This window comes from Cebus imitator, unplaced genomic scaffold (assembly GCF_001604975.1).
Source record: "Cebus imitator isolate Cc_AM_T3 unplaced genomic scaffold, Cebus_imitator-1.0 Scaffold199, whole genome shotgun sequence".
Lineage (NCBI taxonomy): Eukaryota > Metazoa > Chordata > Mammalia > Primates > Cebidae > Cebus > Cebus imitator.
Window position 1 is genome coordinate 4,062,527 of NW_016107514.1, and position 72,089 is coordinate 4,134,615.

Sequence of the window (72,089 nt, forward strand, 5' to 3'; positions counted from 1 at the left end):
TGTGGCCTCTGAGTTCAGACCTTCTGAAGGTGAGAAAAAACCCTGGGGGCCTTTCCTTTTGCGGAACACCAGCAATTTTTTAGGCTGTTTCTACAGACTCTTCCATAGTCACCATTCCTGATGGATCTCTCCACCTGAATTTTCCCTCTTCCTATATGTTCTAAGAGAATTGGCAGTTTTATTCCCCTAAAATATGACTCTGATCTTATTTCTTCCACTTTCCCTGAGCATCACGTTCTATGTATAAATGTATATCACTATCAATCTCTCTAATTTCTCCTCTGCTCCAGACAGGACAATCTCCCTTATGGACCTCTAACACATTACGTTTCTCTCCCTTTCATGCTTCTAAAGTCTACTTTCTCCCTGCAGTAGCTTTCCTCCAATTCACATTAATCTTGATTTTCAACTCAGGTTGCACTCACTGCTAATCCCACACACTACTATCATTCACTATGCTATACTACCCTGGGCTCAAACTGTGCAACAGTTAGCACTTTATTTCATCAAAATACAATAACTGCAGGTTTACTATTCTTTCGTCTTCTCATTGTTTTGAGCATGGGTCTTATCTCTCCAACCCAGACAGTAAATTCATTATAAGAAGGAGCACTGTCTCATAATCTCTTATATCCCTTACTTCCTAATATAATGTCAAGTAATTGACTGTAACTTTTAACTCTTGCCATCCTCATTTATACTGGTCGAAAAACAACAAAAATATTTAGTAAAAGTAGTTTAATAAGATAATTGACAGCAGATAGCACTCTTATGTATCTATTTTACAAAGGCTGAATTTGGTAATGAATCAATAGTTAATATTTAATGGAAGCTAGTTCACTAACATATGCTGCTTTTTGAACTATAATTCTGAATGTTTTGTGATCCTTTCATAGTTACAATAAATTTTAGAAATTCACCTGAGACTTCTTTCCTGAACTCCAAATTTATATATCCAATTGTCTACTCAACATCTCCATGTGGAGAACCAACTGACTTTTCCAAAACTTAGTATCTATCCTCTTCCTCCTTCAAAAAAAAAAAAAAAAAACTAGTTCATCAACTTCCACTGTCTCAACTGACCGCAACTTCTATTCTCTCAGGCAAGGAGTGACCATGAATCCTCTCTCTCTTAAAGCCCCATGTCTAATCCACCAACAGAATCAAAAGATATCCATGGTACAACCAATTCCCATCACACTCATTGTTACCACCCTGATATCAGCCACCATCGTCTCTCATTTGTATTGCTGCAATAACATCCTACGTGGTCTTCCTGCTTTCACCCTTGCAAAACACTTCTGCTCAAAATATCTCAATGCCTTCTCATCCCACACAGAGTAAAAGCTAAAGTTCTTACAATGGCCTACTAGACCCTCATGAATTGGGACGCATTACATTTCCAACCAAATTTCCTGTTAACCCTCTCTAAGTCCCAGCTTTCTAACCACACTAGCCTTGTTCCTAAAGCATGGCAGGTACGGCCCACCACGGGGCATTTGCACAGGCCTTTCCTGATATGCTCTTCCCATAAGTATCCTCACCACTAACTCCTACCACTTCAAGGCCTTGCTCAAATGTTGCCTTCCCACTGAGGCTACATTAATGACCCAATTCTAAATTGCAACATCCCCTGCCTTATCAATCTTTATTCTCTTCCCTGCTCTATTTTCTTTCCATAACATTTATCACTGTGGCTAATGAGAAAGTGCCTCTCAGACATTGAACTAGAGGAGCATAATTGACCCAAGAATCCCAGCTGTTTCACTCTCAAATCCATTCCTATGTTTGCTTCAAGGCTATGCTTCCCAGGGGCAACTCCCAGCCAATGATTGAGCATGGCAAGAATGCTAACATTACTGAGACACACTGGACCACTCTGGTTGCTGACAACTGATTGGTCTCATCATGTGTTTATTCATTCGTTTAGTTGACAATCCTCATAATTGCTAATATTTTTTAAGCATTTGTTATTCATTCTGCACATATTTATTGAGAACCTCTGATGTGTCAGGCACTGTGTTAGTGTTTGGGATACACGGGTAAACAAAATTTCTCCTCTCCTGGAACTTACATTCTGGTAGACAATAAAAGATTAAGTAAACAAAATACAGTAAATGCGGAAGTGATTATGTTATTCTGGATCCTATGAGAAACAAATGCCAAGATGAGTTAAATGTACAGAATTTTACCAGGAGAAATGACTGCAAGAGAGAACATGGGAGGATAGGCAGAAAGGTTGGGGCTGGGCATGTCTAGGAGGCCAGGTGGAAGAGAGAGGGAGGGAAAGTGGAGTGGAAACTGCCTAACCTGTAGTGCAGTCCAAGGGAGATTGTCAAGGCCACCAGAGCTCTGGCTCCAGGATTCCACCCAGGTCCCCCAGATCTTCCCAGCTCCTGCCTTTTCTGCCTACTACCCACATGATGATACCAATCAGTTGTTGCAACTCTGCTCCCTCCTAAATTCCCTGATCCTCTTTTTTTCTCGTCTTCCCCTCCAATAGCAAACTCTTAGGTTTTCCTCTAGCAGAAATGAGATTTGAGGGTAAATTGTTTTTAGGAAAAGATCCAGATTAATAATTGGATGACTGCCCACTTGTTCTGGGCAGCAAATATGCAATTCCAACTGAGATATTTATCACTACAGCTCTCTTGTCTTTAATTTCAGCCAGGATGTACAAATAAACAAAATCGCAAGTTTTGAAGGTTTGATTTTTCTTTTAAGGTTAAATATCCATCCAATAGTAATCAAACTTGGCCCACATCCAAACAATCCTCCTATTCTCTGGTCTCCCAAAATATCCCTTCTGATGATGTATGAGCAAGGACAAACTATTCTCAACTATAATTTCAGACTCTTAAAACATGGGTATCACCTTATAGTGACTGGCTTGGGATGAGGGCTCTGTAGTTGGGGAACTTGTGGGGAAACCTCAGTAGGGCCAGTAAGTTTCTTCAGAAGACATTCCGTTCTGCCTGAGGCTCTTACACCCAGCTGTAGTGTTCCAGGAGCTAGATTGAGGAGGAGGCTGGGGGCCCAAACCCTTCTCATAAAGACCTACTTAACCTTCAGCCTGTGCCTCACCTTGCCCTGTGTCCTTGGGCAGTCCTGGATGAATGACAGTTACACAGTCAGGCAGCTGGAGTTCCAATCCTGGCTTTGCTACTTACTAGCTAGATGGCAAATTACCTCTCTGAGCCTGTTTACTCATTTTTTAAGTAGGGATTATAGGACTTATCTCTCGGCACTTTGCAAGTATGCTTTTGCCTATAGACAGAATCCAACAAATATTAGCTATTATCATTACTAATATCAAAACGGCAAAGGAAATTAAACCATATGTTCAATGTTTGGGTTGTCCTTTTAACCTCTTCGCTGAATGTTGATATGAAAGTGCTTAATGGCATTCAAACACACAATAATAAGGTAGTTGGTAATTAGGATTTACTTCAGCAAAATTTAATTAAAGAACCGGCAGGGGAAAGAAAACAGACAGAGCCAATTGTACAGCTTCCCAGCCTCTGCTTTGACCTAAGAGTCTTACTGGGCTTGCCTGCCTTTTTCTAAAGGGCGGGGGAATATCCACACAGTGCCGGGCTGCAGGCAGTTACAGAATGTCTCATCACATTTTCAAAGGCTCACTCCTTTCTCTTGCGTAACTGCTAAGGTCAAAATGGGCACCTTCCTGAAAGCCGAGAGTGTCATTTCTGAACATCGTCCAAGAAAGAACTGCATTCCATAGAAATCCAAGTCAAGCAATAACAAAAGGTAGCACTTGTGTTTAAGCCACCCTAAACACCTTGGTGGGCCAACTTCTTAATATAGTCACATTAACACCTTCAATTTCTCCATGACCTCAAGATGCCAAAGTTGGCAACAAATTGCTGAGCAGAGTTGGGGGTGGGGGTGGAAGGGGGAGAACAAACCAATGTAAATTTACCACTACACGAAGTTTAAAGTAACTATAGATTGTTCTCTTATTATCTAAAGCCAATCAGTGGAAGAAAGGCAAACAAGTGACTTGGCACTTCTTCCTCAATCAAGGTAAGGCTCTCTCCCTAGAGCTAGAGAGCAAGTTAACGAGCTTTGTACAAATACACACAGACCCACACATCCGGGGATGGCTGTGTGTTGCTAGAGCAGAGACTGATTAAACACTCAGTGTGTTGGCTGTCTGTGCCACTCCTGGAAAATAATGAATTGGGTAAGGAACAGTTAATAAGAAAATGTGCCTTGCTAACTGTGCACATTACAACAAAGAGCTGGCAGCTCCTGAAGGAAAAGGGCTTGTGCCGCTGCCGTTCAAACTTGTCAGTCAACTCATGCCAGCAGCCTCAGCGTCTGCCTCCCCAGCACACCCTCATTACATGTGTCTGTCTGGCCTGATCTGTGCATCTGCTCGGAGACGCTCCTGACAAGTCGGGAATTTCTCCATTTCTCTACTGGCACAAAGAGCGGATTTCTCCCTGCTTCTCTTCTCTCACCCCCGCTCCTCTCCCCCAGGAGGCTCCTTGATTTATGGTCGCTTTGGACTTTCTTCCCCGTCTGCCTGTCCTTGACTTCTAGGATGGAAGAAGCTGAGCTGGTGAAGGGAAGACTCCAGGCCATCACAGTAAGTCTGCATACAGCTACAACTCATTAAGGTGGTTGCTTAGAGGAAGGCAGACGGTGGCCGGCTGCCCCGTCGCTGAGCCCTCGTAAGTGGAAATACAGAACTGTCAGCCTTCATGGACATGTCTCTGTTTCTCTCTTAACCCTTATGACCCTCTGTAATTCTTGGGCTTCAGAACCTGAGGGCAGGGCAAATGTTCTTGATTTTCAAAAAGGCTGTGCCTGCATTTTAAACAACAATCAAAAGCTGTTAAGGCAGTGTGATTAACTATCTTTCACACTCTGTATGCCTTAGAAATGCAGTTTTTCCCTACATGTCCATTTGACAGGCATTAGATCAAAAAACAGATCTCCAACTTGGAAACTTTTTAAAGACATGAATGCATCAAAAAGTTAGAATTTCTTTTAAAGATAGAGAGAAAAAGAAATTTTAAAAACAACCTGAAACTATTTATTTGTAGTGTAGTAGTATGTTCCAGAAAACCTAAGATAATTAAAATGAATGTTAGTATACGTAATTTAAGCGTTAAACAAGAGAAAAGTAGGTAAAAGCACGTATCAGATTAATTCTAAGATATCAGTTTCCAGCAGAGTCACAAACTGAATAAGATCCTGATAAAGGAATGCAGTGCATGCAGTGGATTTGGAAAATATTTTGTTAATACCGAGAAGAAAATTCGTGCATTTTTTATGTTTGTTCTGGAAAAAGTCAAAGCAAGATATAAATAACTTTTCTTAAATAATCCAGCTTTAATTTTATAAAACCCTGTATTTGGCAGTAACTTGGAAATCTGTGTCACAATCATTTATCCTTAGCTACAACTTTTGATATAATTGTTTTAAGGAAATAAAAAAGATCTTTGGAAAGCAATTCCCAATTTCTCAGCATTTTCTGCCACTGACATTAGGTGTAGGAAAAAAATTAGTACTTTTTAAAAACTGATGCTAGATCAGGGATTTTTTGTTGTTGCTCTTCAAATTCTCATTGCACAACTAATTATGCTAATCCTAATTTAGATTTTTTTACTCAATGGATACAATGTCTTAGTTTCACCCAGAAAACATTCAGTAAATTGAAATGTCTTCGTAGCCAATGGTAAGACACCAGAAGTCTATTGATAAGGTTGGCACTTTTCCATAAAACAATGCTTTGTTAAATGTCTAGCTTCTAATGATTATATCTTCCGCTGTTCAGAAGACCTTGGTCGGGACTGTTTGTTTTGTTCTTTTTTTATTGTTAAACTCAGCCACCATCTCAGCTGTCCTGCTTTAAGGAACAGGAACTCTGCTCTGCTCTGTTGTTTTTGGCATGGGCCTTTTGCATTACAGCTGTTGTCTAAAGGTTACTTTATTAGACTGCGTGAGTTGTGTGATCACAAGCTCCACTATTTCTAATGCTTATATCTCCTGATTAACGAACTGAAATACACAAGTAGACCCTTGATCTGGATGTTCCTCTTTCCCTTGGGGGACACCCTTGCTCAAGCCCTTTTTCCCTCCCGTGCACCTTATAACTCTTACCAAAGTCGCACATGTTCCAAAGATATGGCTGCATATAGCTATTTCTAACGCTAGGAATCTTAGTCACTGAAGGTTCCAAGTGCAAAGAGAGATGGAAAATCATCATAATGTGTTAAAAGCCATTAAGAGAATAAGTAGGTTCCTGAATATACAGATGTATGCTTTTTTGATGATTAAAAAAATTTGGATTATTCCATCAGCCTAAATATATCCCATTAGAAAGGACTAAACAAATCTCCAAAGTAAGATCACAAGTAATTCTAGCTTGGAAGTAATATACTTCTATAAAGGTTGTAGGGAAAAATTGGAAAAAGTTTATGGGAACAAATTTCTCATAAACCAGCCTACACCTCACCAAGCTAAATCCAGTCACATTTGTCACCACCTAGAGGAAAAGTGGAGCAGTGGTGTGTCCATGGAAACAACACATCAACTCTCCTCCCTCTTGGACGCCCTGGGACATGCCAGCTTTCCCTGCCTTCGCCCTTGCTTTGCCCAGGAAGCCACCTCAGCTACTCTCTGTCTCCTTAGGAAAATAAAACTGCAGAGTATGCAGAGAGTTTGCAAGAACTATTTCATTTTTGGAAGTACTTAAGCCTCAGAATCTCCAACCTAGACTAAAACTCAGAGAATATCTTCTCATTTCAGCTTCTTCCTCCTATTTGCCCACACAGAAATTTTTTTTATATACTTCAAGAACGAAATCAGAGGGTAATTGCCCAATGCACCCAGACATAGCAACACATAGACCTCACTCTGGAAGCAAAAAAAAAAAAAAAAAAAAATTTACACTCTAGGATTCATTTGATTTTTATATTAAAATTTGTTTGTCTAATTCCTGGCGATGAAATGAAATAATCTTCACAGTTGTATTTATTCCACCTGGCTTCAAGTGCCTAAAAAGTTATTGTTTTCACTGCAAAGAATTGAAAAATTAAATGTATATGCCTAGAATTTGACAGAACCAAGATCCAAGTGCCAGTCTTTTTCTTTTCCGCTTAAAAAAGAAAAAAAAAAAGATTAAACATATTAAGTAGTTGAAATGTGGCGCTTAGGCTCTCAAATTGAAAACTAAATTACTATAGTGATGCCATTCATTTCTCATATCAGATCAGCAAATTGAATTTTAGATTAGTCAGATGTCTTCTCAAAGATTTAAAGAGAATAAGGGCAAAATTATGAAAGTACACGGAAACAGTTGTTCAAGGGTAGGTGCTTCAGTTTAGGTGTACCAAATGTAGATTCTATTTTACACAATTACTTTCATGTTCTTCCATGCACCAACTCTTCCCTTACTAAATTAATGGTCAAAGTAACCCTTTGCCTAAAAGTTCAGTCTTCAACTATAACTTAAAAACAGGGCTGCTTAAGATTAATTAAATATTATATTTGATCTTTAAAATGTCTCTTGAGGCCCTTTCCAAGTCAGTACACACTTTAACAGATAGCTGATTTTTATACAAAAAGAGAGCTAATTGGAACTCAATCGTATTTTGAAATAGACGAATAACTTGAAATTCACCTTTAACAATACTGGAACTGAGGATACCAATGGCTCCAGCATTCTTGAGAAGCATGAGATGAAGGACTGAAGGCATCACTAACAGAGTTATCCCTGCAGAGTTCCTCTCTGAAAGTGAACGTGGCCCACACTGAAGAACAATGAAAAGGCCCAGGGGTCTCTCCTCAGAAACACAAAGATCCCCTTAGGATGAGTAACATTCCATATATTCTTGACATCTCCTCCACAGCTAATATATTTTCTTACCTTGTTGCCCACAGCAACATTGGAAAATATCATTACAAATACGGATATGCTCAACCTGGAAAGCTAGATCTTAAACTGTCTTGTGATCATAGACTCAGTTCTATTTGAAGGATGAACTCAGAGGAATTTTAAGAACTAGAATCCAGTTTCAGAGAACAGAGTCCACTGAGCAAAAGAGAGTAAGAAGAAAGCTGACATGTTTATTCTCATCCAGACTTACCTTTAACTGTAAGGAATGTGTGTTACCAACACAGTCTCTCATGCCTTTATTCAATTAATGGTTATTAGGCACCTACTGTGCACCAAGCCTTGTGCATTTAAATGAAAAGAAGTGAAAATAAGGGGAATCTGAAGTGTGAGGAGTGGGGATGAGAGTGCTTTTGTGAGTTTAAGTAGAGTGGTCAGGGTGGGCTTCACAAAGAGTGTGATGTTTGAGCCTAGACGTGAAGGAGGTGAGTTCTGTCAAAAGTTAAACAATAAAAATAATCACAAGTACAAGCACGTGCCTAGGACTGCCTCCATTTGGAAAGGAGCCATGTAAAGTCCTGACACTGGAATTTGAGCAACAGAGCCAGATTTTGCTGGCCAAAGCTGCTCATGAGCAAAAAATAAAAATAAAAAATAAGGAGCTCTCACATTTCCCCGGATCCACTCCCTACTGCTTTCCACTCCCAAATACCCAAATAAATTTTTCTTGACTTGTAAATATAGGAATTTAAGAGGCATGGAGTTCTTTATGTAAAACAGAAATCTCCAAAGTACAAAGATCAATATTAAAACAATAACATGAACACAGATGGGTTCTAGTTATTTCTTTAGAACATAGTCCCTGTTACAGGTGTCACTGGGCACTCTACCTCATCTTGTTCCCTTTTTTGTCAATATCGGGGACCTTCTAGCAATCAGTAAGACAGTTAATGACCCAAAAGCGAGACCTGCTGTGTGATTTGTGGGGACCAAAACACAATGGAATGTGGTGGCCCTTGTTCAAAAGGTATTCAAAATTTCAAGGTGGCGACAAAAGAGCTTTCTAAGTGCTAGACCCTTCTGAGCATGATGCCCTGGGTGACTTCGCAGGTCACAAACCCAAGAAGTCAGCCCTGCATCTGTATTCCAGACTGGCCATATGTATTTTTCCTTATTCACTCAATCTGAACAAATTAGAGAGTAAAAACAAGTGCAAACGAGCCTGGGTCTTTAACAAAGGTATACCTTAACATGTGTTTTGATCATTGTGTTATTTAGAGTTCTAAGGACTTCTTAAAGTACTAGTGGCCAAAGAATGCATAATGCCCCATTATTAACCAACATACCTCATGATTAAGACATAGTTACAAGAACAACTTTTAATTTGTCATGAGCTTCCAAAGACATTCACATGAAGATGGTACAGGAAGATGTAGCAATCTTCTAAATAAAGAAGTCCCATGCCAGAATATTCAACAATGAAACCTCTGCACAATTTTCCACAGTGCTGTACCAAGATTACATGTTTCTTCCAGAGGGAAAGATTTCTTCAAACAAATGTATGCCAAGCTTTTTTGCCAAACATAATAGCCCACCCATAAAGGAGACCATGTGATGAGGTATAATAATTTTGATAGCTCATTAAGGAAACTGCTTTTGATAACTGGGGAAGGTTTTTCCGCTGTGCAATAGAATGATAATGCTACTTTCCCAAATCCTCTACTGACAAAGATCCCGTGAACTTTCTGAACATTACTGGATGGTTGAAAGGAAGAGCTGCTTCTTAGAAAACTGTCATTAAAACAAATTAGAGAATAAGTATCTAAGACTAACCAGAGTATAAACAAATGCAGCACAGTTCAGTGCTAAAACTGCAACAGGACTTCTACTTTTCAATCTGCAGTCTCAAACTCCCTATCATCTCTTAAAATGAAATAAGAATATTTTACTTCATTTAAATGATAGTAATGTCATTTTGGGAAGAGACTCCATGAAAATTTACTGCCTTAAGAAGTTCCCTCACCCAGAACCCTGTGGCATCCATACTTTCCTAAAACGTCATCAAAGCAGTTTGAGTGAGATCTATACTTATAGTTTTTACATTAAATCCTAGGGACTGAGAAGATTCAGTCAAGCCACTCAAGACATAGAGCTAGGTTATCCTCAGAAGTTCTGAATGAAAATCAAAACTAGCTTCTGTCCTAAGCGTCAAGTTTTCAATGTATTAAATGCATCAGTGATTGGTACAGAATGATGTAACATAGCAAAATGGGCTACAACAGCTATTCCTAATCAAATATGCTAACAACTCTGGAATAAAAAGGACATCTCCTAAGAAAAAGAATTCTGACATTTCTAACAATAACAACAGTGCCTATTCTTACATAGCATTTAGGCCTTAGAAAAATAAAACTGTCGCATCCATTTTATCTCATTCATCCAAGTAGTCTTATGAGTATTTTCAAAATCATATGTTATCATCCCCATTTTGTAGTGAAAAACCTAGGCCAAGAAAAGTTAAGGAATTAGTCAAATGTTGGAACTTGAATCCATTCTTCTGCTCATCAAATTCTCTGACCATAGCCCATCATGATAAATGTTCATGAACATCGAAATCATACCCCTCACCCCTGTTCAGGAATTCCTCAGATTTCTGGCCAGGCATGGTAATGCATTCCTATAATCCCAGCACTTTGGGAGGCTGAGGCGGGCAGATCACTTGAGGCCAGGAGTTCAAAATCAGCCTGGCCAACATGGTGAAACCCAGTCTCTACTAAAAATAGAAAAATTAGCTGGGCATGGTGGTCCACAACTGTAATCTCAGCTACCTAGGAGTCTGAGGCACAAGAATCTCTTGAACCTGGGAGGCAGAGGTTGCAGTGAGCCGTGATAGCATCGCTGCACTCCAGCCTGGGCAACAGAGCCAGACTCCATCTCAAAAAAAAAACAGAACAGAACAGAACGGGACTTCCTCAGATTTTTGTTTTTCACTCTTATTAGTACAGTTTGAAGTGGAGTCAAGAGAAGAAACTACAGAGGTTCTGCTTTGCTTAGCCACATGTTCTAACCCAAAACAGTTCTCTACCTCTGCAGTCCCCTCCCACCTTCCCCATTCTGAAGGAATAGAAGTGGGCAAGAAGAGACTGTGGTGTCATTTCAGAAGTATTTGTTTTAAGAGGGTTGGAACAGAATCAAAATCATTTTTCAGAGCACCTAATAGTTCAGGCCACTTTTACCTCTGCCCTCCTCCCCATCCACTTTCTTTACATAGTCTCTTCCCTCCAGCCAGGAATTCTCAAGGCAAAGACATCCTTGCATCCTTCACAGTTGCCTCAACAACAAGCTCAACACTAGCTGGAGCACCGAAAAAAAAACAAAACAAAAAAACCGTCCTGAGTGAGTGAATGAATGAATGAACAAATACAATCAGGCTGAGAAGGGGTGAAAGCTAATGATTGTCTGGCCTGCTGACAGATTTTTTTTCACTGAAGACCTGGCCAAGTTTACCATCACCCCTTGATTTATTCAGGGGTTTGTTTTGAGTTTGTTGTTTATCCTGGTTTGGTTTGGTTTTGTCACTATTTGTTAGAACAAACAAGAAAGGGTAGACAAAGGAATAAAAGAGTAAAACACAAACTGGATTCTGTTTAGAGATCTGTTAGAATGTGTGATAAGGTTGAGAAAGATAACTACAATTATTTGATAAAATGAGGTTTAGAAAATTTGTGCTTTTTAGTTCTCCCCATAAATAGTAGTGATAACCATGCCCAATTCCCATGGCTAATTTAGGAATTAGGATATTTCAAAGCTAGATGCAGATGTAATTGCAGGAACACAAGAAAATGTAGAAACTTCTTTATCCACGTCCTCACTCTCTTTCCACCATGCTCAAGAGCTGCTCACCCAGCCTTTCCTTGAGTACTTTAATATCAGGTTGATCAACACCCCTAAAGACACCCTATTCCATTGGAGAACAGCTCTCTTAAGAGTTCTGACATAATGTACCAGAATCTGGTTGCCTTTAACTTCCACCCAATCCTCATGACTCCTGCCACCGAAGCTATACAGCTTTGTTTTCTGCATTTCAATCATTCTTCATATCACAGACTCTTTGTAGGCGCTCTCCAAAATGTCAGTGTAACTGTTATAAGTTGGTGCTAAGAGATGATCAGAACTCTGATAAGTATAGAGCCCCTTGGTGCTATAATGTCCCTTATTTGGGAAATTATATTTCTACTGACATCTTTGGAAACCAATAAGAAAGAAAGAAAATAATAAAAACAAAAGATAAAAAAGCATCACCCCTGGAATTGTAGAAAATCAGGTTTAACACAAGTTCCACCTCTCAATCAATCACGACTTGAGAAAGTTAATGAACTCTAATTCTCATCTTCAGTGTCTCTAAAGTTTAGAGTAAGAATTGACTTCAAAGCTCAGTTAGGAAGCCAGATACACAATGAATATATAAAAAGCAGTAGCTTTCTGAAAAACAAAAATCAGTCAGAAAATATAATGTGGAAATTTCCCATCCTTAATAGCTACAACATTTCAAAATGTTAAAATTTAAAAATAATACTAGTAAGGAAGTATGTCATATTTATATGAAGAAATATTTATATTTTATATGTACCAAGGAAATGTGCAATATTTATATAACAAAACTTTACTAAGTAACATACTATACGTGACCAGAGATACACACATTTCCTGAAAGTGCAGTTTTAAAACAGAAAAATTATCATATACTTCCAAATTTATTTTAATACAATTTCAATCAATATCTCTAAGGAAGTATTCTCATCATTGTTGATGTGGTCAATTTATATTAATAAACATGTAAAAATAGTACCAGTTTTGTTATTGCATTTTAGGTTTTGGGGTACATGTGAAGAACATGCAAGATTGTTGCATAGGTACACACATGGCAGCGTGATTTGCTGCCTTCCTCTCCTTCACCTATATCTGGCATTTCTCCCCATGCTATCTCTCCCCAACTCCCCACCCACTGCTGTCCCTCCCCTATTTCCCCCAATAGACTCCAGTGTGTGATGCTCCCCTCCCTGTGTCCATGTGTTCTCATTGTCCAACACCCACCTATGAGTGAGAACATGTGGTGTTTGATTTTCTATTCTAGTTTTATATGAACTCTGGCAAATTATGCAGATATAAATCTAATATAACATGACCAAATCTCTGATTATCTCTGGATAGTGGTCACTAAGAGTAACTTTTTAAATTTCATCAGGGTGTGTAGTTCTTTTGTTTGCTTGGTGGGTTGCTTGGTTGGTTGATTTCTCTGATTTGGGGGATAAATAAGGAATTAGTTGGGTTTTCAGTTTTGTTTCTATTGGAATTTAACAGAACAATTCCAAAGTCCAACTAGAAAAATAAACTATGGTTATTAATCAAGACATTTTTGATAAGAGCAATAAAGGAAAACTTGAATGTATCTAATTGTTAAATGATCTAAACTACGCAGTATTGGTACCAGAATCAATAAAGAAACTATATAGATAACCTGGAACCAGACCCTAATATACATTTTTAAAAATTAGTAAGTAATAAAAATTTTATTCTAAGTAAATAGGAAATAATTATTTGATAAAACTTTGGATACACAGTTAAAAATTTAGAAAAACAACTAGATCCTCAGCATCTATAATGAATCAAAATAAATTCAGCTAAATTATAGTTATTTATTAAAAGAAAATACGGATGAATAATTACTGAGCCTTAGAGGATAAACAATGTTAGAAACATCAAACCAATAGAAAAAAAAAAATTCAGTGCTTCTAAAGACAGCGTAGAACTTAAAAGCAAATAAGAGGCTGTGAACAGTGGCTCACACCTGTAATCCTAGTACTTTGGGAGGCCAAGGCAGGAGGATCACTTGAGGTCAGGAATTTTAGACTAGCCTGGCCAACATGGTGAAACCCCATCTCTACTAAAAGTACAAAACTTAGTTGTGTGTGGTGGTGGGTGCCTGTAATCCCAGCTACTCAGGAGGCTGAGGCATGAGAATCACTTGAACCTGAGAGGTGGAGGTTGCAGTGAGCCAAGAGCACACCACTGAACTCCAGCCTAGGTAATAGAGCAAGACTCAGTCTCAAAAAAATAAATAAATAAAAATTTAAAAAATTTTAAATATTAAAACTAAAAATAAGAAAAGTATTTACATCTAATATGGCAAACAAAGTTATAATCCTTCGTTTAAATAGCTTTTACAAATTGATAAATTAATATTGGGCTTCACAGAAAAATGGTTTGACATCACAAACAGGCATTTTTTAAAAAAAAGATAAATACAAATAACCAAGAAAATCATTAATAATATTTGACCACATTAATCTCCTACATCTCATGAAAACACCACCAAAATACTATTTAGTACTATTCAAATTGCAAAAGTATTTTTAGTTATAAAATTTATAATTAGTAAGAGTGAGATAATAGACACTTTTGTGAAAATATAAGTTGAAACTTTTTATTAAATCATTTTAGCAATCTGCATCAATAATTTTGAAAACATTCATATCCTTTGGCTCAGTAACTAACTTCTAGGAACTTAAACTCAGGAAATAATCAGAGGAAAGTGGCCTAAAATTTACATATAAGAAACTTCATCACAAAATTACTAATGATAGTAAAAGATTCAAAACAACCTAAAAGGCAGAAAAAGGAGGAAGGATTAAGCAAATTATATTTTGAATAAAATTTAATTTTTTGAATTTTTAATTGAAATTTAAAATTAATTTTTAATTACATGGGAAATGCTCATGACATAATATTAAGCACAAAAAGTCAAAAACAAAACTATGTGTATGGGCCTCTTTGTTTGGTTTTTACATGTGTGTTTGTGTAGGCATGTATATTCGTGGTTTGGGTATGTTGAAAAAGTTTGAAATAAAGTACACCAAATCATTGACAGTAGTTATTTCTAAAGTAGTAGAAGTCTGAGTTATTTTTATGTATTTTTAAATTTCTAAATTTACCAAATATTCTACAATTAACATATCCTAGGAAGTTTTGTTTATTCCACTTAATAATAAAAATTAATCATTCATTTGGGCCCATAATCCCTATCACCCAAGATGCTTCAAATTCTTGATTTGATCAACTTTTATTGCATTCATTTCCAAATCCAGCTGACTATGAAAGTCACTAGAAGTGTTTCTTTAACATAAAACTTCTAGCCTATCCCCACTGCATCCTAGAAATTCTGATTCACAAAGTTACTACAATATATTTATGTATATTGCTTGTTGGGTTTTCTTTTAGTTTTCTATAATATTTCTCTTCTTACAAAGCATTGGTTGAAAAAATTTTAAGACAGCCACCTTCAAATAAATATTCCTTTCTGTTCATGTTTCCACAAATTTCAAAAAGAATAAAGTAAGAATCAGTCAAAAGCCATGCTGAAACCAAGATATACTGCATTCTCATGATATAGATATCTTCATTTATTGTTTTTTCACCAACATAATGAGTATAAACATGATCCCTACCCTGTTAACATTTGAAGAAGATTAAATAAGTTTATACATTTATGTGTTTTAAGTAGCTCTCAACCCATAAAAAGCCCTTAATAAATGTTAGCTATTATTAAAACCATCTTAATCTTCATTATCTGCAGCTCTTGAAATAATCAAGCATAAAAATAGTGTGAGTTTTAAATGCTTTGTTTTTAGTAAGGAACTGCTACCACCTAGCTCTATTCCTTGTCTAAATACCACATTCCTAGTCTAGATGCAATTCACTCACTTTGCTAGGGATTAATCAGTAATTGCACCAGTCTTTTAAATATTCATCATTCACCTCTTTGTCTCTTCAAAAAATTGGGTCATTTGCCACTTTCAGTCTTCTGGTATCTTCACTTCATCCAAGATTCCAAGGAGGTTACTTAACAATACTTTTCTGTCATGTCTGTAAATTTTTCTATCCCCTGAAATGAAACATATCAGAGACTGAAGACTAAAGCAGCTCTGCCTTCGATGTTGTATTTCCTCTTCGGCTTTAATTTCCCTTTAGGAATTTTTGTTCTACCCTTTCGAGGATCAAGATTATTCTCCTTAATCAAAAATATGAAAGTACTGTAAAGTAGAAAAGGAATAGTATTTTATCTCTGTCATTTTAATATTACACTACATATCTCGGCAGTCATCTTGTTGCCTTTATCTTTTTGTTCTCAGCATAACACACACACACACACACACACACACACACACACTTTTTGTACTCTCAGTATTTTCATGTTTCGCATCTTCACATCACCCTGAATTTTTACCTTATTTACTATTACAAATAGGTTCCACCGTCTTATCTTTATTCTTGGTTGTGTGAGCTTATTGGGAAACACTCAGTGATATTAAATGATTTGGTTTCATTTTTTTTTAAGTAGTTCTCTTTTCTTCTTACCTGACATCATTTTTAATTGTGAGTCCATGTTTCCATTCATAAATTGCTCATGCCTTATAATCTATCTTCCCTCTGGAAATTTTTGCTCCATTTTCAAGAATTTTTTTAAGAATATTTTTCAAGAATTGTTGAAATCTACTTTTACTGAAATCTGGTAAACTTCTAATTATGCCTTAGGTTCTTTTCTAAGAATATTGTTAGCACATCTGTTTTTTTCAAAGCTACCATTATTTGCACACCACCAGCTCTGCACTGTTGGTAAAACTTACATTCAAATAAGCAGCTTCCACTAGCATTCTTTTCAGACCTTAAGCAATGAAAATATCAGCAAAGCTAACCATGAAGTTATAAGATTATCGGCTTCTAGCAAAATGAATCTGAAAACATTCAACTATTTTAATTCTTTCATTATTGCTCTAACTTGCCTCTTCCAATTGTTTCACTTGGTTTAGAAAAACTACCTATACCCTCTTTCTGGTCAGGTGGTATGATAGCTTCTATTTTTCTTTATTTTCTTTTACTTCTGTTTTCTTTACTTTACTTTTATCCTTGCCTAAATGCCCACAACCATGCTTTTCTTTTGTAGAGGTAGTGAGAAGTACAAAGAACCCAGGACTGAAAATTAAGATCTTCTTACTGGTCTTGGCCCTGCTACTAAATACCTTTCTAAAGCAGGTCACTTAACCTCTTCAGGTTTCGAACTCTTACATGTAAAATGAAGTATTTGTATCACAGGCTCACTAAATCTCTCACAGCTTGCAATATCATGACTCAGTGGTTGTCCTTTGTGCTCCCCACAATCTGTTTATTTGAAATAACACGTGTTTGCTTATTGCTCCTTTCAGTCATGCGGCCAAATTCACCAAGTCCTATTACAAATATATCAAAATGACCCAAAATAAACTTCCACGTGGGTTCCCCTTCTCCTGTACCCAATGTAGGTGCTTCAGAGAGGCTCTGTCCTTAGCCTCCTTTTCTTTTCATAAAAAATGTCTCCCATCATGCTCTTATCTATCCCTTCCAAAACTCCCACATCTTTATCTTTAGCTCTGATACTTCATCTCTCTCCCCCCAACATTCCAACTGCCTAGCAGATTATTCTAACTATTTGGCCCAAGGACACCTCCAACTTGGTGAATCCATCATCTTTTTTCCCAAAATCTTCCTTCTCCTGATACTCCTATTTCTATGCATCATTCTGCTCTCATCAGTTACCTAAGCATAAGAGCCTTGCATTCCATTTGACACTTTCCTTTTCCTCAACTCTATGTCATCAGTTGCCAAGTCCTGGCAGTTCTAACTCCTTGCTAACTGACATCCAAGCCCTCTGCTACTTCTCATTCAAGCTCTCATGGCCATATGCATGAGTTGTACGGTGGCCTAACTGATTATCCTCTTCATTTTCTCTCCCTTCCATAGCTACTATACAATGAGGCTACATTCAACTTCTTAAAACGTGTTTTAACCCTATCATTCTTCTTCCCCTGAAAACTTTTTATTGCTCCTTATAAATAAATTCAGAACTCTTTTTCATGCCATTCAGTATTCACTACTGAGAATCTATCCTCATCTGGTTTTTCTTAATTTCCTGCTACTCCATATATGGTAAGTTAGATTCCAGACTTGCTGTTCTAAATAATTTCCCAGTGTTCTGGTTCCAGGCCTTTGCTCACATCAAGCCCTTGACTTGAATGCTGTTTCCCCCTACTCTCCAGCCCCACTGTAACTACCCAAAATATTCCACTCAGATGTTACGTCAAAACTTCTCTTTATGACATCAGCTAGGAACAACCTCCCCCTTTCTCCCCTCAACCTGCATCGTACCTTACTAGTGCCTTAGTGATAACATGTATTACTACTAAAGTTACTACATTTTGGCCAGTGCGGTGGCTCATGTTTATAATCCAACACTTTAGAGTGGATCACCTGAGGCCAGGATTTCAAAACCAGCCTGGCCAACATGGCAAAACTCCATCTCTAATAAAAATACAAAAATTACCCATGCATGGTGGGGCATGCCTGTCATCTTACCTGCTCAGGAGGCTTAGGCACAAGAATCACTTGAGACCAGGAGGCAGAGGTTGCAGTGAGTCAAGATTGTGCCAGTGCACTCCAGCCTAGATGATGGAGCAAGACTCTGTCTCAAAAAAATTTTAAAAAAAGCTATTACATGTCATAACTTTATTTTCTAGACTACAGTTACTTGCACAAATGATTTTCTCTAGCCAAGGTGGGAGGATTGCTTCAGCTCAGGAGTTTGAGACCAGCCTGGGCAACACAGAAAGGTCTTGTCTCTCTTAAAAATAAAATAAAATAAAACATAGCCAGGTGTGGTGATATACACCTGTAGTCCTAGCTACTTAGAAGGCTGAGGCAGGAGGATGACTTGAGCCTAGGAAACTGAAGCTTCAGTGAGCTATGATTATGCTACTGCACTCCAGCCTTGGTGACAGAGCGAGATGCTGTCTCAAAAAATAAGAATGTAAACGCACATCTACCAAATAATTTTAAAACCCTGCAAAACTCCTAATGTCATCTTGAATATAGCATTTGTACATAAGTAGCTAAGTATTGAATAAATCAATAATCAAACAACTCAGGATCAATTCTGCCTTCTTGACAGGATTAGGCAAATTAGAATTTAGCTCATTGTTAATGATATATCTAAAATATTTACACTCTTAATCATTGTGCTTACTTTTATCAAATATGTGATTATGGTAATATCATTGGATCATATTAATAGTCACAATAACTTTATAGTTGTACAAGGTGAATAAATTAATTTTCAAAATAATTCAGAGATAACCTTTTACAGACTGAAATTTGTGGGTGTCAGTTGCTAAAATAGGCTTTCACAGCTAAAAATCTAGGCAAAATCTATTGAACAAAAAGTCAAGGTAGTTGAACATTGAGAAATAAGCAACAATATGTTATTCATAACGCTTACATTAATAACCAGTGACGTCTGATGTGCCAGGTTGCAACAGCTATCTATAGAAGTGCTCCAGGTTCTGGGGAAATTTGGGGAAGCAGATGGCATTTCACATTTATTTACTCCATGAAAATTTGGGAAGAAATTAGCTGACTCTGATAATTTCTGGTACACTAGCAATTGAGCTAGATAAACAACCTAAGGTTGACGTGTAGTTTATTCTGCTGTACTGAAACTAAGTTATTGTCATATTGTTTTTCATTAACGCTAACAGAGTCCAGTGAAATTTGACGAAGGAACAATAACTCTCTGCTGATGAATATCTTATGAGGATAAAATACACCTATCTTAAAAAAGGATCATGCCTATAACATTATGAAATTTCCTTCTTTCCTACATAGACCGATATAAGAGAGGCGTCATATTACCTCGGAGTAACAAAACATTAGTATTCCTTAGCAACCCTTGTATAAGCCTGTTGTTGCCAAAACACATCGGATGCCATGCCTCTACCCACAGCTTCAATTACCTGATTACTAACCCCAGGATGAAACTAGCCCAAATAACAAACCAGCCCAAACTGGTGATCAGCAGGGGTGGGGAGGCATTGCTGGGTTCAGCAATCCCTGTCCACTACACATAACATGCTCTTCTCTATGGGTTCTTCATGGAGAGCTAGTTATAGCACCAGCATCTAGGGAGCTACAAATGTGCTCCCTGCTAATGAGATGTCACATTCAGTGCTTGCTGTTCTAGAGCTGCCTCCAGGCTACAGTACTTCATGATATAGAAGACAAAGGCAGAAGTTAAGACTAGCTTGATTAACTTTCCACTCCAGAGAATGGCACCATGAATTGGCTGGGAGTGTGGAGGCTAACTTCAGACTGCCTGGGTTCAAATCCTGACTCTGACAATTATAAAAACTTGGCTGAGTTAATTTCCCCCTAAACTTCCATTTCCTCTTTGTAAATGGAAATGATCATAGCGTCTATTTGTTATGATAAGCATTAAGTAAAATGGTGCCTGAAAAATAATTACCAAAATGTTTGGCATAATGAATTTAAAATATAATTAATATTTGCTCAAGAACAGCCTCTAGAGATAGTGAAGAATTGATTCACAGAGGCTTTCAGAGTTTTTGATACTAATGGCCAGATTTCATCCAAAGAAAGAAGTTATTCTCAAGATCCATGCCTGTTGCCTAGCTTTTTTTTCTTTTTTCAAAACAAACGCGAAATTTTTAAAGTACACTGATATAGCCTGAGTCACATAGTGAGACCTGGTCTCAACAAAACATTAAAAAATAGCCGGGCATTGTAGTGTGTGCCTATAGTCCCAGCTACTCAGGAGGCTAAGGTGGGAGGATCATTTGAGCCCAGGAGGTCAAGTCTGCAGTGAGCTGTGATTGTGCCACTGTACTCCAGCCTGGGCAACAGAATGAGACCTTATCTCAAAAGTAATAATAATAGCAATAATAAGCTGATGAAGTCATATATTCTTCTTACATGCAGAAGGAAACACAGTATACATTTGGAGAGCAATATGTTGCTTTTCTTCAACAAATGTACCTGAACTTATACATCAAAAAAGAGTTTTTATCTTCAAAATAGTCACATCAGGAAGCCATGCACGTATCTCAATAATGCTGCAAAATATTTTTTGAACACCTTCTTCTAAATTACCTTTATTGACTACTTCTTTTGGATGTCTTCATTGGCAACAATATTTTATCCTTTGGGAGTTTTGAATTTTGAAAGCAAATTTAATACCAACATATAAGATGGAAAAAAATGTCACCTCTGATCAAAAATGAGGAAATAAAGATCTTTTTGCATGACTAGTCAAGTGTCTCTAACAATTCCAAAGAATCTCTCAAACATTTCAAGCTAATGAAAGCACTGCCAGATCTAATGTGTCACTTTCTAGGTGATTAACAAGTTACATATTTATTTATTTAATGTTATTAAGTATGTCTAGAGCACTGTGTCAAGCGCTGTTCTAGAAACTTTTACATATATCAAGTAGGTACTCTCAGTAGCCTCATTTTACAGATGAGGTTACTGAGGCACAGAGAAGTTAAGGATTTTATCCAAAGACACAGAGCTAGTACACGGAGGAGGCAGAAGTCAAACGCAGGCTGTCTACTTAATATTATTTGCTATATTTTCTTAAAAGCACAACATTTTTGTATTAGTAGTTATGCTTTCTGGGTTGTTTGAGGTAACATAATTTAAACTTGGTGAAAGATATAATATATCTTCATGAGTTTTGTTTTATGGGAGCTAAAAGTCCTTTTAGTCTGGGTGGATCACGAGGTCAAGAGATCGAGACCATCCTGGTCAACATGGTGAAACCCCGTCTCTACTAAAAATACAAAAAATTAGCTGGGCATGGTGGCACGTGCCTGTAATCCAGCTACTCAGGAGGCTGAGGCAGGAGAATTGCCTGAACCTGGGAGGCGGAGGTTGCGGTGAGCCGAGATCGCGCCTTTGCACTCCAGCCTGGGTAACAAGAGCGAAACTCCATCTCAAAAAAAAAAAAAAAAAAAAAAGAAGAAGTACTATCTCAACCCTTTTTCTCTATCTTCCCACAGCAGGCTATACAAGAGGAGGAAACAGTCCCACTTCCCAGCTTCCTAGTTTCCTAATGATTCATCCATTGACCTGTTTTTCCACATAAGGAGTTCTTTCACCCAGAAGTTTCTTCAACGTTGGACCAGGACCATTCTCTCTTCTCACGATGTTTCCTCACGTCTATTTCAAAACTCTCTCCTTACAATTCATTTGTTCTACTACATCACTCAGTAGGTCAATCTTGCTAGACTAATGGGCAAGAAAGAAAAGGGGAGTGAAGAAGGATGTTTAAGCCCTGTTTGGAAAAGTACCTTTTCATATTCTTTCCCATAAGCAAAATGCTTTGAATGTCTCACTTTCCTCTCCTTTCCTTTGAAATAGGAGTTTCCAAAGCAGCTTCATACCAATGCCAAGAAAATATCTCTAATGGGCCATTCGGATAGTGACAACAACCCTAAGAAAACATAATTAAGCAAATTTTAAAAATAAAATATGTTGTAACTTTTTTATTTCAGGATAAAAGAAAAATACAGGAAGAAATCTCACAGAAGCGTCTGAAAATAGAGGAAGACAAACTAAAGCACCAGCATTTGAAGGTAACTTATAACTTTAATTTCATTTCAATGATTTTTGTATTCAAAAATTCTAATGTTACTCAAATTTCAATAGTAAAAATGCTTTAGGAAAGAAAAAAAATTCGAAGATCGTTTGATTAATATGGTAATAACCACAGGGGAGTCCAACAAGCTGGTAATATTTGCATATGAGATTAATACCTTCTAGCAAACATGTGCAAAGTTGAAAACATCATTTTCTTACTTTCATTATTCATTACTGAGTTTCCCAATTTTCTTGAGTAACCTTGAGAATTCAGCCTTGAGAATTTGGCCCTGCTCACAGTCTTGCTTAACATCCCTAGGGAGTGGATCCAGCTAGGAAGTTCCTTTTGAAATCAATGAAAGGCCAGCCATTCCCCCAGGGTGCAGAACAGCGTCTGGCATGGTGGAGGATGCTTGTATTTAAAAGCTCAGTGCCATGAGCCCAATGTTGTTTGAGCATGCTTTGGGTTTTTGTTTTATTTTGTTTTGACAGAACATGAGATCATAACCAAAAATAACTCTCCATGTTTAAAATCAGATTTTACATCTTTCACTGGGTGTGGTCACTTTGTAATTAAAGCACATTGAGTTTCAACATTTTATTACTTAGCTTAGTGACAGGATGCAAGCAAATGACAAACAGGAGCTCCTTGTGAAAAGACCCAAGCAGGAAACTACTTATCTGTCAGGGCTGCTATCAATAGATTTAATGAATCCCCTTAATGATACAAGGCTGCACACTCACAGGGTCTACAGATTTAAATTAACTTGCCGAATGCAACTGACTTCATTTTTTTAATGGAACAAGTACATATCTACATCTGGAAAAAAAAGAAAAAAAAAAACAACAACCATAATTTAAGATTCCAATTAACCTCAGCTCTCTGGATTCTGTTTGCTTCTTTGCTTCTAAGTAAGTTGACATTTCCGATGTTTAATGGATAATTTCAAAGCATAGTAAGTCTGCTGCCCTTCCAATGTGTCAAACTTAATTTACATGAGTAGTATACATAGTCAAGAAATGCAGTGTGTACTAGAAAAATCAATGAAATTTTTTTAAAGTGCCAAGTTGTTTCAGTGCAATTCAAATGAAGTCAACAGTCAAATGTAGAACAGTGTTTTAGATGGACCATTTCTAACTCCAAAACAAGAGGAGTTAGAGGTCATTTGTTCTCCTTTCCTCTCTCTCTCTCTCATACACACACACTTGCACAATTTACACACACACACATGCACACAATTTACTCATACAATCCAGATCTCCCAATGAACTACTTCCTGCTTCTGGGTAAACTGACAGCTCTCTAGCTATCCTTGAGAATGGGCAATTGCTATCTTTGCAGAATGGGTAACCACAAAACAGCGGAGCTCACAGTAGAAGAGAATATTTAAATATCCCCTCAGTCCATTCTAGAAAGTATTGTAAGTTTCACTTGAAAGCCCTGACTCACTGAAAGGTCCATTTCTGAGGTAGCACCTCATTTCAGCACTTGCCAAAAACAGTCTGGAAAGTACTACATCATCTTCCTTATTGGTTTGCTTTCCAGAACACAGGAGACCTCTTCCAATCCAATTCAACCAAAACATTTATCATGTTTTGGTCTGCCATATACAGTTGCACAGAGTGTGTACTGCACAAACATACCTGAAGTGATGGTGCCAAAATCCTGTCTGTATTCCTTTGCCAGTAGTGCACTCTGGTTCAGGTATGCTTATACCTGGAGCAAAAGGTTTCCATTTTCTCTGCCTGAAAGTGCTATCCACTTTCCCAAGCTATTCACTGGCCAAAAGTGGTATGTGTGGCATGCAGCAGGGCTGGGAATTGGGGGAAATGACACATTGTCCTAATTTAGGAAATTTGAGATTAAGGAAACAAGATAAAGGATAGTTGTTTTAATTTAAACCACAGTATATGTATTCTTTAATCTGGGGTGGTCAAGAAGGCACTATTAAAGGTATGTGTTTCAAGCTGAGTCTTAATTGATCAAGTAGAATTTATATGGATGTACATAGGGCCTTTAGTCAGCAAATATTTATTAAGTACCTATTATATACAAGGTACAAACTAGACACTAAGAATATAAAATAAGTGAAATTTGGCCTGTGTCCTTAAAATGGTAACTGATATGTAAACTCATAATGACGCTGATTCTGTGATAAACACTCTGTGGGAGGCACCAACTGCACAGGGCACAGAGAAGAAAGAGTGGCTGTTTCAGTAAAGTGTATTCTACGTTTTGCAGAAAATAGTTGGCTATACCAAACAGCAACAAGGCATAATTCCCAAATAGGGTTCAAAATGTGCAAAAGTATTTTTAAAAACAGCTCTACAATGTGTTCACCAAGTTAGGAAAGCTCTATTGGCCTCTGTAGTCTGTCTCTTATTTTCTTCTTCTTCCATTTGTCCTGGTTTTCATGACTACTGTCTCCACCTTCCTGACTGCAAACTAGTTCATCATACTTCAGTGACACACATTAAACAACATAAGCATAAACATTTACAAAGTGTTCCTCCTATATTAGAATACACACGTTTCAAAATAGTGGTAGTAACTCACTCTGATACTCTTTAGCTCCTGAATCTGATGATCATTCCCACGATGCACTAGCAAGGCAGATTCTGGGACATTTTTACATCTTAATATTCAAACTATTCTGAGACCTTTCTCTGTATGGATCTTCCTGCCTAGTAATATGATCACAATCTCATGTTACAAGGAAACACAAAATACACTCAATCTGAAAAATGTTTGATTTCCGTGAGTCCACTCAATTCAGTCTATGAAAAACATTTTATTCCAGGTCTACTGTAACTTCTGGGTAGATATAGAAGTGCTTCAAGGAAACCTTTTCCTAAAAAAAACTGCAGAAAGATCTATCACCTGCATGTCACATATTTTAATTTAGTTAATATGGCTTTCAATTCTGAATTTCATTGTTAAGTAGATTTTATTATATTCATTAGCCTCATATATTAAAGCACAAGTATAAACTGTGACATAAAAACAAAATAACCATTTTGATTACTACAGTATATATGTGATTGTATCAATATATCATTTTGATTGCATATCCAAATTGTATATTTTATATTTAAGTTCAATGGTAGTGAGTTCTCCGCCAGGAATAAATGAAAATTTATGAAGCATGAACAAAGTTTTACAAGGCTAAAATTAAAATTATTTCTAACCAGACTAAGCATTAAGAAGGTAGCCCCAAGTTAACCTAACACGTCAAAAAAATGATTCTCTAACCCCTAAATTCAGCCTCATAAAACCACCCATCTGAGTGTTTCTTATAGAGACACGTATGCAATTGACTGGAGCTTTCCTTATAGGTGTTTTGTAAGGAGTATAACTTACTTCTATAGTTGTTACTGTCTTCTTTTCTATACATTAGCTAAAATTCCATCAATTAAAAATAAATTAGAATCAAGGTAAATTATTAAAATGATGCTATATTCAAATTTTCTTAGCATCTTTGACCCCAGGAGCTGAATATTGACCAATATTAATAATATTTACTGGGTCTGCGGGAAAACATTTTTACAAACAGCTTAACAGCTATAACCAATGGTTAAGATAACACTGGGGTAAACAATCTCTGGCCACAGAGTGCAGTAATACAAATTGCTCTTATGGTGTATATTATTCACATGCAATTGCTTAAGACTCTGAAAAGGCCAACACAAATGTGATGATTGGGGGTGAAGTTGCTATTTACTTAATCTAGTGTTTTTCAAACCATGTTCTGTTCATCCATAAGCCTTCAGGTCATCACACTGCTTCAATTAGAGCAGTCCTGAATTCATCTGTTTTCCAAACTATAGTTCCATATAACATTTATTTGCAGTGTTATAAGTTATAGTGTTATATTGGGGTTCTTTCTTAAAAAAAAAATGGTTTAAAAGTCTTTACCTTAGGGGGGAAAAAAACCCATCCTTTGGTAATTATCTATCACAATTAAACTTAATTTTAAATGTGTTTTTAATTCAGAGATATTTGTATTTCAGTGGTATTTATTCTAGCATCCCTTAAAAAGACACAAAATTATTCTTACTTGCTCTCATTAAATTTCAATATAAGAGAAAGAAGTCCCAAAAAATAAAGTTCCGATTCTTTCATGACGGATTTTAAACGTAGTGAATCCCCAATGAATAATTAACAATGAATAACTGAACAAATAATTTATAGAGGCAGATTAGATACATAATGAGAGCCCTTTTATTCCAAGAGAAAAAGAGAAACTTGAGCTCCTTGAAAATAACATGACAGTATATCTGACACTTTCTACTTGAGATGTAGACTACATGCTAATTAAAGCCCATCCAAAACTTAAAGGTCTTTTTCATTTGTTTTAAGTCATCTTAGGTCTTTAAACTCCAGGTCCAGGAGTTTCATTTCCTCATGCAAACTCAAGAGGAGATTTTTGGTTTTTTCCATATGGTGAAATATAATTTGCTGTGTATTGTTAAAGTTGACAAAAACTCACCAATGTTTAGACAGATCAGTAAATTTTGTGCTTAAGCATGTCTATAACCAGGGAGATTCTAAGAAGAAAGAAAGGGTGTTAAGTAAGTAAAACAATAAACAGCTACCACACAGCCTTAGACTAACACCGAATATGTTTAAGGCACAACAGCAAACTTCTGTTTTTCCCACCATTCCAATAATCCCACAAAAGAGTTTTCTGAAGCAGTTGTATGCTCCCACTGAGGGGAATATCAAAATGGCATCAAGATGATTTTGACTTTGTTAAGGACACAAGATATGCACCCATACATAACAAATAACACTAAAGACATCATATTATGAGGTCCCATTTTGACTGTGATAAACATACAGTATGGCATGAAGAAAGTGGGGTCAAGATGGGGCTGCCAGGAGTATGGGGGCCAGGGATCTTCATGCCAAAGGAGGGACCCAAACTAAACCTTGAAGTATAAATGAGACTTAGATGCATACAAACTGGCTTTGAATAGAATCAAGAAGGCTACAGTGAAAGACAATACGAGATTTATTCAGGCAAGACACTGAAAGAAAATACTTCCTCTTTAACGTGTCACCTATTGAAATTCATTAGATTTGAAAACAGTAAGAGATTTTGGAAACTACTGACCAACGTAATAACATATCTTTATGTTTCCTGACATCAGAAAAAGGCCTTGAGAGAGAAATGGCTTCTAGATGGAATCAGCAGCGGAAAAGAACAGGAAGAGATGAAGAAGCAAAATCAACAAGACCAGCACCAGATCCAGATTCTAGAACAAAGTATCTTCAGGTATGGCCCTCACTGAGACACTCCACAACTACCTTTATTTTGACTTTGTCCCATGTTGTACATAGATATGCCATTCTGACTTTCAGAGGCACAATCGGATCTTCCACTTGAATTTCTTTTTTTTTTTTTAAGGCAGGCTTTCACACTGGCACCTAGGCTGGGGTGCAATGGTGCGATCTTAGCAAACTGCAACCTCCACTCCCAGGGCTCAAGCAATCCTCCAACCTCAGCCTCTTGAGTATCTAGGACTGCAGGTGCCCACCACCAATGCTCGGCTAATTTTTATATTTTTGTAGAGACAGGGTTTCACCATGTTGCCCAGGCTGGTCTAGAACTCCTGAGCTCAAAGTGATGCACCCGCCTTGGCCTCCCAATGTACTAGGATCACAGGTGTAAGCCACCGCGGCCAGCCTTCCATATGAATTTCTAAAAAAGACTACGGAATCACACCAGAAGGTCACAATAGAAATTTTACTGTAAATATCACCTGAGTATAGCAACACTAGATTTATTTTTTAAATGCATATTGATGACTTACACTTCTCTGAGACTGTTTCCTCCAGAATGGTAGGAATGCCTACCTTTTAGTGTTGTTGATCAGATTAAAAAATACATGTGCTAAACTACCAGCACCTACCTGGCACATGGTAGGTACACAAACAACAGTCCTTTACAGCCCCAGCCCCTATTCTCACCTTAGGACAGGTGACAAGTCTACAGGTGTGTTTATCCTGTCCTTCCATCATATCTCTCTCAGGCCCTCCTCAGTCACAACCGTGATATTTTGGAAAAGAAGATTCTCTAGGAATACTCTAGTCACAGTTTCCCTCTTCTGGTTCTTTGATGATTTGGTCACAGGTGTTCACCTCATTTCTCAACATCCTTTCCTGCTTATTATGTGAGATCAGTACAGTCAGGCGACTGCTGGCATAAGAAGCAATGCTTCAAAATTATCTTGGCTTAAAATAAGGTGATGGACATAAAAAATGGAAAGCTCAAATGTAAGATGGGATTACTAGGATTATCACATGCGAAAAAGCACAAAAGAAACAGATATGGGAAAGGCCAGAATCATTTTCTGACCTACACAGGAAAAACATTTAAAAGATGGAATTTCTTGTGTTATAAGCATGACAACAAATTAAAGTCTACACATCTTTGAATGTAGGCAACTTTCAAAACCTCATTCACTTTAATTTATTGCCTTTAGTGAGGACTATAGAAAAGATATGAAACACAGATCTTTTGGTGACATTTAGTATTTAGTAGCTGTGCTATGACCATATTTTGTCCATACTCACTGCACTATACAAACAGATCTGATTACGCTTAAAACTGACAACATGAAAAAAGGCTTCCTCTCTACAAATGATTTCCATTTTACTTGATTAATTGCATGCACTTGTATATTTAATAGCTAAAATCATTGACAGCTCATCCTTATCTAGATGTTTTTGAAATTAACAATTCTTAAAAGGTTATAGAATTGAAATGTTTGCATTTATAAACCCCTCGGTTGTTTACTCAAAGATATGAAGTGTTTCTAAATAGCAAATAATAAATCCTTTAAAAAATAACCCAATAAGTCAACTCTATAGCTTGAAAAACTCAATTCTTATCAAGGCATCCCTTAGCAAGACTTTCTCACCAAGAGTCCGGCTTAAGTGGGTGATTACTTTCTTCATTCCTTAACACAGAATGCTTATCTCTGAAAGAGTCCTAAATTTAATCCCTGCAAACCTTTCCCATTGCACAGACACCTACTTGCTTCCCCTCAAAACCTCCTGTCAGAGTCTTTCCACATACTGAACACCTACAGCTTTCTCTGCATCTGATGATAATTGAAGTGGCTACATATACACAAACTCCATTAACAGGCTTGAGCAGCATTTTGAGTAATCCGAGTATTAACCAGGACTCTACTGATTGCTTTTAAACCTTGCCTGAATGCTCTGAGAAGCACGTAAACTTCTAGTAGTATTGATAGTGGCTTCTAGTTAGAGCTTCTTCCTAACCAAAAATTAAAAAGGAAGAGGAGGAGGGAGAGGAAGAGGAAGAGAAAGAGATATTTAGTAAGCCATAGTATACACCAGGCACTTTGCATTTATTGTCCCATTTAATCTTCATAACCTGGTGAGGGTAGCTATTACTACTTTCACTTCTTTCAAAGAAGTTAAGGAATTCACACAACTAGGAAGTGGAAGATCAGGGACTGACCCATTTGACTACCCCACACTGCCTTTGAAATGATGGCACACAGCAACGTCTGTGGACTGAAAAGGTATTCTCTCTTATAGAAAATCTTTGAAATATGTTCTGTTCCTTTTCTCTCCTTTCTCCAAAAAGCTCCAACCACACTTAGGATCTCCTTCCATGTCCCCCACTCTCTTTGGTAAATTACCAATTACATATTTGTTCATTACCCAATTTCTCGCATCTCACTACAACTTTTAGATCTTCTTGATGTTATGAATCTGTGAATACTCCTTTGTGAACACCAAATGAGTCTAGTCCTTAAATAGAATAAAAGTAGTGATTTGCTTTTAAAGGAATTTATATAATTTACAAATCACTTACACTAAGTCATTTAAAACAGCAATCCTAAAAAGAAAGCGTCAACACCTCCATTTCACAAGTGAGGAAATAGGCGCAGAGAGATTAAGTGACTTAATTAAGGCCACAGAGTCAGTAAAGCGTAACTTAGATCTCAAAGCAAGCCAGATTTAGTGCTCTCCAGCTTAAAAACAAAGAGAGCTATAAATGCAAATGTTCTAAAAATAGCAAAATGCCTAACACAGACAAGTATCTCTAATAATCAGCAAACTGCTTTGTTTAAGGAGTGATCCTAAAAAGATGTATTTGAAAAAAATAAAGAATTCTGTTTTCTCGTGGCCTATAGAGGCATGTTTATCTGGTTAAAAATGTACAAGCAACAGAATGTTCCAAAACAACACATGAAGAGAAAAAATATCTATGCCTTATCGGCATTAAGCAGCCTCCCCTACTGCCCAGCATTATAAAAATCACGTTGCCAAAGCAGCTTTACCTGATAAGGGAACATTTTCTTCTCAGATGGTTGTAAAGCTGCTGAAAGAAAATCAGGTGCATGTTTTTAAATTCAATCTTTCTCCTAAACAAGTACCCACAGTGCTTGAGAAGCTCTTATTACCAGCTAAATCAGTAAAATTTCCTGTTAGCACTGAGTAGCAATTGAGCCAACTGATGAAGTTGAACTAGGCAGAGCCACTCACATTCCCTAAGCAGGCGAAGTAACCCAAACTCTGAATGTGATTTATCACTTGACTTACGTGCCTGCTCGAGGGTGACACTTGCCATTCTGCCAGGCCCCTCAGCTAGAGGATAAGATTTTAATGGGAACATCAAAATAGAAATGTTGCTATTACCTTGGAGTCCAGAGCAGGGCCAGACTTTGCCCATGAACCTCTTTCTTTTTACTCCCAAGGTGTTGTGAAAAGAACTGAAGCAGTGTTGCCTCTGGCATTCAAATCCCTGTTCTGCTGACATAGTACATAGGCTTGGTCACGTTCTTTTATTTCATTGAGCCTCAGTTTCCTTGCCTGTAACATGGGACAGTTACAGTCACTCCACAGGACTGCTGTGAATACAGAGTGCCTGACACATGGTAGGTGTACAAAAAATATTAAATACTAGTCCCTACTAAAAGGCTAAATTAAAAGAACAACACTGCATGGATCTTTATCCAGGTATTTTTATTTTTTGGCCAAGTTCTCTCATTTCTTTATGCTAGTAAAAACAATAGTTTTCTTGAAGTAAACAGAATATCCACTGACGAGGATTCTTTTCATTTGGAAATAATCGATTTTTCTTTATGGCTTAAAGGCTAGAATGCTACCATAGGGGTTAATTTTTATGAAACATGTGCTGTGGACCAGGCATTGTGCTAAACATTTCATATATGTTATTTCATTGAATTCTCACAACTACCCTATTAGGTGTGTAACATTTAATAGATGGGAAAAAATTGAGGTTTACAGTGGCTGTTAAGTTACACAAGTCTACAGCTAATGTAAAGAGCCAGGATTTTAGACCTAATTAAAAGTCCTAATCATAAAAATAAAACTGTGCCTCAGATCCTACAGAAATTCTTTACAAATGTTAAATTCTGTAAACTCTATACTTTTAAGGCATTTTTATATTTCCAATCTATGCTATAATTTCACTCTTATAGGTACCGCTTTATGTAGACATTTACCTGGGTATTTCACATATTAAAGACATTCAGAGGGTACCCTGACTCATGCATAACCTTTAAGTAAAGCCTATCTGCTTATTCATCCTGTCGTCTTCTCTTCCAAAGAGAGGCAACATTTCAGAAAATAAGTGGGTTTCCATGGTTTCTGTCTCTGAGTTACATTCTTAGCTTTGGAACAATATTTTGGAGTATTTTGCCTGGTGCCCTGATTAATACCTTGGGAGGAAATGTTCCCAGGGGAAGGCTATTGAACATCTTCTGAGTCACTTTGCTTAAACAGAGTTTCAATTTGCCTCCCAAATAAGCCCTGCTCTTACTGCGACCACTGAACCATTCACTGCCTGATTGTAGACACAGGTGCACTGATTTTTCAGTCCAAATATCCACAAGCACAAATGTATAGCCTGGCTTGGAAATCTTGTCGTAACACTTTCCTTGCTCTCCTCTATCCGATAGCCGACACCTACAGCGACACCCCCCAAGGAGTCTCCTTAGGAGGTGTGCTCCCAGCAACTTATTCACATCCTGGGTTCTTCCTCCCTATCCAGCTGCCTTGCAGTTGTCTATGACCTCCCTTAGCCAAACTGCCCTGTACCAAGCTCCGGTCCAGACACTCTACTTCTTGAACTGTGTCCAAAGACCTCTGACTTTAATTGGAGCACAAGAGTGCCTGACAGAAATGTCATAAGCATGAAATGTAAAAGGTTAACTGCCGAGGAGAATAATGCAAATACGCTGCATTCCCTTTGGGAAGGATAAGCTACTTGTGATTAAATGTTCTCTAGTACGGATTTTTTTGTAAATACTCCAAAGTGCTTTTCTGACCTCCTGCCTTCTTTTAATGAACTTTCATTCATCCCCCAAATAGTCAGAAACCACCTTCCACATATGATACAAATGGGCAAAGGTATATGTGAAGCCTTGGATGTCTATGTGACTATCCAAGCCAAGAGAATAGCCAAGTAGACTGGCACAGCAGCCATGGCCACATCCCATATAACTTAAGGAAAATTCCTCCACAAAGGGAGCTGAAACCCAAGAAAATGTATTCTGCTCAATATCATGTAAAGCAATAATCTACTCCATTAACTCAAAAGAGAGCAGGCAAGATTCAATTCAAAAGGAAACCCAAAACATTGATGTAGAAACATAAAAGATAATTTTTTTTGTTACTGGTTATCATTTATCAAAGTTTAGCTCATTGTTATTTCCATCCAAGTTTAACCCCTACCTAATACTTTTAACTACCTGTGCAGGTCAATGTTACCTTTATGAAACTAATGTTTCATCAAACACAGGTGAGGTACGCTATGTGAAAAAATATCACATTCTACATGTTTCTGCCTTCCTACCCTAACCCATACCTAATACCACATAGCAGAGAGATAGACAAGCTGCTCTTTTATGACAACATAAGAAAAAGAAGAAAAACGAAGGGAAAAAAAACTCCACCATTTGATTCTTATTAAATTTGCTGTTGCCTGGAGACACGCAAGAAATTATTCTAAGGTAATTATATGAGTCAAAATCATTCCAAGCATGTTTTTCACTCTCCATATTTGACTAATTGGTTTACCAGATTTGTGATAGTTCATCTGTTGTTGTTTTTAATCTCTCAGATAGTCTGATTATTTTTAATTCAGGAGATTCAGTTTTAACTTAACAAAAAAAGCTAAGTAAACCAAACTTAAAAGGGAAAAAGTCTACCCACTCCAACCCACCAACACACACACAAGCCCCTAGTACAATGCCTAGCATATAGTAGGAATACCTGTGAATATATAGCTTAATAAATGAATGAGAAAAATAGATGAGGTATGGATGAATATTAGTACGTAAAAATGCTACCTTTCTAAGAGGACCAGCTGAAGAAGCCTAGATAATGACTTAAACATTTATGAACTAAAAAGGAAAGCCTTGAAATGCTTTTTAAAAAAAAAGAATAAACATCCAGCTACTTTGAGACAAGGACAAAGTTATATGGTAATAGCATCCTGGCTTTTGAAACAATTATTGATGGCATGTTTTACCATCTTACCATCGCTTTGTTTACTTTCTCCCCGTTTTCTCCACCTCTATGTGCCCTTTTATTTCCTTATTCCCACCTTCCAGCACTCATTCTTGCTCAAACCTGCCAATCTCATCTATATGTGAGTAGAAATAAGGAATAAATGGTTACTGGCCCCCACCATGATAGGCTGGAAAGTAGACTACAATTACCCCTGAGGGTCCTCCCTCCACTCCACTTCAATTTATTTAACAACAGCTACCCTTCATGGAGCATTATTCTGAGAATGACAATTCTCTGAGGGAAGTCTAATTAGCCTCATTTTGTGCATAAGAACACTAAAGCACAGAAAGCTATAAATCTGGTAGCAGTCATGCCAGGAGTCACACGTAGCTCTTCCTGACTCCAGACCCTTTCCACTAGACCTTACGCTGCTTATTCTTGATTCATTTGGTGAATATTATTGATAACTTGCCATATGTAAGTCTTTCAGTCTTATAGAGAAGATTTCAGAATGATAAGCTCCCAGAAAAAAAATTGTATTTGTGTTTTTCTCTCTTTAAATCCTTTAACTTTTCAAAATGCACTTACATTTATTATCTCACTCAAAATGGGATTCAGTGCCTTGAAATACAAATTTGACATCATTAGCAGAGTTGTCATAGACCTTTGGCTGTGCTGACATGAGTAAAGATAGAACAAAGTAGTAACTGAACAATCCGGAAAGTGGGAGGTGAATTAGTTCAGTGATCTGTTCTCCAAACCTTGGTCACAAAGGAAGAATGTTCAAGAGCAGCAACTCGTAATAGAGAAAGGATCGGTGCTGCCTGCCACAGGGCCTAGTCTTCTCCATTCTGCAGGAGAGTTTCCTGTAACTAATTTTACCAGCTCAAAACACTTCCACACCCACCACCTTGCAATGCATCTTTTGTCTGCCATAAGGTCACTTCATCCATTTAGACCACCCAAGGTTATCCGATTCTTGCTGGCTACTCTATGTTTCATTAGGATTGAAATTTATATTTGTTGATCTTCAAACAATATAGCCCTGTTCTTGGTAATCAAATATAAACAATTAACATCAAGAAGCAAAGCAAAAGTGAAGTAGATAAAAAGTAGAAAATATAGTGGCTGCTCTATAATATTGTCAGGGATAAATGTTAAGGGTTTCCAAGGCACAAAGCCAGGAATTATTTCTGAAAGGACAGAGTCACTAGCTGTCTACATCATTAAATATTTTTTGCCATTTCTTTACAGTATATAGTTACAAGCAGTTTATTCATAGAAATGTTTTTCTGTACAATTTTTTTTAGAAAAAAAAAAAAAAAGGCTTACCAGAATCATGGATAAATAGATCTTCATTTAACTTGCCGTGTCCTGGCCACCATAGTAGTTGATGGTCACTTGGGAACCTTATGACACGTGGGTGCAAGTCAAATTGTCACAATTATTTCACTCCTATTAAATGTGTGTCATGTACAAGGTTCTCTACAATCCCTTACTAAAAAAACACACACACCTAGTTTCTGTCTTGCCAGAGTACTTGAGAAGCCCATGACTAATCCTTCATATCACATCAACCTTGAGAGCACTGTATATGTTTATTTGCACTCATATGGAAGTTACATTTGTATAATAACTTGTGCATGACAGTGGCTGATACTCTGAAAACCAGTTTGGTTTCTTATTTTTCATGGCAAATGAAACCCTCAATTTGCAAAATATCGTTCTGATTAAGAGGGTTTGCTTCCCTGCTATATCACTCTCTTCTAATGTTACATGCCTACATGGCAGTTTCAAATCAGGATACTATCATCTGCCCATAAGATAATTATTAATATTTTCAGAGTTATAGTAAGAGATGAGATTCACCCATGCAAAAGCTATTCACATGTAATTGATTATTCAGCTTTCTAAACACCTGCTCTGTTCCCAACCATCAGAGCAAACCGACGCTTGCTTCAATGTCATTGTTGCCTTGGCTCTCTGCTTCTTGTTATCTTAAAGTTGCTGCATTGTATTGTTTGTCCTATTCTTAAATGCTCCAGATTAGAGGCAACAGATCTGGCTTGCAGCAAACTTAGTGTTTGCTGTATGCCAGTGCCCTTTAATTCTCTGGCATGCTTACCAGTAGCATGTGATTGTTTGCACCAGCAGGCTAGATCTTCCTTATTACACATGCACTTTGACAATGGCTGGTTCTAAGGCAGTTCTTGTTCTTCTTCTTTTCTTTTTTTAAGGACACCAGCCATATTGGATAGTTTTTGTTCTTACCTACTGTCGGTGCACTGAATTATTCTTTATCTTTTTTGATATGCACTTTTTAAAAATTTTTGTAGATATGGGGGTACAAGTGGTTTTGTTACATGGATATACTGCATAGTGGTGAAGTCTGGGCTTTTAGTGCAATCATCAGCCAAATAATGTTCATTGTACCCATTAGGTAATTTCTCATCCCTCATACACCTCCTACCCTCTCACCCTTCTGAGTCTCCAGTGACTATTATCCCACTGTATATGTCCATAAATACACATTACTTCGCACCAAGTTATAGGTCAGAACACGTGGTATTTGTCTGTTTCTGAGTTATTTCACTGAAGATAATGATTTTATTTCAGCTTAGTGAAGAAAATATGCGTGACATGTAATAGTTCCTTAATAAAGGTTTGTTATACACTTGATGAAATGTATTAAACCCCAACTTTAAAAAGTAAAACAAAAAGCTCACCTTCTAATAGATTACATTACCCTCAATTTTATTAAGAAAGTGTAATTTGCCATTACCTTTGGCCAAATTATCTATAAAGATGAAATATCTTTAACCTCTGACCCATAGTAATAATTTATCTGCCTATTACGTACGACTAACACACTGCAGTCAAGATAACTTGACTAAAGTCAACTGTATATACTCAATAGCAGCCAGTGAATTTCCAGAGAGATTATTTTAGATGAGCTATGATTTTAAAAAATAAAAAGACCTTTCATTTTTCACTGCTAACCTTAACCATTCAATATTAGCCAGCTGTCAACCCAAATCATACTAGATTTGATACTTTTTTTAGAAATATACAAATCCTTTCACCACTGGAGCCAAAGACTGATTAATTTTTCTGTTTTTACTAGTTAACTATCTGAAATGCAAGATGCAAATGAGTAATTGTGCAAATCAATGAAAAAAATTATGAAAAATCACTTAAAATCTGTCACACTACAATTCATTCCCCATAAGTTTACACAATGGTCAGCATACTGGTTTTGTCACTTTAAAAGAGTCCTCAAGAGCAGTGGCTTAATGAGATAGAAAGGTCCATTTCTCTCACATACATCAAATTAACTGGTAGACATTTTTTTTGAAACGGAATCTCGCACTGCTACCCAGGCTGTAGTGCAGTGGTGCAACCTCAGTTCACTGCAGTCTCTGCCTCCTGGATTCAAGTAATTCTCCTGACTCAGCCTCTCGAGTAGCTGGGACTACAGGTGTGTACCACCACGCCCAGCTGATTTTTTTGTATTTTTAGTAGAGATGGGGTTTCACCATGTTTGCCAGGATGGTCTCGATCTCCTGACCTCGTGATCCACCCATCTCAGCCTCCCAAAGTTCTGGGATTACAGGCATGAGCCATTGTGCCCAGCCTAGAGGCCCTATTTCTTTCTGTCTTGTTGCTTTGCTACCTCCTAAGGGATGCCCTTGTCTATATGGTCAAAGCCAGCTCACCACCTCATCTGCATTCCACTTCAGGAAGGGAAGATAAATGGAGGACAAGCAGCTCTATTTTAATGGCGTGACATGACAGTTGCAGACGTCAATTCTGCTAATACCCTGTTGGCCAGAATTTACTCACATGGTACCATCTGAATGCCAAGGACACTGGGACATGTAGTCCACAGCAAGGTAGCCAAGAAATCATATAAAACTGAGAGAGTTCTATCACTAAAGAGAAGAAAAGGAGAATGGATTGGGGGTGGCGTGTAAAGAGAGAAAACAGCAGGTTGTCAAAAAAGACTAGTATGTTCTTTCTGCCCATGTTTACTAAATACACATCATCCCCGTACATATTATTATAACTCTTCTGGTCATGCTGGATCACTGTTGAGATTTTCTGTTTAGAATAGTATTTTCAAGGACAGGTGTGTCCCTGAAGCTATATTAGTACCGTGCTTGCTAAAGTTGCAGATCTAACACCGGAATGGATCTGGTAGATTTTTGTCTTCCAATGGGGTTGTCACAGACGGTCCTCCTCTCCCAAGCAAGCTAAGAAAGAGAAAAGGGTAACTCATTTTTATTCTTTTTCTGAGACAGACTCTCACTCTGTTGCCCAGGCTGGAGTACAGCGGCATGAACTCATTGCAACCTCTGCTCACCGCAATCTCCACCTCCCAGGTTCAAATGATTCCCCTGCCTCAGCCTCCCAAGTAGCTGGGATTATAGGTGTACACCACCATGCCTAGCTAATTTTTGTATTTTTAGAAGAGATGGGTTTCACCATGTTGGCCAGGCTGATCTCAAACTCCTGACTTCAAATTAGCCACTCACCTCAGCCTCCCAAAGCGCTAGGATTACAGGTGTGAGCCACCGCACCTGGCCCAGTAACTCATCTTTATTAAGGAATTCCTCTACCTCAAGCCCTGTTGTAGGATTTTATGAACAAGTAGCTCAATTATCTCCTTAAGACAACCTTTGGTGAATACTGTTATTATTCCCTAAATGAGAAAACAAGCTTGGAGGGGTTAAATGATTAAGCCAAGTGCATTAGCTTTGAGATGGGTTTATTTTCTGTTTCCACGGGTAAAACTGGAGGAAAAAGTATTTTCATCTCCTGAGAAAGTGGGCCTTCACACAAAAACTCACAAAATATAGGTAAAGCAACAACTGTTTTCTGTTCTCCCAAGATTTAGTGGGGAAGAAAGGGAAGAGCATCTCTGGTCCAAGGGAAGAATCAAGTTAGAACTGCTCACCACTGTAGGCAGAATTCAATACTTATCGGAGGCAAAGACATTCTGAGAGCCTGTGAGTTCTGAAAGAAACTGGATCCAGCTGGGCACGGTGGCTCACACCTGCAATCCCAGCTTTTTGGGAGGCCAAGGCAAGGTGGGAGGATCACTTGAGCCCAGGAGTTAAAGACAAGCCTGGGCAACACAGGGATACCTCATCTCTTAAAAATATATATATACATACATATGTATATTTCTCTTTATCTAGCTTGGGGAATGTCAGCAGCGAGGGATTGGTCCTAGCACTTCTATCAACTGGCCTCAGAGGTACATCAGTAGTGTCATAACACCTGCTGACTCAGTCTATCCCAGAGAAATAGCCATTGGACCCTCTCTTTAGGTGTAGTCCTGGCTTTTAATAGAAGAGTTTGGGCTATTGAAACCAAGTAATTCATCAGTCCCTTCAACGTATATAGCTAAGAGCCAGTCATAAACTTAAATTCATACCTAGCACTGGTGGTTACATTGAAACTGCAGTAAAATAATCAAATTGCATTAGCCAGCTTTATATTTAAGACCTACTGCTTCAATTACTTTGAACAACGCTGTCTTGTGTGCAAAGAAAAGACTTTCTTTTCTGACCTCAAGTCTTGCTGTAAAGTAGCATTAGCTTAGGAAAGCCCAGATTCTTTGAAGGAGACTGTTCTAAGAACTCCTACCAAGAACCAAAGTCAAGCAGCCAAAAAAAAAAGATAAAGCCCAGATTTTAATCCTTGTTAGATGGACTAACTCACTGAGCAGAAAAATCCCCAATACAGCAAAATAACCCTAAGGAAGATTAGGATAGAAGTATTACCCTTATATGTAATGGGTCAACACTTACACACTGCTGGGCCCCAGCTATCATTTCTCTCTTCACTTCCTTTATTATCATAGGAGGTAAAAAAATCCCTTTATACTGCTGAGCAAAATGAATGTTGTGTCTAAGTTCTTAAGAATCAATATTTTTAAGTTTTCTTTCTACAGTGGCTAATTGGAGAGGATTTAAGAGTTCAGACTCTGTAAGTAAAGACCTGATTCCAAATTCCATCCTGCCGCAGGCAGCCTGTGAGCCTCCAAGCCGGTTGCCTTTCTAGGCACCCAGCTTGCTCATCTGTCAATTGGAACTAACAGCAGGGCTCACGGGGGTTGCTGGAAGGATGAAATAGGCCACTGCCTGGTGCAATGTAAATATGCAATACATGTTAAATGTTATAAATGCTAACACATGAAGTACCAAAAGGTAGGATGACGACATTTGAATTTTGGTTTGTGTGGTTTTTTTTCCTCATGAGTTTCAGTCTGTTTGGCCCCTAATGGCAAACTCTATCAGATTGTGAGTCCTTGTTAACTCCACCAAAAGCTGAGAGAGATAAATGGACCCTTAGCAGCAGAAAAATTGCCTTCTGAAATAACCTCTTCCTGATGCATCCAGCATTTATGTGCTGTCCTTTTTTCCAAGACAAAAAATTGCATGTTGGAATTGGATTGGAGACATTATCTAGTGATGATTAAGGGAGGTTATTACTACAACAGTTCATGAAATGAACTGTACCTGCTTTTACCGAGGGAGCTCTTGAAAATAACCCTCTTTTTCCCCAGCAAATAGGCAAGGAGAAGAAAGATTCCAATAATGGATAGCATTACAAATCCTTTTTCATGTACTCTGCTTATCTAAATTGGCACGTGATACCTGCCCACCATCTCTCAGAAATTGTGAGAGGTACTGATTCATCCGTCAAGCCCCACCTAACAGCCTGGGAGGCACCAAGAAGGGTAATTCTCTTTCTCTGCTGCCTGTTCCTCGTCAAACTGAATCAGCATTTCAAGGAGCTCAATTCCCATTCTGAAAGGTAATACCTTCTGAAGACGGGGATGGCAGCACTTATGGAAATTCTAACCCATCAACTGAAAGATAGGCATGTGAAGCTTAGAGAGTTAGCCCATGGTAACCTCCCCAAAAGCTTTCCATTTGAAAAAATTGTAATTGTACATATATATGTATATACACCCACACATAAACACACATATATGTGCATATGTATATACATGCATACATGTATGTGTGCGTGCGTGTATGTGTGTGTGTGTATGTGTATGTGTGTATATATATATATATATATTTCCCCAATACTTCATTTATACTTACCATATTTTTTCTCTTCTCCAAAACTACCTTTGGAAAGAGATTAGGAATGAGTCCCTAATTTAAGTCTTGCATTGTTTAAGCTTTAAATCAGGGCTGAATATTCTCTTAACTATGAATGGTCATTGAACAATGAAAAGAATAGATACACAAACGTGTATGTATATTGGAATGGGAAGAAATAATGAGAAAATTTAAAATATCAAAGAAATGAATAAAAACAAATTCCTTTTACAGTACATATCAAGAACTTATACTATACCAGGCTTTTTTTTTTTTTTTGAGATGGAGTCTCACTCTGTTGCCCAGGCTGGAGTGCAATAGTGCAATCTCAATTCACTGCAACCTCTGCCTCCCAGGTTAAATCGATTCTCCTGCCTCAGCCTCCTGAGTAGCTGGGATTGCAGGCTTGTGCCACTATGCCCAGCTAATTTTTGTATTTTTGGTAGAAATGGGATTTTACCATATTGGTCAGGCTAGTCTCGAACTCTTGGTCTTGTGATCCGCTCACCTTGGCCTCCCAAAGTGCTGGGATTACAGGGATAAGCCATTGTGCTCAGACACCAGGTATTATTTTCGGTACCCAGGGTTCCTCAATCCCAGCACTATCGACACTTTGGACTAAATAATTATTTGCTGTGAGGAAACTGTTCTGGGCATGACAAGACATTTAGCACCATCCTGGCCTCTACCCACTAGCTTTCAGCAACACCCCCCTCCTCCCCCTGCCAAGTGATGAGAAGCAAAAATGTCTCCAGACTTTGCCAAATATCCCCAAGGAGCAAAATCGCTTCTGGTTACGAACCACTGTGCTAGATATACAAAAATTGCCCTGCCTAGTAGTTGCAATTTCTGTTTTATGCTCCTTAAGGACAGTCAGTGCTCAAAAATTCAGTGTATTATCTGGTGCAGGGGTTGTCAAACCTCCTCTTCTCTATTGCTAGGCTGCCACTGACTTCTGACCAAATGGAGGGGGTTGGAGGGTTTGGGCAGCATCCAATTCCTTACTCTCAGTTATACTTTCTAAGCCCCTCATCATTTCCATTGGCATTCCGATCCTTCAGAAAGCTTTTCTAGAGCAGCAAATCTCTAACATTCATCTGATATTTATATTGTCCGTAAATATTAGAAGTATCAAATCAACACACAAAAATAAGAAATCAAGTTTTGCACTGAGGTGGAAATTTTAAGAAATGTTCTACATCAGTAGGCATCTCCTGTCAGAGGTTTGTGATTCTAAGTAAATAGTACCAAGATGCTTCCTAGTTATCCTTTTTAACTCAGAGTTGGCTGTGACTAAGTGATAAAGAACAGGAGGGAGGTGTTTATTCATGTTTAGTTTTCACAAACATGTCATGATGTATTGTGAGACCACAGCCGCTTATTAATGCAACTTTCACCCACTGACTTGAAAACCTTCAAAAAAACATTCATTAGCAGATATGCTGATGAGGTTTGCAGGCTTTCAACCTCACATTTTTACCATATTAGTCTAAAGATATTCTCAAGACAAATCATGAGGCATTACATTACCCAAGGCTTTATCTTCAGAGAGAAACAACAACAAACACCAGTGTGTTTCAAAATTCCCTAAAATGTCAATGGCCAACCAGACCAAGAGCTTTGTCTCTGTGCCCCAGGAAAAGAAAAGGACAGAGACAGGAAGAAACTAGCTGAAGTCACTGGGTGTAGTAGCTCATGCCTGTAATCCCAGCACTTTGGAGAGTGGAAGCAGGTGGATCACTTGAGGTGAAGAGTTTGAGACCAGCCTGGCCAACGTGGTGAAACCCATCTCTCTACTAAAAATACAAAAATTAGCCAAGTGTGGTGGTACAATACTGTAGTCCCAGCTACTCAGGAGGCTGAGTGAGGAGAATTGTTTGAACCCAGGAGGCAGAGGTTGTAGTGAGCTGAGATTGCACCCTGGCACTCCATCCTGGGTGACAGAGAGAGAACTCCATCTCCAAAAAAAGAAAGAAAGAAAGAAAAGAAAGCCCTATGAAGTTGTTAACATTGGCCAGACCTCTAAATGTTTCATTGCCCCAGATTCAGTCCTTGGAATTCTTATCTCCCTCACTTTCTAGGAAAGTTATAAATACCAACTCCCAAATGTATAAATACCAACTCCCAAACGTATATCTTTAAACCCAGATTTCTCTGAGCTCCAGTCTTGTACATCCAATCCATATCACACGTGATTGTCTCAAATTTAACACATCCCCCACAAATCCCCTTTGTTCTGTCTCCCAGATTTCTGTTCAGCCAATTGTATTTGCATGTTTCCAATGATTCAGGTCACAAACATTGGAATCACCTTGACATCTCCCTTTCTCTTATCCCCTGCATGTAATCATCAACAAATTCTGGCAGCTCTTTCTCTCAAATATTTCCATAATCCAACCACTTCTCACCCTTCTACTGGCAACCAACATCTGGACTATGCCATCTTCATCTACATTTTTAGGACAACTGACCTCCATATTTGCCCCATCCGGTCTAGTCTTCACACAGCAGCCAGTGTAACTGTTTACATTTCAAGTCATACCATGTTTTGTCTCTTCAAAATTCCCATGGCTTCCCAAAAGGCGTTCATGTGCAAGGCCCTGTATATCTGGCCATCTGCCTCCTCTCTGACTTCATTTCACCTTTCTACTCCATCAGCTCTTCCCCCAAGCTTTGTAGTTACTCTTCCATCTCTCTGGAGCACACTCCCCTTGAAACCCTCATGTCTCCTGCTCTCACTTCCTTCCTGTCTCTGCTCAAATGACACTTTATCAGAGAGAATTTTCCTCACCACACTGTGTGAAGTAGTGCCCCCTTCCCCATCTTTCTCTATACTCTTATCCTGCTGTTTATAGCCCCATCCTGCTTTTTCATCAGAAATGTTTTTTCTTCATAAATGTGTGTGCATGTATCTATATATATAGATATACACATATATGTGTGTGTGTCTGCAATATATACATATTCTATTACACATTTATTAATGCAGGGGTTGGCAAACTATGGCCCAGGACCAAATCTAGCCCTGGCCTGATTTTGTACAGACATAGCTAAAAAATGTTTTTATATTATTAAAAGGCTACAAAAGAAAAATGGGAAAAAAGATGAATATGCAACAGAAAGCATATGTGGACCGCAAACCCTAAAATATTTAGTATCTGGCTCCTTATAGAAAAAGGTTGCCAGCTCCTGTATTGTCTCCCACTAGAATGTAAACTCCTTGAATGCAGGGACTTTGTTTTGGTCACTGTAAGATCCCCAGCATATAGCAGAGTGCCTGGTTCAAAGTAGATGCTAAGTAAATATTTTTAAAAGAATGAATCAATAAAGACAACAAGTATTTTTTTTTTTTGAGACTAGATCTCACTCTGTTGCCCAGGCTGGAGTGCAATGGTGTGATCATGGCTCACTGCAAGCTCAACTGCTCAGGCTCAAACAATCCTCCCAACTCAGACTCCCAAGTAGCTGGGACCACAGGTGCAGGACCAGCTAATGTTTTTGTTATTTGTAGAGACTGAGGTCTCACTATGTTGCTCAGGTTCATCTCTAACTCCTGGGCTCAAGCAATCTTCCTGCGTCAGCTTCCTAAAGTGCTGGGATTATAGGCATAAGCCACCTTGCCCGGCCTAGCACTGAGTCTTATGAGGTCAGGTGACTTGTCCAAGGTCACACAGGAAACTGGTAGATGAGACAGGATTCAAACCCAGGTCCGCCAGATTCCACAGCTAGGTTCTGATGTCCAAGAGCTGCCTGCAGCAATGATTTGAACCTTCCTGTCTTCTACCAAAAGACTTCCCTTTGTAGACTGTCTCTAAGAGGCAAATTAGGTAAGGACCCTGTGGGAATGACACATAGTGTGTTGCAGAAAACCTTTAAAAATTATATCATAACAAACTTGCATCTGATATCAACTGTACTCAATGTGCTTTCAAATACATCATCTCTTAGTGTCACCAAATATCTGTACAGGGTAAAAAATGGGTTTCAGAGAGGTTAAAAGAATTGGCTTTTATAAGAAGTAAGTAGCAGAGACAGGACCGCACCTGGATTTATCACTTTCAGTGCGGAGCTTTCCCGTTTAACAAACTGGACCAACATATATCCCCACAGCTCTGCTGAAGGGTAAAGGTGCTGCCATGGATATGGAGGAATTTCAATAAAATGGCAGTCACAGTTCAGTAACTTCTAAAAAACCAGAGGTTACTCCATTTATTTCACTTAAAGGTCTGTGGTATGCAAGAAAACCTCAGTTATAAATGGCAAACTACCAATGGCCAGAGGAAGCAGCAAAGTAAGAACTTTGAAACTGAAGCAATGAGCAAAGAGCTAGCAAACTGACCATCTCTTGGGCTTTTATTGGCGTGACAACAGTGCAGCGTTTTTGAGCTGCCAGGCCCATGACCATCTTCAAGAAGGAAGCCAAGAAAACTGACAGTTCTCTTAGCTGACATGAATATCCACAGCTGTCATCTCCTGGACCAGCTGCTGAATCTAATCAGCCATCCTCTGAGGCAGCTGACTTTAGAGCCTTAGTGTATTTGGCTGAGAAACTATGTGTGTTACGTGACTGCCAAGGGCCAGCCTTCATGCGTGATTGCCGGTGGCTGTATGTTTTTATAGAGCAGAGGTCACAATGCTGCCCCCTGGAGTTTATTTGAATCTGACATGCAGCTGTATGCTGGCCAAGGTACCAGCTCAGAATGCTTGCAACCGTCCCATTTCAAATGTCTGTCTCTTTGTCGTTGTTAGTTACTTATACTGTGTCAGGCTATATGTGCCTGTTATTTCCCCCCAGAAAAAGTAGTCTCTAGAAACAGCAGCAGTTGAAGCTACTGTGCCTAGATTTGGTCCATTTCCACGTCTCTTTACCCTACTCACTATAATATGGCCCAACTCTTAGGAAACTGAAATTAAATCAAAGTGTCATTTTCAATGACAGAATATGCAAGAATTTTAAGTATTAAATGGCTATGATTATTAAGTCAGTTTAATAATGTTTTCTCCAAATAATTTATATGGTGACTTGGATATGAAAAACTGGTGAACTGCGTAATAACTACAAATATACCATTTCTTTCGGTACATCTTTAAACTTATGTCTCTGTATTTTAAAGTCTCTTTTATTTGGAAGTAACATTAGTAATTACAATGAAGAAAATGGAGCAAAGGTCAAGTGCTTTACCAAATATGTTCCTTTGTCAAAAAAAGAAAACTTAGAAATTGTTCAAAGTCGGGCGTTAGGTACCTTCCATGTATTAAGTATGATGTGTGGTGTGATGCTAAATGTGACATTATGTTCTTAGAAGGTGTCTGGCTAGTTACATGCATATTCCAAGGCAAGTTTATATATGGGGAAGATATATTTGAGAACTCTGCATTTGTGCTATGTTAAGCAAAAAAAAAAAAAAAGTGTATCTTTTTGTTGTCAGGCTTGAGAAAGAGATCCAAGATCTTGAAAAAGCTGAACTGCAAATCTCAACGAAGGAAGAGGCCATTTTAAAGAAACTAAAGTCAATTGAGCGGACCACAGAAGACATAATAAGAGTGAGCATTACCCAATTTTAAAACTGTAATTCTCTCTCAAAAATGAATCAACAAATACTATATAATTTTTTAAAGCATATCCACATTTAGATTCTGTTTTTTAAACTGTATTAATCATGGAGAATTCTTTTTTCTTATAGTCTGTGAAGGTGGAAAAGAAAGAAAGATCAGAAGGTATGTTTTTGAATAACTTACTTTATGTTTAAGTTTTTTGGTAATTTGAAATTTTTCCCATTGTTATAAATATATTCTAAATGTATTTTGAATTCATATTAATTTTACAGAGTCAATTGAGGACATCTATGCTAATATCCCTGACCTTCCAAAGTCCTACATACCTTCTAGGTTAAGGAAGGAAATAAATGAAGAAATAGAAGATGATGAACAAAATAGGAAAGGTATATGAGAAATCGGTGTCCAAGGGCATGTTCTTAGTTTCAGATTTTACAGTGTCAAATATTCACAACTTGCTATGACATATTATTCTTCCAGGTTAGGCAATGGTCCATTTTACAAAGTCCCCTAAGGTATGTGAGTCACTGCATAGGTGAGGATAATGAGGGTATATTAATAGCATTTATTCCATGCGTTTTATTCCCTAACAAACCAGACAGGGATAAGGAAGATAAAGACCTGAAAGAAACAAGAAGTTCTTGAAAGCAAAGCTTCCCTGGTCAAAAAAGATTTCTCCCGATATATTCCATTCAATAGAAACTCCTTGGGGGTTACTAAGATCTTTTTTGAAAACGAAATTATTCCTTCAGGAAGTTCAGGCCTTATTTACCTCCATGGGAGATTGACTTACATAAAACTAATGTTTCAAAGCTTCTGGAAAAATGAAGGCTTGTATGAGAGCAGAAAGGAAAGCTTTGAATTTTAGAGTGGAAGGAAAAGCTATTCTTTATTTGCAGATAGCAGTCATTTATTCATTCAACAAATGAATGAATAAATGAATGAATAAATGACTGCTATCTGCAAATATTTAGTGAATGCCTACTATGTGCCAAGTTCAGCTAGGCACATAGTAGGCATTCACTAAATACTTCATGGCAGGAAGTGCAATGCAGAGAATAAAGCAGAGAAGCTGGACAGGGAGAGTGCATATGAGGATACTGCAGTTTTTCTTGGGCAGTCGAGGAAGGCCAGGAACTACTGGCCTATAGGCTATAGAGGAGGTAAAGAAATGCAAAAGTGGTTCAAAAAGATAGGTGGGGGGACACAACAAAAGCAAGCATTGTCACGCTGTAATTTTGCACAGAATCCTATTTTCTTTACTTTTCCAGTTGAAATTCCAGCCATAGGGATCTTACCCGGGTCATGAAGCAAATCTCAGCTTCCCCAGTTCTCTCCAGTCCATTTGTTTCAGTGCAGCTGATATTGCTCTATGTTTAGCCCTTCCTCTACTTGAAAATGGGAGTGAAAATGAAAAGAAACAAGGCAGAAAGAGAAGCGTGTGATTCTAGCCTTCTTCCTCCCTTTGCCATCCCAGTTCTACATTTAAATGCCCTCTCCATTGTGAAAACTTTAGAACACGCCTCTGCAATTTCACCAGGCTGCTGGCCTGTACAGTAAGGATGTAACTTTACAAAATATACTGTGCTAGGCACTTTACTGTGATGCATAATGCAACACATTCTTCTTGACAAAGAAGAGAGTGATTCTGCCCATTGAGAAATGCAAAAGAAAATACATCTGTCTCATTGAATTTATTAATAGGAAAGAGGTTATCTTTTGATTCCTCGATGAAATCTTTACTATTTGGAACCATTAGCTTATCTTCTCTAATCAACTTCTCTGCTTCCACATTTTCCATTTTTTAGTAATAACTCCATTCACCATTACACAAAAACCCATGTTATTACATTTGGTCATTACATCATTAATGAGTAAAGTCAGAAATTTAAAAAATAGACAACATCTCACATAAAAGAACACAAAGGGTATACTTAATATAAAAATAAACACTGTGAAAGCAGATGAGTTTATAAAAGAAAAGTTAACTAAATCAACGATCGAATTTGTTTCTTAACAGCTTTATATGCCATGGAAATTAAAGTTGAAAAAGACTTGAAGACTGGAGAAAGTACAGTTCTGTCTTCAATACCTCTGCCATCAGATGACTTTAAAGGCACAGGAATAAAAGTGTATGACGATGGGCAAAAGTCAGTATATGCAGTAAGTTCTAATCACGGTGCAGCATACAACGGCACCGATGGCCTGGCACCAGTTGAAGTAGAGGAACTTCTGAGACAAGCCTCAGAGAGAAACTCTAAATCCCCAACGGAGTATCATGAGCCTGTATATGCCAATCCTTTTTATAGGCCTACAACCCCACAGAGAGAAACGGTGACCCCTGGACCAAACTTTCAAGAAAGGATAAAGATTAAAACTAATGGACTGGGCATTGATGTAAATGAATCCATACACAATATGGACGATGGACTTTCCAAGGAAAGGAGCAACAGCTTCAATCATATCAGTCCCATTCGGCCAGTACCTCACCCCCGATCAGTGATTCAACAAGAAGAAGAGACAGTACACACCCCACAAAAGAGGCTAATTCCTTGCGAAGAATCAAATGTCATACAGGACAAAAAGGCGCCCTCTCCGAAGGCAAGGCTGAGCCCCAGAGAGACAGTATTTGGGAAATCTGAACACCAGAATTCTTCACCCACTTGTCAGGAGGACGAGGAAGATATCAGATATAATATCGTTCATTCCCTGCCTCCTGACATAAATGATACAGAACCAGTGACAATGATCTTCATGGGGTATAAGCAGGCAGAAGACAATGAAGAAAACAAGAAGCTTCTGACAGGATATGATGGGATCATCCATGCTGAGCTGGTTGTGATTGATGGTGAGGAGGAGGAGGATGAAGGAGAAGCTGAGAAACCATCCTACCATCCCATAGCTCCTCATAGTCAGGTGTACCAGCCAGCCAAACCAACACCACTTCCTAGAAAAAGATTAGAAGCTGGTCCTCATGAAAACACAAATTATAAATCTCCCCACAAAAATTCCATATCTCTGAAAGAGCAAGAAGAAAGCTTAGGCAGCCCTGTCCACCATTCCCCATTTGATGTTCAGACAACTGGAGATGGGACTGAGGATCCATCCTTAACAGGTAATAAAAATGACAAGGCATGCCACTGCTGTTCTGTCATGTGACCTGCTTCTCTTGTGCTAACACAGTCTTGCTTTCAGGCTTCTTTGACCACCTCATAAAACTCATATGCACTGAGTTTTTTTATTAATGCTGATAGGAATTATTGTCACCCCAGTAAAGTGATTCAGTCATTTCAAAAGATAAAGAAAGTAAAAATAAATCATTGCCTTATTTGATATTGTATTGATGAACTTTAATAACTTGAATTTCATCTTGTATCAGGGTATGGTGCTGCTTGTGAGTGTATTTGGGTCACTAATATGTTGGATCATCAATTACATATCTTTTCCCACTAGAATCTGATGACTATTTTATTTATGCCTCACAGTGATTTAAACTTCTTATATAAGTTAACAAATTGCCTTAATTTTGAAACAAAATACAAGAAACAAATTTTATTTTCAGAGCATTTTATTACTTTGCTGTATCTTGTTTCTCTACACTTCTATAGTTTCATTAATTTTATTTCCCTAATTTTTCTACATTTTAAAATAGAACCTTACTTTATCTTGTCTTTTCTATAAACTTTAACTTTGCATAGTCTTCCCCAACTTAGCATATTTATCTTTTCTATTTTCTATATATTTGCATTTCTCATTCTTTGTAAAATTTTTATAGCTTTATAGCCAACCAGCTATTTTAGCATTGAATAGAAAATAACTTTTAACACTTTTTTCCTACAAAAGTGATAGCTTCCCAATTTTAGATTCCTTGTTATGACTTTAATGTTATATTCTAGTTATCATGTATAAAGAATAAATAAGAACCTGACAAAATCAGTTATAATAGCTGTACTCACCTCGGCTAAAGATGTAAATCAAATTACCTAGACATATGGTTTCTATGTTTCTGCTAGGGGTAGTAATTTTAAATGTCTCTAATGGAAGGATTCTCATTAAAAAGCAATAAATATTAAGTACAGCCTAATTTCACAGTAGAACCTGATAATTGTATGGAAGTATGGTAACACCTGCATAATTCAATAATATTTCTTCCTCTACACCCAATTAACCCAGTATTAGGTTGCCAATAATACAGTAAAATGAACCCTCTCCCATTATTTTAAGTAGTTAAAGTAGGTATCCCAAATATAAATTTAATTACCTGAAGAATTTCTAAGTTTTTGGAAAGTGTACACGTATATAACTTCCTCAGAGTTGACTGGTATGTCCCACAATGGAAAGTTGCAGATACTAAGTTTCTTTCCATTTTAAGAAAGAGCTTTGTTCACTGATCAAACTTTGCCATCTTAAACTCATTTTAAAACTGAAAAGCACAGAAGACAGAAAAGAGGAACATGCTGTTTATGGTCAACAGTAGTGGCATTATCCACTATAAAACCCCGTTTCTGAACTAGGATGTTAGCCAGCTCCTCCTGAACACCCTTATTTCTTCCCCTCTAACCTTGTCAACACATTTACCCCATGGAAAATGACAGGAAGTGACTAACATTTCCAGACAACACTAATCATGCCCCTGAACTAAAACAATGAAAACAGGAAAACCTATTCCAGACAAAGTAACAATACAGAGTTCTGTACTATCAATCAAAGTATCTTACAAACAGAATGCTCCAAATTCCTTGCCTTCCACCATGATATTGTTTTACATTGCTGTTTTCCAATTCAGCATACACACTACAGAGCTGATGTGTATTTTTTAAAATGGGTTTTTAAAATAAGTAAGTCACAGTGTCATATGCCCTCAGGGGCCATACATATACACAGAATACATAACTACCTATGCATTTCAATTTCACAAACACCAAATGGGTTGAGCTGCTTCCCCTAACTCCCCCCAAAAAATGCTTATGATACTTGAAAACTCACCATTTAGGTCAATTCCTTTATCTGTGGTATACATCACCTGTTTAAGATAAATAGCCCTGGTAGGCATAATAGTTAAGAATTGTTAGTCTCTTTTCCCATAGTAAAAATATGGTTATCAATGCCTTATCTAAGAGAAATATTAATTTGGAAAACAGCAGGAAGAAGAAAGAAATGGAAAAAGGTAGAGCCTGGAGATTTTAAAGACAAGATTTGTTAGTCAAAATTTTGAACAGAGTAAGACATGACAGAAAATTCAGGCAACATTATGTCCATCTGCTAATGTAAATATAACAGGTTCATAAGATAAAGCTCAATGCCAGACACTTCCACCATTGCATGGCCCCAGCCAGCTTTGCTTGGGAGCTCACTGCTATCTCCACCAATCAGGGGGTAGTAGTTGGCTTTCTTTGGTAGTCCTCACCAACCTAGTCTTGTACTTCCAGCTCTGTTCTGTCCTCTTAGAGATGTCAGTGGCATTCCAGGATGAAGTGGTGGGGACCTCAGCTCTGGGAGCTCACATGCCATTGGTGCTGATTGCCAATCTGCAACAGCCATTGGGGTCCAAGGGATACTGAGAGTAAGGAGACCACCAAGTTCAGTCAGCTGAAACCATGCATCTGAATTGCTATGGGAAGAAGAGGCAGGGATCACAGAACAGCAGAAAATAGGAGTAAAAAGGAGAGCTGATGGCCCAGGGTTTTTAGCTGCTAAACCAAGCCTTCTATTGCCAACATGCTCTGGCCCCGTGCATTTACTGGAACTCACACCATGTACTTGCCATAGGCTTGAAAATAGGAGAGAAAGGAAAGCAGACTCTAGCAAACTTCTCTGAATGTCCACAGCACACAGAATGTGCCTGATTTATGGAATTTTACGGTGAAGAATGACTGTAAGAAAAAGCAGTTTGCCCCTGACTTGAGACTCTTAGAAAGCTCCTCACTCCTACTCTCTTTTGTTGGTAGGGGCAAGGTAGAGGCCCATAAAATCCAACAGTGGAAACTTCATAAAGTCTTACCTTCTGCCTTCTGTTCACCTTCTGCCATGTAACTACAGCCTCTCCCAGCAATCGACACCTGCTTGCTACAGAGCACATTCTCTCAGCTCATCCTAAATTCTAGGGAAGACTCTTGGCCCTGCCACTGGAAATGATCATCCCTCTTACAGTTTCAGGGACATAATGCTCTTTAACATCATTGAAATGGAAATATTTCATATAAGTGGAGTGACAATTAAAATGATCATGGTCTTGTTACAGAATTAGATCCCATCCCTTCTCATATTTGTGCAAAAAGGCTTCTTAGGCATGGGGTCATTTCCATCGTCAAAGGGTAACCAGTATATGGCACAGAAATGAGAAAAACATATCTTCCATTTTATTTTTTAATTAAACAAAATTGTGCAATCAGTTACATAGCTGGTTCTTGGGCCATATTACATGTGAATGTAATATTAGATCATTATTATAATATTTAGATCAGTGCCTTGAAAGCATTTCTAAACTTTTGGAACATGACTAAGGCAGCTATACACTGAAATCCTAAATAATAAGGATAGAACACCAACATACTTGTCCAGAATACCAGAAGAGTGTTATACATTCTAAATCTACATTTTAAAAAAATGCTTTCTACATTCAATATATTATTAGCAGAAGAATATATCCAAAAAGATGTATTTGCCATTTTAAAGCATACTTATATCTTGACAAAGACATTTTATAATCACTCACTAATATCTTGACAAAGACATTTTATAATAACTGTTAATTACTGGTTCATGTTGTTTCATTCATAAAGAAATTTGTTTTTCTTATTGTATATCCAAAGGCCAGAGCTCCTTTGGGAAAGGAAATTTAATGAGCTAAAAGCAAACACAGTCATGAAATAGAGTTTAAGTGTCCCCACCTTTTTATTTTGGCAGTATGTAGCTCAGAAATGTGTGTAAAACACAATCATCAACCTGTAGGAATATATTTGTATGGCTAACAGGGAAATGGTGCACTAATCCTGTATTTGTTCCACTTGTGCTGTGTTTGCTCTACTAATTTTTCTAATCTTTGTAGAAATAGGTTCCTTCTAGTTCTGAACCTGCTTCTGCCCTAAGTTAACCATAGCTTATTATTTCTACTATCTTTTTGTGCTACTAAATCAATGCTCACATTGTTGGATAAAACCATCTGAGGTATGTTTAAACTTTCCTGCATTCTATGAATGGTCATTTAGTGTAAAAATTGAGGATTTTTTTATAACTCTCTTTTTTTCTTTTATTGCAGCTTTAAGAATGAGAATGGCAAAGCTGGGGAAAAAAGTGATCTAAGAGGTGTATTGCCTACATAAACATCCTTTGGAGAAGACACTAAGAAGCATTTGCAAATTTCTCTGCTGGATATTTTGTTTATTTTTTCTAAAGTCCAAAAAGTTATCATTACAGTGTACCATATTAAGCCATGTGAATAAGTAGTAGTCATTATTTGTGAAAATTTCCCAAAAAGCTGGGGAGAACAAATGTGTAACTTTTCCAGTTACTTGATATGATTCAGTGGGGGAAAACCAGCATTTTCTATTGTATTGATACCAAAGCATTTCTAATAAGAGCTTGTTAAATTTAAGAATAAAGTTATTTAAAATATTCTGAGTATACCATATTAACTGGCATTGTAATTTTGATGATACAAAGATTGGAAGATCATAGGAAAGCATTTCACTTCATCACAGAAATAGTCAACTCTGACAAGTAAATATGTCATCCTGAATTAATAATACCTTTATGAAAGTACATCCTTCTGATAAATATCATTTCAATTGGCTTGGTACAGACTGCAAACCCTTGCACATAGCCAAAATGTGCATCCCATAATGATCCTTAGATTTGAGGACTGGGTTTGGATCGTCTAGCCAGTACACAGATGATAACTGGCACATTCATCCTTCTTAAATCATCATCCTTTCTTTCACTCAGTTTAATGTGAGCCCTGTGGCGCAATGACTGATTATGACCTCAGGGTGCTGGATAGAGGATGCCCCATACCCTCAGAGAGCACACATCTGGTCTAATACTTGACTGATTCTTGTGAACAAGTTAGACGGGGGTGGCCAATCTTTTGGCTTCCCTGAGCCACATTGGAAGAAGAATTGTCTTGGGCCACACATAAAATATACTAACACTAACAATAGCTGATGATCTAAAAAAAAAAAAAAATGCAAAATAAATCTCATACTGTTTTAATAAAGTTTATGAATTTCCGTTGGGATGCAAATCAAAGCCATCCTGGGCCACATGAGGCCCGTGGGCAGCAGGTTGGACAAGCTTGAGTTAGAATCTTAATATTAAAACTAACAAGAATCTTTACAGCATATTACTCCAAAGTGTTCTTGCCAAGATACTCAATCCCAATTTGAAGGGGAATACTCCCATGACAATAAATTCCCTCCTACCTTGCCTTATTATTTGTCCCTCCTTCCAACCCCTCAAGATCCACTCCTACACACTTTCCCCTGAACTATGCCAGTACGTATTACCTAGCTCCTCCAAGTCTGTCCACAAATAGTCTGTTTGCTCCCATGACAGAAACTGAATTTCCCTTCTGGGACTATGTATGAGCAGACTTTATCTTAATTACTGGTCTGGAGGTAATGAGAGGTCAGAGAAGCAGATGATGCTGAGGAGGACAGGCATTAACCTGCAAAGCCTCCACTTCGGCTGAGTGGATTAGCAAGGGGCAGCTGTTCTAGCAGGAGAGAGCTACTTCTGGTGGCCTGAAATGTTCTGCAAAACCTGAAGGTTCAAATTTTTAAAGTAAAGTACTTTCAACAAATACCCCTATTCCAGGTCCAGGGACTCCTTCCCTTTCATGGCTCTGAGTTTAGCAATAGGTGACCTCTCCAACCCGCACGTTCCTTTGTTGCCCAGTCACCCTTAGGATTGAAGCACGAGTTTTACTTTCACACAGTTTGCCTTCTGTCTACAAGAGACATAGGTCTCTTTAAACATTGCCATGAAGCCTGTTTGGCTTTCTGGAATGCTCTGAGGAAATAGTTGGCTGGTCTGAGCCTAACTCTTTTTCTTCAAGGCTTCTAAGGCAATTATCAAAAAGCAGCCAACTTCACAGCACATGTCAGTATATGACAATACTTTTGCCCTGTACCAGTAAAGGGCAAAGCTGCTTTAAAACCCACCTCTTCCCTTTCACCTGTACCTCATCTCTATCCAGTACAAGGGAGAGTCTTAGTAACTGCAATAAGTCAGTCAAAGGTTGTTACCATTCACGTATCACACAGTCCTCATTGCCCTCTGACCAGTGAGTGGACAGCCCAGTTCCAGAGTCCCATTCAGAGCATCTGCTGTGTAGGGCCACTCCTGGTTCCAACAAGAAGTAGAGCCTGAAATTAGGACTTGGGTATAGTAGTTTGAGAAGTGATCCCGGGAGCAGGAAGAAAAGCACAGGAAAGAATGATCTACATAATGGTACATAGTAGAAGTCAATGCTTTTAGGCACTGGGGCCTGAATTCTACCATAATCTCAAAGAGTGTACAGAAAGCAGCCAGCATTGTCTGCCCAAAGGAGAGGACTTTAGGGCATTTATCCACCAGCTCCAGTCCCTCATTGATTGAGGGAGCATAAATTCCCCCAAACTTCTGGAATGCACTTGTGTGAGAGTCTCACAGGCTCCCGTAGTGCCCACAGTGAAAAGAAGAAAGAAGCACAGAACATGCCTCTGGAAGGGTGGTAAGTCTGAACTTAGAAGTGTCCACTGCAGCTACGGTGCTGCAAAAATGGACCAAGGGGAAATGACACAGGCACCAACAGTGTCTGCCACAGGGCAACAAACAACTTACCCAAGCCTGTATCCTTATCTATAAAATGAGGTAAATGTCACATGCCTAACAGCCATTTGAGGACTCAATTTGTCAGTGAATTAAAAGAACCAAGTGTCCTCCCCATCATCAAGTCTGGCTGAGGTGTCATACATAAAGGTAGATATCATACACCCTCATCCTTTCATATCTTGATGTTTTGTATATTTAGTGCTTATTTTAGGTCAATGGGACATTTCAAGTTAAGTGGAGTAGAAGTAATTGAAGGAAAACTTTGGGGAAGGGTAAGTGAAATAAAAGTCCAAGGTATTTTTTTCCCTGAAACATTTAGTTGGTCCAGCTCTATTTGCTGAAACAATATATTTTCCACATTAAATTACCTAGACACCTTTGCTAATCAATTGGTCTTAGAAGGGAGAGTCTACATATGGATTCTCTGCTCCGTTCCATTCATCTCCATATCTCTCATGTAGATTGTACATTTTATTTATAGTGGCAAATACTGTAGTTTGATAATAAATATTGGAATCAAGTATGGGTAGGTCCTCCAATCTTATCTTGTTTCTTAATAGACTTTAAAAACAGTTTTAGATTAACAGAAAAATTGAGAAGGCAGCACAAAGTTACCATGTACCCTGTACCCAGATTTTTCTATTTTAACTTCTCACATTAGCGTTGTACATCTGTTACAATTAATAAACCAGGAGTGATACACTATTATTAACTAAAGTCTCAAACTTTACTCAGATTCCCTTAGTCTTTAGCTAATGTTCTTTATAAATTCCAAAATCCCAAATAGAAAACCATTAGTACTTTTAGTTGTCATGTCTCCTTTGGCTCTTCTTGGCTGTGACTCTTTTTCAGATTTTCCTTGTGTTTGAATGACCTTGACAGTTCTGAAAATAACTGAGCAGGTATTTTGTATCTGGGTACAAACTATGAGTTATAATCCAACACAATTTGCTGCTCAAATTGGTCCAGCTTTGGCTAGTGAAAGCTCATTCACTTGGCTCCTGTGCCCCTGTGACATATCCCTATAAGTGATTTTGGTTCGTTTTTTCCTTACTTTCTGGCACTACAAGATGACCCAGTCTCATTCTATCTATTTCCTTCCCCAGTTCTAGAATGAGCAACTTATTCAAGAGTTTCTGTTTCTTTTATTGGAGAATGGTGTGGAAAATAAGATCTGGGCACCAGGCATGCTCATTGCTACTTTGTCTTTTTAAATATTGTTTTGACCATTTAAGGTTCTTTGTCTTTCCATGTGAATTTTAGAATCAGTCTCTAAACCCCTTCAAATGAGCCAGCTGGCATTTTGATTGGAATTGAACTTATAGATCAGTTGGGAGAGAATTATCATTCTAATATTGTTTGCCGATCCATGACTATGATATGTCTTTCCATTTTAGGTCAATTTTAACTTCCCTCAACAATATCTTGTAGTTTTATAGTAGGCAGATCTTACACACCTTTCATTAAATATATCACTAAGCATTTCATCACTTTGACACTATCAAAATGCAAGTTAGTCTTTACATTTTTTCTAGCTTTTCATTGTTATTATGTAAGGATAAAATTGTTTTTCTAGAGACCAGCAAACTATACAGTCAGGATGGCTAAAGGTGACCCCCAGAAACCAAAGGGCAAGATCTCTGCTTATGCCTTCTTTGTGCAGATGTACGGAGAAGAACCTAAGAAGAAAAACCCATGGTCTCTGTCAATTTTGCAGAATTTTCCAAGAAGTCCTCTGAGAAATAGAAGACAATGACTAAGAAAGAGAAGTGTAAATTTGATGAAATGGCAAAGGCAGATACATTACGCTATGACTGGGAAACGCAGGATTATGGACCAGCTAAGGGAGGCAAAAAGAAAAGGAATCCTAATGCCCACAAAAGGCCACCATCTGGATTCTTTTTGCTCTGTTCAGAATTCTGCTCCAAGATCAAATTCACAAAGCCTGGCATCTCTATTAGAGATGTGGCAAAAAAGCTGGATAAGATGTGGAATAACTTAAATGACAGCGAAAAGCATCATTACCTCACTGTATTAGTCCATTCTCACGCTGCTATGAAGAAATACCTGAGACTGGGTAATTTACAAAGGAAGGAGGTTTAATTGACACAGTTCTGCATTGCTGGGGAGGCCTCAGGAAACTTACAGTTCTGGCAGGAGAAGGAGAAGCATGCACCTTCCTCACAGCGTGGTAAGATGGACTGGGAGTGCCAGCAAGGGAAACACCGGATGCTTATAAAACCATCAGATCTCACGCGAACTCACCATCACAAGAACAGCACGGGAGAAACGACCCCCAGGATTCCATTACCTCCACCTGGTCCCACCCTTGACACGTGGGGATTATCAGGATTGCAATTCCAGGTGAGATTTGGGTGGGATCACAGAGCCAAACCATATCAATCACCAAGGCAGCAAAGCTGAAGGAGGAGCATGAGAAGGATATTGCTGATTACAAGTCTAAGGAAAGTTTGATGACACAAAAGGTCCTCCTATAGTTGCCAGGAAAAAGGTGGAAGAGGAAAATGAAGAACGCAAGGAGGAAGTAGAGGAGGAGGATGAATTAAAAAAACTGTTTATCTATTTAAAAGCTGCTTTTCTATAATGACTTTGTATCCTACAACTCTGATAAGTTCAATTTATTTTAGCTTTTTTTAATACATTCCTTAGGATTTTCTACTTAATGATCAGGTTGTCTGCAAATAAAAACAGCTTTACTTCTTCCCCAATCTTATGACCTTTATTTCATTTCACTGTTTTATTGCACTGAGTAGGACTTTCAGGACAACGTTGCATATTAGTGCAGAGAGCAGGCATTATTTGCCTTGTTCTGATTTTTCAGAGGGGAAGTATTATCTTTCGCCATTGAATATAATTTTAGTTATAGGTTTAACTGTAGGTTTTTCCTGGATGCTATGTATTATATTGAGGAAGTTTCCACTCCTGGTCTGCTAAGTTTTTAACATGAATGTGTTTTGAATTCTGTCAAATGCTTTCTCTGCATCTATTGAGATCAGCAAATGGATTTTCTCCTTTTTTCTCTAATCTGATGAATTTCATTGACAAATTTTTCAGATGTTATGCCAACAGTGCATTCTTTGAATAAACCTCATTTGGCCTTGATGTGTTACTATTTGTATACATTGCAGAATTTAATTTGCTAATATTTCATTAAGTACTTTTTTATATTATGGATTTTCAGTTTATGGTCACAGGGAATATATTCTGAAGTTTCCTTTTCATGTGATGTCTTTTTCTGGTTTTAGTATCAGGGTAATACAAGCCTCATAAAATTAGTTGGACAAGGTTCCCTACTGCTCTGTTTTCTGAAAAAGTTTGTGTACTCTTGACATTAGTTCTTCTTCAAATGTTTGCTGGAATTCACCAGTGAAGGCACTTGGACCTGGAGTTTTCTTTCTGGGAAGGTTTTTTAGTTACAGATACAATTTTTTAATTTTTATTTTTAATTGTGGTAAAAATACATTAACATAAAATTTACCATCCTAACCATTTTTAAGTGTACAGTTCAATAGTGTTAAGAAAATTCACATTGTCAACAGAGCCCTAGAACTTTTTCCACTTGCAACACTGAAACTCTATACCCATTGAATATCACCTCCCCATTTCTCTTTTCCCACCCCTGGCAACCTCCATTCTGCCTTCTGTTTCTATGAGTTTGACTACTTTCAATACCTCATCTAAGTGGAACCACACATTAATTTTCTATTTGTAATGGCTTATTTCACTTTAGCACCACACTGTCCAGGTTCATTCATGTTGTTGCACGTGACAGGATTTCCTTGTTTTCTAAGAATGAATACTATTCTGTGTTTATACCACATTTTCTTCATCCATACACGGGCATTTGAGTTGCTTCCACCTCTTGGCTATTGTGAATAATGCTGCAGTTAACATGATGTGCAAATATCTTGTAGAGATCTCACTTCCAATTCTTTTGGGTATATACCCAGAAGTGAAATTGCTGGATCATATGGTAATTCTATTTTTAATTTTTTTGAGGAACATCCATACTCTTTTCTGTAATTGCTGTTCTATTATACATTCCAAACAACAACACACAAGGGTTGCAATTTCTCCACATTCACCAACACTTGTTATTTTCTGAGGATTTTTTTATAGTAGCCATTTTCATGGATATGAGGTGATATCTCATTGTGGTTTTGATTTGCATTTCTCAAGTATTAGCAATATTGAACATCTTTTCATACACTTGTCAGCCGTATGTGTATCTTCTTTGGAGAAATATCTATTCAAGTCCTTTGCCTATTTTTAAATTTGGTTACTTGGTTTTTTGTTGCTGAGTTATAGAGATTCTTTATATTCTGCATATTAACACCTTAACAGATATAGGATTTGCAATTATTTTCTCCCATTCTGTGGGTTGCCTTTCTCTCTGTTTCTTTTGATATACAGGAGTTTTGGGGTTTGATGTAGTCCCATTTGTCTATTTTTGCTTTTGTTGGCTATGCCTTTTGTTGTCATATCTAAGAAATTGTATGACTAAATCCAACGTCCTGAGGTTTTTCTCCATGTTTTCTTCTAGGAGTACAGTTTTAGGTCTTTTAGATCTTGAGTTTAGGCCTTTCACTAATTTTGAGTCAATTTTTGTATATAATGTAAGGTAAGGGGCTCACTTTGTTCTTCTGTATGTTGATATTCAGTTTTCCTAACACCATTTGTTGAAGAGACTACCCATTCCCCATTGAGTGATCCTGGCACCCTTATCAAAGATCATTTGACCATAGACAAGTGGGCTTATTTCAGGGCTCTCTGAATAAGAGAAACATTCACTGATCTATATGTTTGTTTTTACATCAGTACCACACTATTTTGATTATTGTAGCTTTGTAATATGTATGTTATTCAAAAATCACAAAGGGTATAGTATAGAAAATTGTATTTTGTGATAAAAAGGCAGATACTCCTTACTAAAGATATATTCTCTTCCTGTGTTAATTCCTCCAGCATAGAAATTTTTAAATGACTATTATATAATTCATAACTTAGAGGTAAATGTGGTATATATTTATGCAAATTTTCTGTATCCTTCCCAACACTTGTTACTTTTTTTTATTATAGCCATTCTAGTAGGGATATAGTAGTATCTCAATGTGGTTCTGATTTGCATATCTCTAATGAGTAACAATGTTGAACACCATTTTGTGAATTTATGGCCCATTTGTAAATCTTTAAGAAATGTCTGTTCAAATCATTTGCCAATTTTTAGTTGGATTGTCTTCTGAGTTGTTAAAATTCTTTATATATTTGATACTAGTCTCTTATATGATTTGAAAACACAAATACATTCTCCAGTCTGTGGGATGTCTTCACATTCTTGGCACTGTCATTTGAACCACCTAAGTATTTATTTATAGCACAGTTCAATATATCGTGTTTTTTTTTTCTTTTATCCCTGTGCTTTTTGTACTATAAGAAATCAATGCTTAACCCAGAATCACAAAGTTTTAGTCCTGTGTTTTCTCCTAAGATTTTTATAGTTTGCTCTTATATTAAGGCCTACGATCAACTTTGCATTTTTTGTTTATAGTATGAGATGGGGGGGTTCTAAATTTATCCTTTTGTATATGATATGCAGTGTCCAGGCACTATTTGTTGAAAAAGCTAGTATTTCCCACTTTGAGTTCCTTTGGCACCATGCCAAAAATAAATTGATTCCAAATCTAAAGTTTTACTTCTGAGTTCATATTTCTATTTGATTAATTAATGTCTATCCTTATGCCAATATCATGCTGCCTTGATTACTACAGCTTTGTATGTTTTGACACTGGAAAGTGTTATGTTCTTCAACTTTGTTTTTTTTTCAAAATTGTTCTACCCATTCTGGGTCTTTTGCATTTCCATGGATGTTTAGAGTCAGATCTCAATTTGTTGCAAAAAGAGCCAGCTAGCATTTTGACAGTGATTGTGTTGAATCTATAGATAATTTGGGAAGTATTGTCATATTATGCTATTATGTCTTCCTGACTCATGAACATGAGATGTATTTCCATTTCATTCAATCTTTGGTTTCAACAATGTTTTGTAGTTTTCAGTGTACCAGTTTCGTGTTTCTCTTTTTATTCATATTTTAATCTTTTATTTTACTAATTTGTATTTAATGGTATTTTCCTAAGTTCACTTTCATATTTTTCATTGCTAGTGTTTGGAAATGCTGTTGATTTTTGTATATTAATTCTGTATCCTGCAACCTTACTAAACTCATTTATCACTTCTAGTAGTTTAGTGAGTTCCTTAGGATTTTCCATTTATGATTGTTATCTTCAGAAAAAAAATAATGATACAGTTTTACTTACTTCTTCCTACCAATCTGAATGCCTTTTGTTTCTGTTCCTTGACTTATTGCACTTACTAAAACCTCCAATACAACACTGATGCAAAGTGACAGAACAGACACACACTTGTCCTGTTCCTACGTGTTCAATCATTCACCATTAAATGTGATAACAGTTGTAGGTTTTTCTTAGATGCTTATTATCAAGTTTCACAAGTCTTCAAAGGTCAACCAGGGAAAGATGTGGGCAAACAGGACTGGGGATCCCCTCTCTAGCATTTTCCTTTTCAGGATCACCCACTGACCCCAGCAGCTTCGGTTGCTCCAGCCATCAGTCCTGATTTCCTATGCCAGAGAAACTGCAGCTTTTCCACTGGATCCTCTGCCACCCAGCATTCTACCGACTACAACTGCCCTGACACTAAAATGTACAAACAGAGCTCACTCCAAATAGTTATCCTCCTCTGCAGGTGGACTCCTTACCAGGAATGTTCCTAGAGTTGTTAAAATTCTTTATATATTCGATTCTAGTCTCTTATGTGATTTGCAAATACAAATACATTCTGTATTTCTATCTGTGGGCCGTCTTCATATTGACGCTGCCATTTGAAGCACATAAGTATTTATTTATGGCACAGTCATATATATCCGTTTTTTTTCTTTTATCCCTGTGCTTTTTGTACTATATCTAAGAAATCAATGCTTAGCCCAGGGTCACAAAGATTTATTCCTGTGTTCACTCTCTGAGGCCTTCAGGGAGCTGCTTTTTGAAGTTTACACTGGTTTTCTGGAGAAGGGTTGATTTGGTAGGCTCCTACTCAGACATTACTTGCAGTGCAAGTCAGATATTTAGAACGTGTGATTTCGGGAAATTCTTATTCCAAGAGTTTGATTACCATACATCAATGTCGAATTGAAAAATCCAAAACGTGTTTAGGTCTCCATAGAAAACCCAGAGCACAGTACGATTTCTTTTACATGTGAATAAGATATCATATGAAAAAGATATACTTCTGGTCAGGCACAGTGGCTCACACCTGTAATCCCAGCACTGTCGGGGGCCAAGGCAAGCAGATCAAGACCATCTTGGCCAACATGGTGAAACTTCATCTCTACTAAAAATACAAAAATTAGATGGGTATGGTGGCGTGCACCTGTAATCCCAGCCACTTGGGAGGCTGAGGCAAGAGAATCACTTGAACCCAGGAGGCAGAGGTTGCGAGTTTGTAGTAAGTCGAGATTGTGCCACTGCACTCCAGCCTAGGTGACGGAGTGAGACTCCATCTCAAAAAAAAAAAAAAAAAAAGAGAAAAGAAAAGCTATACTTCTTAACATGTGCTCTAGGAACTTCCTCTACCCTAAAACAGAGATATGTGACCAGGCATAACATACAATTACATTAACTTCTTTGACAACAAAATAATAAATTAAATGAATAGCGAGTTTATGGCCAGCAAAACCCCCAGATTTTTTTCTACCCAAAGGTATAATCCAGGAGCAGTAACAATATGATAGTCTTTTTACTGAGATGAAATTCACAGAACATGAAACTATTTTAAAGCGGACACTCAGTGGCATTTCTTATATTCACAAAGTTGGGCAACTGCCACCTCTAGTTCCAAGACCTTTCATCACCCCAAAATAAAGCCTTAGATTCATTAAACAATTACTTTCTATTCCCTTCTTGCCCCGCACCCTGCCCCTAGTAACCATCAATCTCTCTTCTCTTTATTAGCTTACCTATTCTGGATATTTTATATAAATGTAATCATAAAAGGTAAATTTTGTGTCAGACTTCTTTTACTTAGCATAATGTTTTGGAGGTTCATCCACATTATAGCATGTAACAGCACTCTATTCCTTTTTATGGCTGAATAATATTCCACTGTATTTATATACCACAGTTTATCTGTTCATCAATCATGGAACATGTGCACTGTTTCCATCACTTGGTGACTGTGAATAACACTGCTATAAACATTAGTTTTTTTCACTTTTTTAATTGTGGCAAAAAAAAATACATAATAATGGTGAATTTTATTATAGTTCAGTACATTGCATATATTCACAGTGTTGTACAACCAACACTACTATTCATCTCTAAAACTTTTTATCTTCCCTAACAAACTTTGTGCACATTAAACCCTAAACTCCACCGGGCACAGTGGCTCACACCTGTAATCCAGCACTGTGGGAGGCTGAGGCAGGCAGATCACTTAAGGTCAGGAGTTTGAGACACACCTGGTCAACATGGTAAAACTGCATCTCTACTACACATACAAAAATTAGCCAGACATGGTGGCATACGCCTATAATCCCAGTTCCTCGGGAGACTGAGACAGGGGGATCGCTTAAACCATGAAAGCAGAGGTTGCAGTGAGCTGAGCACACAGTAAGTTAGTCAAATCGGTCAAAGTTGTCTGCAGCTCCACTTAGCCAAAAATCCAATCGTGCCACTGCACTCCAGCCTGGGCAACAGAGCGAGGCTCCGTCTCAAAAAAAAAAACAAACAAACAAAAAAAAAAAAACGCTAGCCTCCCATTTCCTTTCTCCCACCAGCTCCTGGTACCTGCCATTGTACTTTCTCTGTAAATCTGAGGGTTTTAGGTACCTCACATAAGTGAAATCATATTAATAAATAGTCATCCTTCTGTGCCTGGCTTATTTAATTCCGCATAATATTTTCAAGATGAACATCAAATATGTCTTATAAAAAGTACACATTTTATATGCAACATTTATTAAAGTTTAACAACCTGATTATATGGCAAATACATCATCAAAAACATGTATGAAACAAGCATCTTTTGCTGGCATCACTTCATTCAATCCTCACAGCTGCTCTGTGAGATGGGCTTTACAGATGAAAGGACAGAGCCCAGAGAAGATAAGTGACTTACCCAGGGACATGCAGCTTGTAAACCAACAAGCAAACATGCACATTCAGGTCTTCTAATTTCTGGTCCTTTTTAATTTACAGGATCAGCTGCCTCCCATCCCATCTATAAAGATGGTCAAAACCAAAAGATAAGGATGTTGAACAGCAAGTCAGGGAAGGAGCTAGAACTTGATCAACTAGCTTTTGCAAGTGATACGGAAGATATAGCTTTTGCAAGTGCTGGGAAGGACGTGGTCCCTTTAAATAATAGGAAAGGAGGGAAGTGCTGGGTAGAGGAGGGCGTTGTCCCTGGCCAGGGCTCCACCTCCAGGCCTGTGTCGACGGACCTAGATGACGACAGGCACTCCTGCCTTCAGTGCCCACACGTTCCATTTCCCAGGACCACCCTGGCCCACCATGCCCCCATCTTGTGCCTGTAAAAGTCCCTGAGATTCTAGCAGGCAGACACACACGCTGCTGGAAGGGAACCATTTAGTATAGCAAATTAAACGTGTACTAAAGTATTTTCCTCCGGTTTCCTATACTAAGGAGCTTAAATGTTAATAAATTTATCTTAAGTTATATACTACATCTGACAAATAAAAATTCTTTTTTTCTTTTTTTTTTTTTTTTTTTTGAGACAAAGTCTCACTCTGTTGCCCAGGTTGGAGTGCAGTGGCACAATCTTGGCTCACGGCAGCCTCCACCTCCCGAGTTCAACCCAGAGGTGGAAGGGAACACGTCTGCAGGAGACACAAGCAGCGGGACCGTGAGAGGACGCGGAGGGAAGCGCACGGGGGAAGAGCCAGGACAGACCCGGGCTTGCAGGCAAACCAGGCTGGCGGAAGGAGGCGGAGTTGGCGGAGTTTGGCCAGGGCAATCAGAGGAGAGCCCAGGCCCTGCGGCGGTCCAGCTCCAGAGGAAAACCATCTGCCTTCTGGCTCCCCATCTACTGAGACCTACTCCCACCCAGTAAAACCTTGCACTCGTTCTCCAAGCCCAGGTGTGATTCGATTCTTCTGGTACACCAAGGCAAAAACCCGGGGATACAGAAAGCCTATGCTGCAAGACAGGGGTCTAATTGAGCTATCACAAGCTGCCTATGGACGGCTAAACTAAAAGAGCACACGGTAACACATGCCCTCTGGGGCTTCATCTGTAAACACTCACCCCTAGACACTGCTGTGGGGTCGGAGCCCCACAGCCTGCCCATCTGTATTCTCCCCTAGAGGTTTGAGCAGTGGGACACTGAAGAAGCGAGTCACATCCCACTGCACACCCCGCAAAGGGGACAAGGGAACGTTTCCCGTTTCACTGGAAAGGGCATCCCAGGCTGGTAACCAACTGTGACCTGGGTGCAGAGATGAGCTTGGTGGGGGCTGCACAAGGAAGAAAGAAGCAGGATGTGGATAGGAACTGTGAGTATCCTAATCTGATTTTAAAAGGGCTTAGAAGAATCTTTTCTTTCATTCCAACCTATAATGGATTATCTTAAACAAGGACCTTTGTTCTTTTTTTCCTGCCTGTCGAGGGTATACAGATAAATAGAAATTTCAGCCAAACACTACATGTGCCCTGAGAGCTTCCTAGTTGGCATCTGCTGATTTGTCTTTTCCCGCTGCATCCTGGACTGGGACAGGATGTAGAAGAAATGAGGTATTGCTTAACAAACATTACAGCCAAAATGTTTGACAAAGTACTAAAGTGAATTGATTCATCTATTTGATAACCCATGCTATAGACTACCTATGCCCTTAAGATGGATTTCTGCAGACCAGAGAACTTTTTTATTGTCTCAGCTATTAATGCCAGCCTAACCACAATTTTCTAGAGTTTCTTTCAGTTCTTTCTGAGAGCATACATATCTTTATTTTATACTGTATCACTTCTTTAAGAAGAAAATGTGATTTTGCTCATTGTTTTTGGCAACATTGCTAAAGGTATAAAAGCATTTAATTTAACAATGATTCCTATCAAAAGAAATAACTTTGGAAAAACCTTCTAGATTATTACAGAAACAAAAAGAAAAACTGAGAGGAGTGAAGAACAGGCATTTGCAATTTGTGGATACCAACCACCCAGAAGCAGAAGAATCATAATTTGGTTCTAATCAAAAGATTTGGTCTATTTGGGGCCAGGTGCAATGGCTCATGCCTATAATCCCAAAACTTTGGGAGTCTGAGATAGGAGGATTGCTTGAGCCCAGGAGTTCGAGACCAGCCTGGGCAACAAAGGGAGATCCCATCTTCAGAAAAAAAAATTTTTTTTAATTAGCTGGCTGTGGTGGTGCACGGAGTTGCTGCCTGTGGTTCCAGCTACTCTGGAGGCTGAGGTGGGAGGATCACTAAAGCCCAAGAGGTCAAGGCAGCAGTGGGCCAAGATCTCACCACTGCACTCCAGCCTGAACAAGAGAGTAAGACCCTGTCTCCAAAAAATAAAAATAAAAGATTAAACGGCAACGGCTTCTTTGGCATCTCTGTATGTAAGTTGACAAAGATGAAAATAGTGCCAACATATGAAGCACTGAAAAAGAAAGTTAAAATATTTTAGCTTCAACAGTGGAAATATGGCAAGCTCACATATTTGAAGATCAAACACAGCAAGGCTCATCTTTCCCTTGAAAGACTTTTTCAGCTGAGCACAGTGGCTCACACCTGTAATTCCAGCACTTAGGCAGGCTGAAGTGGGTGGATCACTTTAGGCCAGGAGTTTGGGACCAGCCTGGCCAACATGGTGAAACCCTGGCTGCTAAAAATACAAATATTAGCCAGGTGTGGTGGCACATGCCTGCAGTCCCAGCTACTCAGAAGACTGAGACAAGACTGGGTTGAACTCAGGAGGTGGAGGCTGCCGTGAGCCAAGATTGTGCCACTGCACTCCAACCTGGGCAACAGAGTGAGACTCTGTCTCAAAAAAAAAAAAAAAGAATTTTTATTTGTCAGATGTAGAATATAACTTAAGATAAATTTATTAACATTTAAACTCCTTGGTATAGAAAACCGGAGGAAAATACTTTAGTACACATTTAATTTGCTATACTAAATGTTTTTTTTTTTTTTTAAATAAAGGCATTCATAAGGAAACTTTAGATTATAAGTAGCATGGTACGTATAGAATATGAACACAGAAAGTTCATATGTAAGCCCTAAGCTGCTTATGATAAACACCTATAAAAGGAACAAAAACAAAACTTCCATATATTTTACCCAGTAAACGATGTAGGCTATTAGTAGAAAGTTGTTTAATTAAAAAAAAAAAAAGATATTTTAAAAAAAGAAACAATTTTAAAAATTGAAAAATAATAATAAAATAAAGATGTAGGCTAACAGCTGAGGCTATTACTCACGCCATACAGAAATTAGGATCTTGGGCCAAGCAAAACTATAGCATCATCAGAATACCTAAAGAAATAAAGTATGACTTCCTAAATATTTTATTTAAAAATGTCCCGTTTATTTATTTGCTTTGCCCAAGATAGCTGCATTCATTCATTACAGGGTCGGGGGGCGGTAAAAACAAATATCAAACAATTGTTACAAATAATCACAGAAAACAAACAGAAACTGGAAAATAAACACTGGTTACTAATTTGAGGTTTTAACCCATTACCTCAAGCACCCAAAAAAAGTAGACCTTTTAAAAATAAAGATTAAGGAGAGCTTGTGGAATTTAAGGGAAATGCCATCCCATAATGTTACCTAAATACTAAAAAGGAATCAGCAGAAGCAAACAGGAACAAAGCAGAACAGAACTTCGGTATTACAGCGCCACCCACTGGCTAGAAGTCCTCATAGCACATATGCGATGAAGCCATAAAATCGATGAATTATTGAAATAAGGAAGATAACACTGACGATTCTGATTCAGTAGAGCATCAAAAATGTCTGACAAAACAGAACCAAACACATTATTTTATTTCTACAAGTAAATAGAATATCTGTTAGATATGTTCACAAGGGTGAGTTTTATCAGTTTTGAAATCCAAGTCTATAGTCCCCAAATGCTGTAAGGACTTACATTTTATAGTCAAAACAATTAACACATAAAATGCTATTTCATCTCCACAGCTGAATACATAAATATGGTCTTTAAGTAAAAGATGCATACTTGAATGTCATTGCTAAGAAATAAATTATAATATTCATAATATATTTAAATGCTGGTAAAACCTACAATGGCATCTGCCTCATTTCCACCTTTACTAGAGAAGTAATGAAATACACTGAGCAAAGAATACGTCCAAAAAACTAAACTGAAAAACGGTTTCTAAATAAACACAGACCATTCAGATAAACTAGTAAAAATAAATTGTTTTTCTTTAAAGTACAACAGCACCTTTGTAGTCTAAAGTATATTTACCTTAATATACCTCCTTTTTATCGTAGTGACATCTGTTGTGTTCTTCCAAATCACTATTTATTTTCTTGAATATCAACATTCTTAAAATCTTGGCATGAAATATTTGAGAGTTACTTCCGAAGTACAATCTTCCCTTTAAGACCCAGAATTAAACGTAGGGCGTGACATTAAGTTATAGTCTATATGACCCTCTTGAATGTTGAACAGCTGGACTTCAGAAATCCTCTTCAGACATGACCCCAGTTTTCCAAGTGAAAATTCACAAATATGCTCCAGGCAGTCAGTGCAGGCTTCAAGTTTCTTTGGTTTGATGATAATTATCACTTGGCCTGCAAAAGCCAAGGTCTTTGCTTGCTTATAGATGGTTGATTGCAGACAAAAATACGATGAGAAAAGTAACATTCCCACAGATATAAATTGCCAATACTGCCTTTTTAAAAGCATGACCCTGAAAGAAAAATTGAGATATGAAAAAAAAAAAGGTATTACCATTAAGGTTTGTGTCAATGAACAAGAACAGGATTTACCTCCGCTTCCACTGAAGTAAAGGACTGAAGGATCTGAATTCTGTCATCATCCAAAATTTCAACTGTCAAGAATAATAATATAAGTTTATAAGGACAGTGTTGTGCAGGTAAATAAAATAAAAATAATTAAAAACAAATAAACCTGATTTGTACTGTTCACCTAAATTTCCAGGTAGAAATTCTCCCATTCCAAGCTACTGGTTATTGCAAACTCTCTGAACAATTAACCCTCTCACAAATATGGACAATCTGGCAAGAGTACACATTTGTTAAATAACTTAAAATATGCCTTTTTCTAGTCAATAAACACTACCTCAATGTCATAATGATCTAAGCTTTTTGGTTTTCTTAATTTTATTTTTTGATTGACAAAATGTATATTTATGGTGTATAACATGATGTTTTGATATATGCATACATTTTGAAATAGCTAAATCAAACTAATTAACATATGATAACTATCCAAGTTATAAGTATACATACATAGACAGAAGCCATCAACCAGGCATGGTGGCTCACACCTGCAATCCCAGAACTCTGGAAGGAGGACCTGGATAGATCACTTGAGCCCAGGAACTTGAGATCCGCCTGGGCATCAAAGTGAAACCCCATTTCTACAAAAAATTTAAAAAGTTAGCCAGACGTGCTGGCACATTCCTGTGATCCCAGCTACATGGGAGTCTGAAACAAGCAGATGGCTTAAGCCCTGGAGTTTAAGGCTGCAGTGAGCTATGATCACACCACTGCATTCCAGCCTGAGCGACGGTGTGAGACTCTGTCTCTAAAAACAAACAAAAATCAGTAAGCCGTAATTCCATGGTCATCAAAAGCCCCATGTATATAAGCCTATCAAGGATCAAAAGTAGCAGGACAGATAGGTACTACTCAGCTCCTAAAGCCACCCTAGGCTCTCCTAAGTTCACAACATATATACTAGACAACAAAGAATTTTTGTTTTTAGAAGGCCACCTTCACTTATCTGGGGGGATGAAAACTCGGCAGGACACAAAAGACACTTAGCCTAGAATCCAGGGTAGTTTAAAAGGACACCCATTCCCTACTAATTGCTCCACTCCTAACGGTGGCTATAGGTATTCTGACCCTGCCTGGCACCAAAACAGACCTTGTCCCTTAAGAGCAAAAGCAAAATCATTGCTTCCTATCTAGCTGGCTTGCTCCTAGCTATATATATGCATATGGCAACCTAAGTGACAGCACACAGCAAGTTTGTCAAATAGGTCAAAGTTGTCTGCGGCTCCACCCAGCGCTGACTTTGAGTCTCTTCTTCCTCCATCTCAGGGTTCCCTCACCTCTAGGCATTCAGAGTTCCCCATCCATACTGGCTCTAAGTCAGACCAGCAAAGTGAAAATACAAGGAAGACGCCTTCCCTAAAACCTAAAACCTTTCCTTTGTATCTTACTCACAACTTCTAATAGTTACAAATGTAAAAAAAACAAAGGCAGAAAATCTCCACAATTTCTACCACTGGCTGAGTAATAACAAATTTTTAGTGAGATACAAATATAATAGCCTTTACTATCAGGAAACTCATTCTTTTCCAATAGTTTGTATAAAAGTGATTCTACATAACATGGTTTTTTTTAGCA

At 37.9% G+C, this 72,089-nt stretch overlaps 2 protein-coding genes across 7 annotated transcripts in view; one reads left to right on the plus strand and one right to left on the minus strand.

The window, feature by feature from the left end:
• The first annotated feature begins 3,797 nt into the window (after window positions 1-3,797).
• Window positions 3,798-54,362, plus strand: PALMD (palmdelphin). Of its 2 annotated transcripts, none has more exons than XM_017547585.2 (9): window positions 3,798-4,044; window positions 4,504-4,612; window positions 22,306-22,386; window positions 27,545-27,669; window positions 46,465-46,579; window positions 46,720-46,753; window positions 46,864-46,977; window positions 48,612-49,706; window positions 53,850-54,362. In XM_017547585.2, exons 2-9 carry the CDS (start codon window positions 4,568-4,570, stop codon window positions 53,891-53,893), a joined length of 1,653 nt encoding a protein of 550 aa, XP_017403074.1. In that variant the 5' UTR covers window positions 3,798-4,044; window positions 4,504-4,567; the 3' UTR covers window positions 53,894-54,362. The 2 variants fall into 2 exon arrangements, with proteins under 2 accessions (XP_017403074.1, XP_017403075.1); XM_017547586.2 differs by lacking the exon at window positions 3,798-4,044 and adding an exon at window positions 4,065-4,204.
• Window positions 54,363-69,010: 14,648 nt separating this feature from the next.
• The window catches only part of FRRS1 (ferric chelate reductase 1), an 84,394-nt gene continuing 81,315 nt past the window's right edge, over window positions 69,011-72,089 (minus strand). For all 5 annotated transcript variants that reach the window (XM_017547590.2, XM_017547588.2, XM_037745397.1 and 2 more), the window contains 2 exons: window positions 70,482-70,543; window positions 69,011-70,402 (listed from right to left, as the gene is read on the minus strand). In XM_017547590.2, the coding sequence (XP_017403079.1) occupies window positions 70,310-70,402; window positions 70,482-70,543 (155 nt within the window). In that variant the 3' untranslated portion in view covers window positions 69,011-70,309. The remainder of the gene's footprint in view (window positions 70,403-70,481; window positions 70,544-72,089) is intronic.

Bases quoted from the DNA above. Each gene is read 5' to 3' on its own strand.
- PALMD (XM_017547585.2), top strand. From the start codon at position 4,568: ATGGAAGAAGCTGAGCTGGTGAAGGGAAGACTCCAGGCCATCACA. The intron at 46,580-46,719 runs GTGAGCATTACC...TTTTTCTTATAG, and splicing joins CCACAGAAGACATAATAAGA to TCTGTGAAGGTGGAAAAGAA. The intron at 49,707-53,849 runs GTAATAAAAATG...CTTTTATTGCAG, and splicing joins TGAGGATCCATCCTTAACAG to CTTTAAGAATGAGAATGGCA.